The sequence below is a fragment of the Dendronephthya gigantea genome, unplaced genomic scaffold (assembly GCF_004324835.1).
Source record: "Dendronephthya gigantea isolate DGI-Jeju-01 unplaced genomic scaffold, DenGig_1.0 000136F, whole genome shotgun sequence".
NCBI classification, from domain to species: Eukaryota; Metazoa; Cnidaria; class Anthozoa; order Malacalcyonacea; family Nephtheidae; genus Dendronephthya; species Dendronephthya gigantea.
Window position 1 is genome coordinate 92,008 of NW_021163146.1, and position 72,089 is coordinate 164,096.

At 37.6% G+C, this 72,089-nt stretch overlaps 4 protein-coding genes across 4 annotated transcripts; 1 reads left to right on the forward strand and 3 right to left on the reverse strand.

Moving 5' to 3' along the window:
- Positions 1 to 4,476: 4,476 nt before the first annotated feature.
- Positions 4,477 to 6,927, reverse strand: LOC114536442 (putative ankyrin repeat protein RF_0381). Its single transcript, XM_028557801.1, has 3 exons — positions 6,633 to 6,927; positions 4,921 to 6,443; positions 4,477 to 4,710 (listed from the first exon to the last, which is right to left on the reverse strand). Exons 1-3 carry the CDS (start codon positions 6,925 to 6,927, stop codon positions 4,477 to 4,479), a joined length of 2,052 nt encoding a protein of 683 aa, XP_028413602.1.
- A 10,189-nt stretch (positions 6,928 to 17,116) lies between these two features.
- LOC114536443 (putative ankyrin repeat protein RF_0381) lies at positions 17,117 to 19,554 on the reverse strand. Its single transcript, XM_028557804.1, has 4 exons — positions 19,544 to 19,554; positions 18,490 to 19,493; positions 17,393 to 18,447; positions 17,117 to 17,233 (listed from the first exon to the last, which is right to left on the reverse strand). The coding sequence occupies exons 1-4, from the start codon at positions 19,552 to 19,554 to the stop codon at positions 17,117 to 17,119; spliced, it is 2,187 nt and encodes a 728-aa protein (XP_028413605.1).
- An 11,952-nt stretch (positions 19,555 to 31,506) lies between these two features.
- On the reverse strand, positions 31,507 to 35,599 carry LOC114536444 (putative ankyrin repeat protein RF_0381). The gene is made up of 3 exons (XM_028557805.1): positions 34,013 to 35,599; positions 32,188 to 32,317; positions 31,507 to 32,111 (listed from the first exon to the last, which is right to left on the reverse strand). Exons 1-3 carry the CDS (start codon positions 35,597 to 35,599, stop codon positions 31,507 to 31,509), a joined length of 2,322 nt encoding a protein of 773 aa, XP_028413606.1.
- A 15,522-nt stretch (positions 35,600 to 51,121) lies between these two features.
- LOC114536445 (hydroxyacid oxidase 1-like) lies at positions 51,122 to 56,855 on the forward strand. Its single transcript, XM_028557806.1, has 6 exons — positions 51,122 to 51,361; positions 54,082 to 54,233; positions 54,677 to 55,176; positions 55,464 to 55,622; positions 56,125 to 56,194; positions 56,785 to 56,855. The coding sequence occupies exons 1-6, from the start codon at positions 51,210 to 51,212 to the stop codon at positions 56,853 to 56,855; spliced, it is 1,104 nt and encodes a 367-aa protein (XP_028413607.1). The 5' UTR covers positions 51,122 to 51,209.
- Positions 56,856 to 72,089: the final 15,234 nt, after the last annotated feature.

Genomic DNA, 72,089 nt, shown 5'->3' on the forward strand with positions numbered 1-72,089 from the left:
CACGGCTAAAATGGGTACCTGTGCCCAATTTCACTAGTGGTCAAGCTACCAAAACAAAGGCCGGGCGCGGAATAAATGGGCACGGGTACCCATTTTAGCCTTGCCGTGCCAATAAATCGAGTGTAGTGTAAACGGGGCTTATATATATCCTAGTATGAATATTTGATCATCCGTCTATTGTCAACACTTCAAAAACTGATTAATGGTCTCGGAGAATGCTTTAAGGCCCCTTTACACTTGCGTTTTTTGCTGCGATTTTTGGCGTTTTTCATTTGTGGGAAATTCCAGAAATTTTGCCAAAAATCAAATGGAACATGGTTATTTCTGGACAATAATTTTGAAATGTTTTCATTATGACACTGGACATTCCGGAAACGCAATCTGAATTTTCTGCTAAAATGGAAAGTGCTCTTTAAGTGCCATTTTCCTCTTTGAATAGATATGAATGAGTAATTAGTTACGAATGATCTGATGTGTAAGAACTGCATGTTATTTTAATATCAGTGATTACTCATTTACATCTATTAAAAGAAGAAAATCGCACATAAAATCGCAGTAAAAAATTATCGGAACACGCAGATCCACAAAAAAGTTCGATTGCTAAACAGTTGTCGGAATGTGAACACGCCAATTACATGCTTAAGTTACACCACCTCTTTGACAACCTTTATGAACAGTAGCGTAGCCAACCTGACGATTTTGTCCCGCTATGTAAATTTTGAGTTATTATAATTATTCACTTCTTACGAAATTCATTTTTTTCACAGTCAATGAACACCAAAATATTAGCATAGCCGGACAAATCGTCAGGCTGGCTACGCTACTGTTTATGAAACCAAATTTAACCAATGACAATGATACCGCAAAGAAACCTGATACAATGCTCTCTCTTCTTATATATATATATATATATATATATATATATATATATATATATATATATATATATATATATATATATATATATATATATATATATATACACCAATTTGCAAAAACGTTGGCCGCAGATAGATAGATAGATAGATACTCGAAGTCTAATTAGAATTGCATATGATTACATTTGCATGGGATTTCAATCATATTACACAACATATGCAATTCTAATTAGATTTCGAGTATCTATCTATATATCTATCTGTGCCCAACGTTTTTGCAAACGGGTGTATATATATATATATATATATATTTGGTCTTTGGTCTTTGGTCTTTTGGTTTTAAGCATTTGGCATGAGCCACGGAGCGTTCAGCCTGGCTGCATCGTTCACGCTCTCGTGTATTTTACAAAATGCCATAGATCCAGACAAAATTGATGATTTATGGAGTAGGTGCAACATTTGACCACCTTTTAGAACGGCAATTTTTGTAAATTTTTGGCAGCTTCTCTCATGTTGAAGCAAACAAAATAGCTTGTCAATTGTTTTGGAAATTACCATGCTATTATTTTGATATTCGATTTCTAGTTACTGAGGGCCTTCGTCAGGAAAGTTCGTATGAAAATAAATAGGGGAGAATACATGTTTTGTATGGGAGGAAAAATAAGTGATAAAAATGGGCCAATAGAAAACAAAAAAAAATATGAATACATTATATTGTTAAAGAGACGCCTGATTGTGGGCTAGGAATAGCCCACAATGGCCAGGTCCAACAAGGAAGGAATGAGCGTAACAAGAGGAGCAGCATTTGTTTCATCCAACTCTCCTGAATTGTAATTCAAAACTTTTTAAAGAAATCCAGTTAGAGGTAAACAGATATATTATATAAGTAAATATTTTCGCAGATCCCATGCATCCATGGAAGAGTCATAAGGCTAAACTTTGTCAAGTCAAGTGATGAGGACCAAAAACAGCTAAGGAAATTCCTCAATGTTATGGAGATTAAGAAGGTAAGCATATGGGTTAAGGGGAATCCCTACAGTTAAAGTACAGTTCAACCACGTAAGTCATCCCCGTGATCCACGAGTGGAATTATTTCTTGTATCATGTCAGCAGTTTGCAAATTTGCCTTTAAACTGTTAGACCTGTTTTTCTAGCGTTTCTTTCTTCTCTTTTGAATTTGAAACTTTGAACATTTATTCAGCATAGCAAGGAATAAATCTCATTGGACTTTCACGAAATTCTGCATTATGGTACGCGCGGTAAGCTTTTCTTTATGAATATCTCGAAATCGTTATGCCTCCAAAATAGATATGAGAAAATTTCACTGATTGTCAGTGTACGTGAACAAATATGTATATTGTCGCTTAATTTCAAAATTTGGCAATAAAATGCAATTGAATATGGTTGCCATATCAACACTAACAGTTTTCCTAATTGTGTATATATTATACCCAGGTAAGGCCAGGTTGATCCGACTGCTCTTCCTTAAGTGTATTCAGTATAAATTAGGTTGACATTTAGGGTTATGAACTTATGTAAAAATATCTTTGATCAGATTTGTTTAGTTTCCTGAAATCTGTTATGCCATAATTCGTACAGAAATGATTAAATATAAATTAAATGCACGCGTCTGTGTATTTATAAAGGCTTTCCGCTCGCTTGCGCAATTCGTTATTTTAATTTCTGGGTGATGGTGACATCACAACATCCATATCACAATATGTACAAATATATATTTTATTAATGGCGTGCATGGCAGACAACCGCCAGGCCACGAACACATGAGTATTCCATCTGTGGCATTCATACAACGCCGGCCATACACGTGTAGTTATAAATAGTTATCTCTTATCGCTCCTCACACATAGACCTGTTAGCGAAAGACCACTTAACGAGAGAAAAAACAACAAGATAAACAGATTTTAATAATAAGTACATTATCGTTTTTTCAGGAAAAAAGCAAACAAGTATATTTATATCGATTTTTTATTTGGTTGTATACTTACTTGTGCAGTGTATTTAGACTTACATAAAGTCTTTCACATTTTAATTGCAAAATCAAAATGACGGACGTCGCTTGTCCCTCTAAAGGCGGTTTTCCACTAGCGATATATTTCGCGCGAAAGAATAAAGTCGCTTCGCTCGAAAAATAACGCTGGTGGAAAACCAGCTTTAAGTCAGGGCCTCGGCTTCGCCTCGTGAAATATCGACCGGACTCAGGTTCCCCAAACATAATTTTTCCTTCGGTCGACGGTGAATAAGTGTTACTTTAATTACTCATGCGAGGGTGAATACAATTCAAGATTAGCCTAGCCATGCCGGTTGAGTCGGATTTGGCATACTTACGAACAAAACGCATGCATATTAGCACGATAAAACCGAAAAAATATTTGGAGTGCCTCGTCGAGATCCTTTAGCATTCGTGCCTAGGTTTCGGCACGTATTTTTCGTGGATTGCAGATTTTTGATGTACACTGTCAATGACACAAATTTTAATCGTAGCTACGTCACGATATTAAGGAAAATGAACATAATGAAGTGGAAGCTTCAACAACATTAAAACGGTGTACTTTAATATCCCAATTGCTAATAGTTTGAAAAGCTCTAAATTTCCATTTTTAATGCAACCGTTTGTCAAAATCAGCCTTGCTTGACTTCCTGACTTTTATCCATTATTTTACAGTTTTGGCTTTCTGGCCTTTCTTAGATTCTCTAGGGATATTTAGTTTGTTTGCATAATAACATTCTGCCATTTTGTTTTGTCATGTAATAATTAATCTCATTATCGCAACCTCGTGAACCATTTTGTGTGAAACTGGATGCGCCTGATGATGTACAAAAAGTAAATGCGACCATTTCAATTCACCAAGTTCAACAACAAGAGAAAACAATGTTGTGATTTTGACGAATATGCTATGTTCAAGTCCAGATAAGATTTATTTTTCCACGAATCTCGTCTTTCATAATTAATTTCGATTATAGTTGTTTTATCTCCGCAGAAAAGTTCTGCATCTCGACTGTGTCAATGTTCATCAACGAAAGGATCCCTCAACGCCTCGTGAGCATAAGGTCTCTCATGAATTTTGTGATTGATCAGCCTCGACACAAAATTTTGAGCTTTGCGATCACCAAGTTTCTTCAAATTAACAGAGTTCCCTTTTGATATATTTCTCATTCGATCAAACCTGGAACCAAAAGGGTGTTCACCTTTAGTTAAGACGTAGAAAGCAATCATACCTGCTACCTGGACATCTGATTTCCTTTTATAACGACTTTTCTCATCTTTCTCAATGGCTTGAGCTACTTCCGATGGCATCCATCCAGGAGTACCTTTGGCGAATGTTACAACTGTTGTTTCATCGTCATTCAAAATACGGCTTATTCCAAAGTCTGCCAATTTCATGTGACCTTCGATATCAACCAGGACGTTTGAAGGTTTTAAATCTCTGTGCAATATTCCTTCACCATGAAGAAATTCAAGTCCTGATAGAATTTCCCTAATCATTCGTGGACCATGCTCTTGTAGATGTTCAATACTGCATGCATGAACAAGTTCCTCAAGTTTTCCTCGCAAAGATCAACAATAAGATACATGAACTCATTGCCAGAGTGAAAATAACGATATCACTATAAATGGACAGTTTTTCGTTTCAATGAGACTCATGATTTCCTTTTCGTTTTCAACTGTTTTGTCCTCACTTGGCACCAAAACTCTCTTAACAGCAACTTCACTTTCATCCTTCATGACACCAACATAGACACGTGAGCCACAACAACCGTCGCCAATTTTGAATTGATTCGTTGCGACAAAAGCCTGAATCGGTATTTCAGTCTATTGGAAAAAGAGATAGATATTAGATGCAGAGGGCAAAATCTGGTAATAAGTTATATTGTGCAAACGAATATTGAAAACTGTCTACGGAATCTAAATGCTCGTCTTCGCGGTGCGACAGCGTAGATCATGAACTCCATTTTCACCTTTATTATATACGCAAAACTGATTAAAACAACTTCATATATAATTATGTATTTCAAAAATTACCTTTTCTAACTGGTTGTGGTTCATTGTTTTCAACATCTCAATTTTCTCGCGATGTTTTATGGACCTCTTTAGAATAGTTTTTATTTCATCATGACCAATGTAAATACTCCATTCAAGAAGACTCATTTGCCTTCCCTCGACAAGAAATGTTCCAGCTCTCGAAACAACTATGTTCTTTTGCAAGAGGAGTTTCACCAAAGCAACTGAATTGTTCACAACAGCCATCCTCATGATGTCAGTGCCAAGAGCGCTGATATTACTTTTAGGAGTTATGTCAGCACCCTGTTCAATTAAATACTTGACAATTTCTAATTCACCTGTATCGACAGCGGCGTGTAGGACGGTCCAACCGTCAGTATATTTAGCATTTACATCAGCGCCATTTTCCACGAGGTGCTTTGTGATATCCAGGCTACCTTTAGTAACAGCAGTGTGCAGGACTGTCCACCCGTCTGTACTATTTCCATTTACATCAGCGCCATTTTCAACGAGGTATTTTACCATATCTAACGTACCTTTATTAACAGCACTGTGCAGGACTGTCCAGCTGTCAGAATTCTTACCATTTACATTAGCGCCATTTCTGACTAGATATTTTACCACATTTAACGTAGCTTTCGTAACGGCGCTGTGCAGCACTGTCCGTCCGTTCGTCGTCTTACCAATTACATCAGCGCCATTTTCAACCAGGTATTTTACTACATCCATCGTACTTTTAGTAACAGCGTAGTGCAACACTGTCCTACCGTAAATATTTTCGCCATTTACATCAGCGCCCTTTTCAACAAGATGTTTCACCATTTCTAGCGTACCTTTAGAAACAGCATAGTGCAAGACTGACCATCCGTCAATATACTTGCCATTTACATCAGCCCCCTTTCTAATGAGATATTTTACCGTTTCGTGTGCTCCTTTAGCAACAGCACTGTGCAGCACTGTCCATCCGCTACTATCCTTGCCATTTACATCAGCGCCATTTTCAACAAGGAAAATTACCATTTCTAGCGTACCTTCAGTAACAGCACTGTGAAGCACTCTCGATTCATCAGTATCCTTGCCATTGACGTCAGCCCCATGTTCAACAAGGTATTTTACCATATCTAGCTTACTTTCAGTAACAGCACTGTGTAGAACTGTCCGCCCGTCAATATCTGTGCTATTAACATCAGCGCCGTTTTCAACAAGGTATTTCACTATTTCTGGCTTACCTTTAGCAACAGCACTGTGCAGCACTGTTGACCCGTTAGTATTTTTGCTGTTAATGGCATTCACAGCAGCGCCTTTTTCAACAAGATATTTCACTATATCCAGCGTACCTTTAGTGACAGCAGTGTGCAGTATTGTCGACCCGTCAGTATTTTTACCTTTTACATCAGCCCCCTTTTCAACAAGATATTTTACCATTTCTAGTGTACCTTTGCTAACAGCATAGTGCAATACTGTCCATCCATCAGTATACTCGCCATTTACATCGGAGCCATTTTCAACAAGATATTTTATGATTTCTAGCTTACCTTCAGTAACTGCATTGTGCAGCACTGTCCACCTGTCAGTATTTTTACTTTTTACATCAGCGCCATTTTCAACAAGGTATTTTACCATTTCTAGCGTGCCTTGACTAACTGCAAAATGCAGCACTGTCTCCCCATTAGTATCCTTGCCATTTACATCAGCCCCATGTTCAACAAGATATTTTACCATATCTAGCTCACTTTCAGTAACAGCACTGTGTAGAACTGTCCGCCCGTGAATGTCCGTGCTATTTACATCAGCGCCGTTTTCAACAAGGTATTTTACTATTTCTGGCTTACCGTTAGCAACAGCACTGTGCAGCACTGTTAACCCGTTAGCATTTTTGCTGTTAATGGCATTCACAGCAGCGCCTTTTTCAACAAGATATTTCACTATTTCCGGCTTACCTTTAGCAACAGCAGTGTGTAGTACTGTCCTTCCGTCAGTATTTTTACCTTTTACATCAGCTCCCTTTTCAACAAGATATTTTGCCATTTCTAGCGTACCTTCGCTAACAGCATAGTGCAATACTGTCCATCCATCAGTATACTCGCCATTTACATCGGCGCCATTTTCAACAAGATATTTTATGATTTCTAGCTTACCTTCAGTAACAGCATTGTGCAGCACTGTCCACCCGTTAGTATCCTCTCCATTTACATCAGCACCATTTTCAACGAGATATTTTACCATTTCTAGCGTACCTTTACTAACTGCAAAATGCAGCACTGTTTCCCCATCAAAATCCTTTCCATTTACATTAGCGCCCTTTTGAACGAAATATTTCACAATTTCTAATGATCGAGACTGTATTGCACTCCGGAGAGCTCTACAATCATCTTGAAAATTATGTTCCGGGCCATATTGCACAAAATACTTAACAAGATCGAGTTAAACCAGTTCTTGTCGCGTTACAAAGAACTGTTTCACCATCATCGTTCTGGGAATAAATGTCTGCTCCATGGTCAACTAAATATTTAACAATTTTTTGATCTGCTGGAGTAAACTGAAAAGCACGCCAAAGAATTGTTTTCTTCCAACTATCTTTTTTGTTTGCGCCACATTCAACTTGCCTTCTTATTTCGTCCCAAAATTTCTGTTTTCCTTCTTCACAGACGTTTGTACTTCCACTTGCCTCTTGCTTTTCATCACTTTCTATATATGGGGGTATTAACATAATAAATTCGTACAAATTTGGTAGCGTTTTTTACGATCTTCCAGGACATCATTTTCAATGCAAACTTGGTAGTTATTTGTCAAACACAGTCTGAATATGACTTTTTATTCAGTACTTTCGTTTAATTTCATGGGTTTCTTATTTCCTCGACGGCCTTTAAATTTCAATGTAAATACGCAATTTTATTTATTACAAAAAAATGAGTTCAGTAATTGTATTTTGGTATAATTAATAATATTAATAGAGCGAAAAAGAGAACAATTAATGCCAAAATAATACCAGTGTTTACAAATTAAACCGAGCACGTAGCAGGAGTTGATTTGCTAACCACGAGTGTGATTTGGGCATCTATTATCCCCCAGTGGGCGCGGAGCGCCTGCGAGGGTACTAATTCCGATCGGAGATTAGGAATTACACCCGGAACCCGGGAGAACATAGCCGATTCCAAAGTCCATATTCTTTGTCATGGACGATCGACGTTGGGTGGTTTTGTAAGTTTTGCGCATGCGCGAGTAATGACTGTAATCTACAAACGTTTTGATTAGCTAAGACAGAAAGTTTGTATTTTAATGAGAACGTCAGCAATCTAACTTTCATTTCGTGAACTTTTTTGTAAACGCGTTTCATAAACTTTTTCATGACTTTGTGCAAAGGAAACAAAGAAGAAACAAGATGCATGAAACATGACAGATAGCAAAGATGAACATGGATACAGTCATGCACTCAAAAAAAGCCGAGTAAGAGAAATAACTTATAATCTACATGTTTATAAGTGATTTCAAAGGGTAAATGTTTACTTTGTTTATTTCGTATTTGTTTCGTAGTAAGGACGAGATTTATTTGTATACTTTTCGGCTTTTGTATGCAGTTTATTTGTTTAATTTTCAGCTTTGTATAACTTTCAGTTTTTTATGCAAACGAATAAAACCAGTGAAAGGCTATTTTCAAAAAGTGATTTGGATACTTTACAGGATAGCGTGATACTTTACGCGGGATATTGCGAGACTTTTCGAAAGCGTGAAAAAGTACGAGTCGTAGGCGAGCGTTTTTCTTACGCTTTCTGAAAGTCGAGAAACTATTTAGTATTTGTTTAATAAAATAAATACAATGGAACAATTGTAACTTTTCGTGCGGGATTTTCTCATTTTGAACGCCAACTAACCAATGAAATTGCGAGTTTCATTGCACTTATTATATAAAATTTCATACCGTTATGATATTTTTTGTTTTCAATGTTTTCTTCTTGAAGTTCCACTTCAATTCCTTTTTGTTCATTAACAACAGGCTTGGATTGTTTATTTCCCAACGCAGATATATCATCTAATTTCCCAGATATTCCTGTACGATTCTTTTCTGCCAAAGTTAAAGTTATGTCGCTCTCCTCACGCTGGGATATGTTGACATTATCATATTCCATGGATTCAGTCATTCTCATCTTATTTGGCGAAGCCGCCATCTTCGAGCAAAACGGCTATGCCTAAAACAATTCAGACTTCATATGAAAATAGCACGTTGCATGTGCGCCTTTCTAAAAAGCAAACTTCTATTTAATTTTGTAAACCCATAATAGAATTTTACTAGAAATACATACATTTACTAGAACTCAGGCAAAGCTAATGATTTATGAAATGACTGGAATGAGTCGAAAGCTCATAAATGTTTCTTTTTTGCAGAAACCAATACAGTCATAAAAGTGAAGTAAACATCGCCCGTTTTACCACGCCATTAAGCTGGCAATTTAGTCCTTATGTATTGTCATTGTTAACTGCAAACACACAGTAATATTCTAATAGGTCAACCATCTTGACATGTTCACAACAATTACGATTAAATGAAATTAACTTAAGCTGGGCTCTGAAGAGGAAATTATCCTCTTTTATTATATGGATAGGGGTATTTTATTGAGGACTAAAACACTCGTACAATTCATACGCCACTATGTGACATGTTTACGTGATGTCTATGTCATGTTTATGCCATGTAAATGTCGTGTTTATGTCATATAAATTAATGTCATACGGTATGTCATGTCTATGTCTGGGGGTCACATAACGATTTTCAAAAATTTTCGATTTGAATTCAGAAATATTAAAAGATAAATTTACAACTGAACTATTTGTCATTAGTTAGAATTACTTGTTCCCGACACTTTTACGATTAAATGGAGAACACGCTTAATTGGGGTTGTATATTGAAGCATTTTCAATCACCGTAACTACGTTCGCTATCGAATGACATCCGGCAGTCACACGGTTACGAATTTGCGAATATGAAACCCTAAATTTAGAGCCCCTACCTCAAGATAACCTTTGCCGGTTGATTCTTGGCGAGATATATCGTGGTCTCTAAGTTTAGCGTGAACATAGCCCAAGTCACTCATGAGTAAAATTCGTCTAACGTAGCAATCGATAAAGTCTGTTTTGAAATTTAAGTAATGGACCCTTAGACCACAATCCTTGCGCAAATGCGCTAAATTTCACAAAATTTCTTATGGATTCTGAGCACTGTCGTACTGAAACAAATTATTGTGATATAACACAAGTTTATTTATCAAAGTCCTGGCTTCAATGGTTTATAGCCTACAACATTGACAATATATTAAATAAAGAGCTTTGTGATCTACATTCCAGCAAACCTACCTTCATCGCTGTCTGTCCCCGCTGTCGTCAGTGGTATATATTCGTTATTAGCGACAGCATGCTGCTGTGATGTTCTCTTAAAACGAAAAAAAACCTTATTTATTCTGAAGTCTAGTTCGCAACATTATATAACTAAAAAGACCAGAATTTTTTGAATATTATCTTGCAATTATAGGCAATTAGCCACAATAAGGGTTTCCACAATGCAAGGAAATTTCCTTGCGATTGACAACACAAGCGTGAGAGGGATCTCTGTTGATATGATATATGATGCATTCTTTTCAAAAGTTTTTTGTTGCTGTTTTTTTCCAATGTTGCTACCCCCTAAAAGCCATATGCGAATAAGTTGTGGAAACCCTGGCCTAAATTCTGGCACAGTATGTTAGCTTTTGCTGGATTTCCTCCTGCAGAGAAATATTAGCCAGCGAAATATTTGCATATTTTCTTTTGAATTGAGAGCATTTAAATTGAACAAATTTCTTTATTTTGGTAAAATGCCACCAGTTATCTTACTTGAATACACACTGCTTCTTCTATTGCAGGTCAAAGTATCCTCTTCTATTGTTGAGAACAATACGTTGAGAACGCTAACTGGCAGTCCGAGTTCCCAAACGAGGTTTTATTCTGTCGAATTTTTTCATCTTGTATCTTGCATCATATAATCATGTTTACATATCAAAAGAACAATAGATGAATATATGAATATACACCGGCACCACTAATTACGCTTTTAGCTACGGCCTGTGTACAGTTGTCACAGCTTGGGGTGGACCCCCCCGGTCCATATCTATATTTGTACCGGGGATCCGCTAGCGGATATAATAGACCTACGGGGGTCCAATTCGGGGTCCGACTCATATACATAATATTCAACCACCATCACATTGCAAAATGAAGTTTAGTCTTCTAGCTAAACATATAGAAGGCCTCGCGATAGAAATATATTCGCGCTGCAAAGGCTGCTGATTTTAAGGGATTAAAAGTGCGCTCAGACTTTAAAATTTAATGTTTTGAAAGGATATCCTTGATTGAATTAGCTCTATCATTTTCGTCAAGACTACAGATGATATAATTTACGTCTTTTAATCCATTTATTTGTAATTTTTTTCAAATTGTTGTTTTGCATGTGTGCATGTGTGCATATGCGCTCCTTTAGAAGTTGCTTTGAGTTTAATAACATTTTTCGCGTCTAATGATTGCGAATATTATATAGTACATGCAGGGTGTCCCCAAAAAAAACACAACATTCAAATATGCAAGAATATTAGTATTGTTCGGGTTTGCACCATAGTTCAGCTAAAATGACTTTTAGCATTGTAAATGAAGGATTAAGAGCCATTTTCAATTCTCAGAGGTGCTTATCTATAGGGCTTTAGAGCTGTATTAATGTTCTGCATATTTAAGTGGTTACTTTTTTTTGGGACACCCTGTATACCACTTGACAAGGTTGTTCTTCGTAGCACTTCATTGGTCGAGAGCGAATCACGCGGGAGTGACGAAATATTGATGTCGCTCGCTGGACTCCCTGCAGAGTGAGATAAGGCGTTTTTTCCCATTGGGAAATAAAAACTTTAGTCAAGTGCGGCGCACCTGGGCATGCCACCTTTAGACTGGTTCTTCATTTGAAATTATATGTATTCTATGAATAGATATATCGCTGTTCACCGGGTGGAAAATTGTTTGGTGGGGTGTTATCTCACTGTGAAGAGACCAGTTAACGAGAGAAAAAACAAGAGGATAAACAGATTTAATAAGTACATTTTCATCTTTTTAAGAAAAAAGCAAACAGTTATATGTATATAAATTTTCTATTTGGTTGTATACTTACTGGTGCAGTGTATTTAGGCTTACATAAAGTGTTAAATATTTTTATTGCAAAATCAAAATGGTAGACGTTTGTCCCTATAAAGTCAGGGCCTCGGCTTCGCCTCGTGAAATATCGACCGGTCTCAGATTCCGAAAACATAATTTTTCCTTCGGTCGACGTTGAATAAGTGTTAATTAATTACTCATTCGATGGCAAATACAATTCGGGATTAGCCTAGCGATGCCGGGTGAGTCGGATTTGGCAAATTTACGAGCAAGACGCATCATGCATATTAGCATAATAAAACGGAAAAAATATTTGAAGCGCCTCGTCGAAATCTTTTAGCATTCGTGCCCAGCAACCCAAAGGTTTCGGCACGTATCTTTCGCGGATTGCAGATTTTTGATGTACACCATCAATAACACAAATTTGCATCATAGCTTTTTCACGATATTAAGGAAAATGGATATATAGATGTGGAAGCTTTAACAATATAAAAACAGTGTACTTTAATATCACAATTGCTAATAGTTTGAAAAGCTCTAAATCTCAATAGCTTCTTGTTTTTAATGCAAGCGTTTGTCAAAATACAGCCTTGCTTGACTTCCTGATTTTATCCATTATTTTGTACTTTTGGCTTTCTTTTCTTTCTTAGTTCCTCTAGCTCTAGGAATGTTTAGTTTGTTTGCGAAATAACTTTCCGCGATTTTTTTTGTCATGTAATAATTAATCTGATTATCTCAACCTCGTGAACCATTTTGTGTGAAACGGGATGCGCTTAATGGCCATCCAGGGCAGACACGGAGGTCAGAGTCGCCCGTACTCGTCAAGTGACCCAGGCCTTAAAAATTAATACCGCACTGTCCCACATGCATGTACAAAAAGTAAATACGACCATTTTAATTCACCAAGTTCAAGAACAAAAGAAAAAAAAGTTGTGATTTTGACGAAAAGGATATGTTCAAGTCGAAATAAGACTTATTTTTCACGAATCTCGTCTTTCGTAATTAATTTTGATAATAGTTGTCTTATCTCTGTAGAAAAGTTTTGTATTTCGACTGTATCAATGTTGATCAACGAAAGGATCTCTGAACGCTTCAGTACCGGTGCCAGCTTTATCCATACCCTACCAAATATCGCGTGTAGTGTAAACGGTCTTTAGGAAAGTTATTGCTGGCGAGCGAAGCGAGCCAGCTCCCTATTCTTGACAACAGCCTGTGGAAGCACATACGGCCGCGCGAGTTTGGGGTTTGGGCACGTATATTGAGTCGATGGCTCGACTTTTGTCATTCGGTAGAAATCACAGGCGAAATCACAGGCGAAATAACAGGCGAAATCACAGGCGAAATCACAGGCGAAATCACAGGCGAAATCACAGGCGAAATCACAGGCGAAATCACAGGCGAAATCACAGGCGAAATCACAGGCGAATCACAGGCGAAATCACAAGCGAAATCACAGGCGAAATCACAGGCAAAATCACAGGCGAAATCACAGGCGAAATCACAGGCGAAATCACAGGCGAAATCACAGGCGAAATCACAGGCGAAATCACAGGCGAAATCACAGGCGAAATCACAGGCGAAATCACAGGCGAAATCACAGGCGAAATCACAGGCGAAATCACAAGCGAAATCACAGGCGAAATCACAGGCAAAATCACAGGCAAAATCACAGGCGAAATCACAGGCGAAATCACAGGCGAAATCACAGGCGAAATCACAGGCGAAATCACAAGCGAAATCACAGGCGAAATCACAAGCGAAATCACAGGCGAAATCACAGGCGAAATCACAGGCCAAATCACAGGCGAAATCACAGGCGAAATCACAGGCGAAATCACAGGCGAAATCACAGGCGAAATCACAGGCGAAATCACAGGCGAAATCACAGGCGAAATCACAAGCGAAATCACAGGCGAAATCACAGGCAAAATCACAGGCAAAATCACAGGCGAAATCACAGGCGAAATCACAGGCGAAATCACAGGCCAAATCACAGGCCAAATCGTGTCGCAAAAGATGGCTGATTTTGAGCTTTGCTGACACCTCTCATTCGGCTGTTAATTTATAGCATCCAAATAAGCCGGGTTTTATAACAATTTCAGTTTTTTGCTTTTGGATTCGAATATAAACTGATTACCAAAGGTTCTGAGCCATATAAATCCATCAAAACGTATGGTACAAACATCAAAATTAATATACTATTTTAGACCTTTGGTAAATGTGCAATGTTATATACTGAAACAGTCAAACTTTATCGTTTTTCTTTACTTGTGCGGGGAAGGAATTAAATTCCTGGCAATGTCAATCTTTGAGTTTGGTCTATTTTGTTTGTATGATAGCAAACAATAATGTAAATAGGTAAACCTTCCCCCCAATGAGTCTACTAGATTCAAGCATTAACATGATCTGACTGACAAAAGTGCTGAGCGAGTGCTGATACAAAGTAATAAGATTTTTGCTGCAAACAGTGTAAATTTGAACCTCTGATGATGGTGACTGTTAAAACCTAGTTAATATATTATCCTATTTGCTATTTATTATCTTGTCAAATTCAAATGAATTTATCAATTATCATGGCTTATAATTAATTGATTTTTTAACTTCCTGCACCTTGTGAATAAATCTTGATCAGATCTCCATTTATATTTTTCAGGATGAAGATGCTATGATATAAAGCAAGCTAGAGCTTATCAATTGTCATGCAATTTGCTGGAACATTGAACTGAGATGTATTAAACACATTATACACATTGTTATGAATCTGCATTGTTATCCTTAATATGTTGTTAGCTGGTATTTTTATAACCATTGTTATATTTATAAAAGAAATTAATATACACATGCATTGATTGAGCAGTGTATCTTCAATCTGCAGCCACTTTTATAATTTTCTGTTTATGGTATCAAACTCAAGAGGACTAAACTCATTAGGCTAATCAGGAGTAATTGAGTCTATGGAGAAATGAATATTATTCATTAAAAAGACCAGGGGTCCAGGGCTGCAATTAGATAATATTGAAAACTTTTATAGCCCATTGAGGTACAATTAAGCTGATGACCTTAATGAAAAGTATGCTATGCAAATAGGACTATATATATATATATATATATATATATATATAGGACTCGCCAGCACTCCCCTTTTGAAAATAACTACTAGTTTATGTATTAATCTCCATTAACAAAAGAATGCCTCAACGCTTCGTGAGCATAAGGTCTCCTATCAATTTTATGATTGATCAGCCAGGACACAAACTTTTGAGCTTCGAGATCATCAAGTTTCTTCAAACTGACAGAGTTCCCTTCCGAAATATTTCTCATTCGATCAAAGGAAGAACCAAAAGGGTGTTCACCTTTAGTTAAGACGAAGAAAGCAATCATACCGGCGACCTGGACATCTGATTTCCTTTTGAAACGACATTTCTCATTTTTCTCAATGGCTTGAGTTACTTCCGATGGCATCCATCCAGGAGTACCTTTGGCGAATGTTTGAACTGTCGTTTGATTGTCTTTTAGGACACGACTTATTCCAAAGTCTGCCAATTTCATGCGACCATCGATATCAACCAGGACGTTTGATGGTTTTAAATCTCTGTGCAATATTCCTTTATCATGAAGAAATTCAAGTCCTGACAGAATTTCCTTAATCATTCGTGGACCATGCTCTTGTAGATGTTCAATACTGGATGCATGAACAAGTTCCCTCAAATTTTCTTCGCAAAGATCAACAATAAGATACATGAACACATCGTCATGATCACGGTGAAAATGACGATAGCTCACTATAAATGGACAGTTTTCCGTCTCAATGAGACTCATGATTTCCTTTTCGTTTTCAACTGTTTTGTCCGCACTTTGCACCACAATTCTCTTAACAGCAACTTCACTTCCATCATGCATGAGACAACATAGACACAGAAGAACACCATCGCCAATTTTGAATTGATTCTTTGCGACAAAAGCCTGCATCGGTATTTGAGTCTATTTAAGAAAGATATGGTTATTAGATGCCTCATCAGACGCAATAAAAGGCAGGGCAGGGGCAGAAATCTGAAAAAGGCACTTTAATGGTTTACTAAGGCCAACACGGAAAAAATAAGTTTGATAGCGTTATAGCGCCTGTCCTTTATTCAAACTTCAAATAGATAATGGATTTGTTATGGAATTAACGTTTTGCATTTCTGCTTTTTCATTAAACCCATATTGAAGAACAAAATTACAAATAAGACATTCAATGTCCATGAGCATATAAAGGCAAGCTGCCCCTTCTGCTCCCGTCGACGAAAAGGTTTAACATAAGTTACCCCTTTGAGCTACTATATTGAATTGTCCCTGGCTGCTACAACCCAGCAGCGAGGGAAAATACCTAAATTCAGTTTTCCGCTTGCCATTAAACACTCCCTTTAAACACACCCATTAAAATTATCTTGCAGGTAATTTTACCAAAACTGCAGCGTGATCCTGCACGAGTACACCACAAGGCAATTAGCAAGCAGCCAATTAGCAACGTTCGCTAATGTTCATGACTGTCGTTAAAATTGTGGCATTATCATGCAAACATATCCGACGCATTGTATATCTAAAGCTCATAGGGGTAACTTCTGTTACCATTTACCCTGTCTACCATTTCAGAGTTTTTACAATCCACCGATTTTGCACTAATTTGCTGATTTGCATAAAACCATGAGGAAAGTGATAAAAAATATTTACAGAATTTATGTAAATATTGTTGCGTCAAGGACTGCCTAACAGTTCATCTAGAGTATATTGGGGTAATGCCGTACCCACCTGTGAGACATTCTACCTCGCTTCATGTAGCTAATAAAAACACTTTGTTCAGTGCATTTTTTTAGTAATTGAACATTGGTCCTTGGGGATGGAGTGTTGCCGAAGGTCACCCTCTACCCCATAGACTCGCATAAATCTACATGCATTCGTGTCTAAACCTCAGTAAAGAATGACTTCATGGGGATCTATGACCCCTTTGGACATTTAAGATACTTATCTGGGGAGCTATGACCCCTCTTGGGTGAAGATCAATACTGGGGAGCAACTGCTAAACCCCTGAGGACGTGCAACATGGGGATCCACGACCCCTGAGGACGCCAGAGTCCTTGGCTAGGACTACATAATTAATTGTACCATAAACTACATGAATTAAGCTGTAGCGAGCCTATAAGGGGTAACTTTGACCTTATCTACATTATATTTGAAGCACTTCTCTCTCAAAAACCATTTCTCCCACAACTAATTGTGCGTTTGGTGTCTCGGTTGGGCCTTTAATGATTTATAACGTTGTTTCTATCCAAACTCAGTTAATTTGAAAAATTACCTTTTCTAACATGTTGCAGTTCATTCTTTTCAACATCTCAATCTTCTCACCATGTTTTAAAGACTTTTTGAGACTATTTTGAGATTCTTCGATAAGAATTGGCTTCATTTGGCTTCGTTCGACAAGAAATTTTCCAGCTCTCGGAACAACCCTGTTCTTTTGCCTGATCAGATCCACCAAAGCAACTGAATTGTTTGCAACAGCCATCCTAATGATGTCAGTGCCAAGAGTATGAGCGCTGATGTTACCTTTAGGAGTTATGTCAGCACCCTGTTCAACTAAATACTTAATAATTTCTAATGCACCAGTATCTACAGCAGCGTGTAGGACGGTCCAACCGTCAGTGTATTTACTATTTACATCAGCGCCATTTTTCACGAGGTGCTTTGTGATATCCAGGCTACCTTTAGTAACAGCAGTGTGGAGGACTGTCCACCCGTCAGTATTCTTTCCATTTACATCAGCGCCATTCTGAACGAGGTATTTTACCATATCTAGTGTACCTTTATTAACAGCACTGTGCAGGACTGTCCATTTGTCAGAATTCTTACCATTTATATCAGCGCCATTTTCAACGAGATATTTTACCACCTTTAGCGTACCTTTCGTAACGGCGCTGTGCAGCACTGTTCGTCCGTTCGTCGTCTTACCAATTACATCAGCGCCATTCTCAACCAGGTATTTTACTATATCTATCGTACTTTCAGTAACAGCGTAGTGCAACACTGTCCTACCGTAAGTATTCTTACCATTTACATCAGCGCCCTTTTCAACAAGATATTTCACCATTTCTAGCGTACCTTTAGAAACAGCGTAGTGCAGGACAGACCATCCGTCAATATACTTGCAATTTACATCAGCACCTTTTCCAATGAGATATTTTACCGTTTCGTGTGCTCCTTTAGCAACAGCACTGTGCAACACTGTCCATCCGTTACTATCCTTGCCATTTACATCAGCGCCATTTTCAACAAGGAAACTTACAATTTCTAGCGTACCTTCAGTAACAGCACTGTGAAGCACTCTCCATTTATCAGGATCCTTGCCATTTACATCAGCCCCATGTTCAACAAGATATTTTACCATATCAAGCTTACTTCCAGTAACAGCATTGTGTAGAACTGTCTTTCCGTCAATATCCGTGCTATTTACATCAGCGCCGTTTTCAGCAAGATATTTCACTATTTCTGGCTTACCTTTAGCAACAGCACTGTGCAGCACTGTCGACCCGTCAGCATTTTTGCTGTTAATGGCATTCACAGCTGCGCCTTTTTCAACAAGATATTTCACTATACCCAGCGTACCTTTACTAACAGCAGTGTGTAGAACTGTCAACCCGTCAATATCCGGTCTATTTACATCAGCGCCGTTTTCAACAAGATATTTCACTATTTCAAGCTTACCTTTAGCAACAGCACTGTGCAGCACTGTCGACCCGTTAGTATCCTTGCTATTTACATCAGCGCCATGTTCAACAAGATATTTTACCATTTCTGGGTTATTTGTAGAAAGAGCGTAGTTCAAGACTGCCCTCCCGTCAGTATCCTTGCTATTTACTCGAGCTCCCTTTTCGACAAGATATTTTACCATTTCTAGTGTACCTTTGCTAACAGCATAGTGCAATACTGTCCATCCATCAGTATACCTGCCATTTACATCCGCACCGTTTTCAACAAGATATTTTATGATTTCTAGCTTACCTTCAGTAACAGCATTGTGCAGCACTGTCCACCCATCAGTATCAATTCCATTTACATCAGCGTTATTTTCAACAAGATATTTTACCATTTCAAGCGTACCTTCACTAACTGCAAAATGCAGCACTGTGTCCCCATTGGTATCTTTACCATTTACATCAGCCCCATGTTCAACAAGGTATTTTACCACATCTAGCTTACTTTCAGTAACAGCGCTGTGTAGAACTGACCTCTCGTCAAAATCCGTGCTATTTACATCAGCCCCGTTTTCAACAAGGTATTTCACTATATCTGGCTTACCTTTAGTAACAGAAGTGTGCAGTACTGTCCTTCCGTCAGTATTTTTACCTTCTACATCAGCTCCCTTCTCAACAAGATATTTTATCATTTCTAGTGTACCTTCGCTAACAGCATAGTGCAATACTGTCCATCCATCAGTATACTTGCCATTTACATCGGCGCCATTTTCAACAAGATATTTTATGATTTCTAGCTTACCTTCAGTAACAGCATTGTGAAGCACTGTCCACCCGTTAGTATCCTTTCCATTTACATCAGCGCCATTTTCAACGAGACATTTTACCATTTCTAGCGTACCTTTACTAACTGCAAAATGCAGCACTGTTTCCCCATCAGAATCCTTTCCATTTACATTGGCGCCCTTTTGAACGAAATATTTCACAATTTCTAATGATCGAGACTGTATTGCACTCTGGAGAGCTCTGCAATCATCTTGAAAATTATGTTCAGGGCCATATTGCACAAAATACTTAACAAGATCGAGTAAACCATTTCTTGTCGCGTTACAAAGAACTGTTTCACCTTCTTCGTTCTGGGAATAAATGTCTGCTCCATGGTCAACTAAATATTTAACAATTTTTTGATCTGCTGGACTAAACTGAAAAGCACGCCAAAGAATTGTCTTCTTCCAACTATCTTCATTGTTTGCGCCACATTCAACTTGCTTTCTTATTTCGTCCCAAAATTTCTGTTTTCCTTCTTCACAGACGTTTTTACTTCCACTTGCCTCTTGCTTTTCATCACTTTCTATATATGGAGGTTTTAACATGATAAAATCATACAAATTTGGTAGCGTTTTTTACGATCTTCCAGGACATCATTTTCAATGCAAACTTAAAAATTATTTGACAAACACAGTCTAAATATGACTTTTTATTCAGTACTTTTCGTTTACTTTCATGGGTTTCTTATTTCCTCGACGGCCTTTAAGTTTCTATGCAAATATATATCTTCACGCAATTTTATCTATTTTGGAAAAATGAGTACAATAATTGTACTTTAGTATCATTAATAATATTAATAGAGCAAAAAAGAGCGCAATTAATGCCAAAATGATACCAGTGTTTAGAAATTCAACCGAGCACGTAGCGAGAGTTTATTTGCAAACCACGAGTATGATTTTTGCATGTATTATATATCTTCTGGTAAATGCTGCAATTCCTCTGGCTAAAGAGTGGGATCTGAGCATTAATAGGGGGTCTCAAGGCTTCCGACGCCATTGGCCAGGGGGTGCAAAAACATTGGAGCGAGCGCGCGGCCAGAGCGATTTCCCATACGAATCTATAATGAGTGAGCGAGATTTACATTTGCTCATTTCGCTCGATTTTTGCAAAACGATTAAGAAGTTAGCCAATTTAATAATTGCTGATCGATTATTGGGTTTTTGTTGATATGTGGCTGGAGCTTCATGTGAATCAGAGACCGGGAAGTGTTAAAATATCGCGATTTTGTCGAGGTGTTTTTGCGAGCTGTTTACGCCATTGGATCTTCACAGACAACCTCCCTTTACTTGATTTTTGTCGTGATAGGCGCTAAAAGGAAGACGGCATTTTCAGCACAACAAAAAAATGGGAAAATACATATGGAGATAATGTGTAACTTGTTAACCTGTGCCTGCTGTGCGGTTGACAATCACTGTTGTATTGCTTTTGAAATCTACTACGAGTGGTGTCACATATCACTTGATAGTGTCTGCTCATCGTGTATTCACTGCATCTAGAAAGCTCTTTTGTCTATTAAATTTTTCGAGCGTTGTCTTACTTGACTTCGGTGGAAAGAGTATATATAATCATTGCGATATGGCAAAAAAACAGTCTGAAGAATGTTTCTCATATGAGGATTTTCTAAGCTGGACGCTCTCCACGCTCAAAGTCTTTTTGGGTATTCGTGGCCTAAAGCAAACTGGTACGAAATCGGAACTTGTTGGACCAGAAACTGGTCCCTAACTGCTGCTAATCTTATTGTTGTTGTTGTTGCTGTTGCTGTTGTTGTTGTTGTTGTTGTTGTTGTTGTTGTTGTTGTTGTTGTTGTTGTTGTTGTTGTTGTTGTTGTTGTTGTTGTTGTTGTTGTTGTTGTTGTTGTTGTTGTTAGGGGGCGACGCTCTTTAAAATAACCCTAAAGCTCTAGCATTACTTGTTTGATCGGAATGAAACTTGGCACAATTATTCTAAGCAATATTCCGCATCGATTGACGGAGTTCGAATTTTTACTTTTGATCTTTGAAGCAAGTTACAAGCAATTCTTGATATATGTGCAGCAAATAATATATACATATCATTAATATTCAGCCTATATATACGTAAACGAAAACGATTGGAAATACATTGTCCTCTCCTTTGTTGAACTTACAATGCAGTTCAGAAATTAAACTCGGTTACGCAGTTCCTGGTCCACTATAGTACTATCGTACTTGTGGCTAGAGCATTTGGAGCATATGAACTAAACGCTTCCAAAAAGTTTACACAAGAGCAAATATCCGCAAGCATTAAGAAGGAATACGAGAAAAGGCTTCAATATCACAAAATCAAAACCGACCCAAACAGTTTGCCGGATAATGCCGGGAAGGACAGTGTAGCAGATTGGCCTCAGCTAGATGATGGTAAGTTATTTAGTTATATTTTAAAAGTTGAAGCAGTAGATGTTAATTATATCGGCAAATGCAAAGATTAAAGGCGTATTTTTTTTGGATAAAAATGTCCTACAGATGCCACCATGATTTTCTTAAAAGGCTATGTATGTCCCTCACAGAGGGTCAGAGATAACCCACACAAAGCATTGATCTGTGTCTGAGGTAAGAACTGATGAGCCTAATGTTTTAAAATCATTGTGCACTTGTATAGCTGGCACCGGGAAGGTTTGCAATCATGTAATAGCTATACTTTAAAAAAAACTTTGCTTTTCATATGGAAGTTTTTTATCTGCCCAGCTGTTACCTCTTTTCTTGTCCCGCTATTCCAGCCTTGTGGCATACTTGTGCATGCAGGATCTATAAACATTTTACGTATGAAAAGCAAAGTTTATTTTATAAAGTATAGCTATTACATGATTGCAAACCTCCCCGGTGCCAGCTATACAAGTGCACCATGATGTTAAAACTTTAGGCTTATCAGTTCTTACCTCGGACACAGATCCATGCTTTGTGTGGGTGATCTCTGACCCTCTGTGAGGGACATACATTGCCCTTAAAGAAAATCATGGTGGCATCTGTAGGACATTCTGTAACATGTACATTGTGTCCGCAAATTAACCCACTCATCCAATAAGAATCCGCCTTTTCATCTTTGTATTTGCCGATGTAATCAACATATACTGCTTTAACTTTTAAAATATAACTAAATAACTTACCAACATCTAGCTGAGGACAATCTGCTACACTGTCCTTTCTTCTTAATGCTTGCAGATATTTGCTCTTGTGTAAACTTTTTGGGAGCGTTTAGTTCATATGCTCCAAATGCCCTAGCCACAAGTACGATCGTACTATAGTGGACCAGGAACTGCGTAACCGAGTTTAATTTCTGAACTGCATTGTATTTATAACAAAGGAGAGGACAATGTATTTCTAATAGTTTTCGTTTACGTATATATAGGCTGAATATTAATTATATGTATATATTATTTGCTGCACATATATCAAGAATTGCTTGTAACTTTACTTAACCTTTTCCTTCTTAATGCTGGCGGATATTTCAGTGCTCTTGTGTAAACTTTTTGGGAGCGTTTAGTTCATATGCTCCAAATGCTCTAACCACAAGTTCTGATTTCGTACCAGTTTGCTTTAGGCCACGAATACCCAAAAAGACTTTGAGCGTGGAGAGCGTCCAGCTTAGAAAATCCTCATATGAGAGACTTTCTTCAGACTGTTTTGTTGCCATATCGCAATGATTTGTATATATACTCTTTCCACCGAAGTCAAGTAAGACAACGCTCAAAAAATTTAATAGATAAAAGAGCTTTCCAGACGCTATCAAGTGATATGTGACACCACTCGTAGTAGATTTCAAAAGCAATACAACAGTGATTGTCAACCGCACAGCTGGCACAGGTTAACAAGTTACACATTATCTCCATATGTGTTTTTCCGTTTTCTTGTTGTGCTGAAAATGTCTTCATTTCAGCGCTTATCACGACAAAAATCAAGTAAAGGGAGGTTGTCTGTGAAGATCCAATGGCGTAAACAGCTCGCAAAATCACCTCGACAAAATCGCGATATCTTAACACTTCCCATGAAGTTCCAGCCACATATCAACAAAAACCCAATAATCGATCAGCAATTATTAAATTGGCTTACTTTTTAATCGTTTTGCACAAATCGAGCGAAATGCGCAAATGTAAATTTCGCTCACTCATTGTAGATTTGTATGGGAAATCGCTCAGGTTGCGCGCTTGCACCAATGTTTTTGCACCCCCTGGTCCAGTGGCGTTGGAAACCTTGAGACCCCCTATTGCACTCTTCGATCCTCATAGCCAATGACCATTTAGGACACAAAATATAATTTCTCAATTATGCTAAATTTTAATACTTCCAAATTGCACTATTTACCAAGGATATATCATTCTGATAAAAATTAACAATCGACTTTTTTCATGATGATATCAAACGCCGAAAGTCTGATGTTACACGAAGTTTGATAGGCTGGATAGTTTTAAGGAGCAAATCAAGAATTTCCATCATTTTAAGGAAGGTCTATTATATTATTGAAGTTCAAGTGCCTATATACCATGGTTGCATATTTTAAGGTATTTCATATATCTTTGCAATACGTTATGTTATTAAAAAATTCTCTTGATCGATTTATTATAGCCTTTAAAGTTACCGGACATGACGTCAAATCGGGAATTAGATTCTGTTTTCGATTCTTTTGTTTCAGTTGCACGAAATTCCTGATTTGACGTCATTTCCGGCAACTTTAAACGCTAATATAAGTCCATCAAAGCAAACTTTTTCAATTAAAAAATGTATTGTAAAGCTTTTTAAAATACCTTAGACTTTTGATATATTCAAAATCCGCAACTATGCTATAGCCGTATAGGCACTTTCAATAAATTGTCTTTAGATTAGAGAAGATATATAATTTATATGTGATAAAAATAATTGGGTCGTGCGATTAAAATGATGGAAATAGAAAGAATGGGAGTGAAATAATGCTCAAGTCATACGAGCTAGCGTTTACAAAACAAAGGTTTATGTATCTAAAGATACAATTTATTGAAATAAATTATAATTTATCAGAACACTGCTTGGTAAATAGTACAATTTGAAATTATTAAAATTTAGTATAATTTCAAACTTATATTTTGTATCCTGAATGCTGATTGGCTAGTTGTATTGTATACTAGAGTGATTTTTATTGGCTTTGAGCAAACGAGCAATTACTACTCGAAAGGGTTGGCAATGAAATTGCAGCATTTTCCAAAGATTACAGAAGATAATATATAACTAGAGAAATGACTGTGCTCCTCTTGACAAATTAGCGTCCAGAATTTTGTCATGTTAACATTACGACGATAAGCCGAATACTTGAAGAATGCAGAGAGAACTTTCACGTGCATTTCGAGCAAGGGATTTTGTTTAGAAGTTTTTGACCTGGCTTCGAACTCTTTTCTTGAAACGTCGCGGTTTTGTTTATTTTTCCTTGTATAGTCAATTAATTCAAACCAGGCCGGTTCTTAGTAAATGTTCTATAATAAAGGAATATACTAAATTCATGGTTTCCGTGCAGGATAGCGTGATACTCCACGCGGGATATTGCGAGACTTTTCGAAAGCGTGAAAAAGCACGAGTCGTAGGCGAGCTGAAAGTCGAGAAACTATTTAGTATTTGTTTTATAAAATAAATACAATGGGAAAATTGTAACTTTTCGTGCGTGATTTTCTCATCCTGAACGCCGACTAACCATTGAAATTGCGAGTTTCATTGCACTTATTATATAAAATTTCATACCATTATGACATTTTTCGTTTTCAATGTTTTCTCCTTGAAGTTCCACTTCAATTCCTTTTTGTTCATTAACAACAGGCTTGGATTGTTTATTTCCCAACGCAGATATATCATCTAAATTCCCAGATGTTCCTATACGATTCCTTTTTGCCAAAGTTAAAGTTATGTCACTCTCCTCACGCTGGGATATGATGACGTTATTATTTTCCATGGATTCAGTCATTCAAATCTTATTTGGCGAAGCCGCCATCTTCGAGCAAAACAGCTATCCCTAAAACAATTCAGACTTCAGATCAAAAGATCTTCACATCACGTTGCATGTGCGCCTTTCTAAAAAGCAAACTTTTATTTTTAAAACCCATCAAAGACATATCAAATTTTTAAAACCCATAATAGAATTTTACTAGAAATACATACATGAAACAGCCCCTCGTCATTTCAATCGAAGCGGAATATTTCCTAAGCCGGAACTCAGGAAAAACTACTCGAATGAGTTGAAAACATGACTCGAATGAGTCGAAAGCTCATAATGTTTCTTTTTTGCAGAAACCAATACAGTCATAAAAGTGAAGTAAACATCGCCCGTTTTCCCACGGCATTATAAGCAGGCAATTTAGTCCTTATGTATTGTCATTGTTAACTGCAAAGACACAGCAATATTCTAATAGGTCAACCATCTTGACATGTTCAGAACAATTACGATTTTAAAAATGAAATTAACTTAAGCTAGGCTCTGAAGAGGAAATTATCCTCTTTTATTATATGGATGGGAGTACTTTATTGAGGACTAAACACTGGTACAACTCATACGCCACTATGTGACATGTTTACGTTATGTCTATGTCATGTTTATGCCATGTAAATGTCATGTTTATGTCATATAAATTAATGTCATACGGTATGTCATTTCTATGTTTGGGGGTCACATAACGAGTTTCAAAAATTTTCCCGCTACTCTCATTGCTGTTATGAAAAGAAAAATGGTCTTTGGTTTGTATATAAAACGAAATTAACGTTAGATATACAAACGAAAACAATTGAAAGACATCTTTATAGATACGTAAAATTTATTCTACTTTAATGTTTAGGCTATAATTAAAAAGATATTCGCTTTTATTATGGGCCTTCATTGCTTATTTACTTGTCTATTACTTTACTCTTATGGCTTATTCATTTTTTCTGTGTACTTTTGTTACTCTGAATTTAGTCGATATAATAAACGGAACATGCACCACACGGTTCCCTTGAAGACATAGGTTTTATGTTCTCGTGAACAATTTCCCACGAGCGAGCTTAGCGAAGAGATTGACCCATATACTGCCTTTAAAAAAATTATGCCCTACAATATTCTAAAGGTGACGAGACAACATCGATTCTTGAATTGTCCTTGGGAGTACTTTACTACATCACCGAAGGGCTGAAACTATACGCAATGATTTGATGGCTGATTGCCATCTAAGTGTTCTGAACATGTCATGGTGGCTGATGTGATAGAATATGTCTATGTCTGTGCAGTCATGCGACAATGACCGATTTGAATTCAGAAATAATAAAAGATAAATTTATAACTGAACTATTTGTCATCGGTTAAAATTACTTGTTCACGACACATTAACGATTAAATGGAAACCAGGCTTAATTGGGGTTGTATATTGAAGCATTTCTAATCACCGTATCAACATTCGCTTTCGTCGAATGAAATCCGGCAGTCACACGGCTACGAATTTGCGAATATGAAACCCTAAATTTAGAGCCCCTAACTGAGGATAACTATTGCCGATTGATTCTTGGCGAGATAGATCGTGGTCTCTAAGTTTAGCGTGAACATAGCCCAAGTCACTCATGAGTAAAATTCGTCTAACGTAGCAATCGATAAAGTCTGTGTTGCAATTTAAGTAATTGGACCATTAGGCCACAATCCTTGCGCAAATGCGCTGCATTTCACAAAATTTCTTATCGATTCTAAGCACTGTCGCAGTGAAACAAATTACTCTGATATAACACAAGGTTATTTATCCCAAGGTTATTCCTAGCTTCAATGGTTTATACCCTACAACATTGACAATATGTTAAACAAAGAGCTCTGTGATCTACATTCCAGCAAACCTACCTTCATCGCTGACTGTCCCCGCTGTCGTCAGTGGCATATATTCGTCATTAGCGTGCTGCTGTGATGCTCTCTTAAAACGAAGAAAAAACCTTATTTATTCTGAAGTCTAGTTCGCAACATTATTTAACTATAAAGACCAGAATTCTTTGAATATTATCTTGCAATTATAGGCAATTAGCTGCAATATGGTTTCCACAATGCAATGAAATTTCCTTGCGATTGACAACACAAGCGTGAGAGGGATCTGTGTTGATATGATATATGATGCATTCTTTTCAAAAGTTTTTTGTTCCGGTTTTTTCCCAATGTTGCTTCCCTCTATGAGCCATATGCGAATAAGTTGTGGAAACCCTGGCCTAATATTCTGGCACGGTATGTTGGCTTTTGCTGGATTTCCTCCTGCAGAGAAATGTTAGCCAGCGAAATATTTGCATATTTTCTTTTGAATTGAGAGCAGTCCAATTGAACAAATTTCTTTATTTTGGTAAAATGCCACCAGTTGGTTATCTTACTTGAACACACACTGCTTCTTCTATTGCAGGTCAAAAGTATCCTCTTCAATTGGATATGCATATGATAGAACGTCGAGAACGCTAACTGGCAGTCCAAACGAAGTTTTATTCTGTCGAATTTTTTTATCTTGTATCTTGCATCATATAATCATTTTTAAAGATCAAAGGAACAATAGATGAATATATGAATATAAACCGGCAACCTTAATTACGCTTTTGGCTACGGCCCGGTTTACAGTAGTTGTCAAAGCGGATTTGGACCCGGCTGAAAATAGACCCTGGTCCATACCCATATTTGAACCGGAGGATCCGCTAGCGGATATAAACCTACAGGGGTCCAATTCCGCCGATTTGGGTTATATTTTTCTCACGGATTCTAACCCCCTCGTAAATTTTATAATTGAATCGTATTGTGTCTTAATATTATTTGAGAGCGTTTGGAATCATCTTAAATATTAACTAATCGTTGAGAAACGTTTTTTAAAACGTTTTCTTGCAAAAATTTAAAATTTAAACAAGTTTAGAAAAATTCTGTCCTGGCGAGATTTTTTAAAAATAAAAAAGTGATTTTTGTGACATTTAAAATATTGATAATACTTTTTGACGAATTTTTTTAGACTTATTCTAATTTTCGCTTTACTTGTTAAGGTTTTTAAAAATTTAAATATTGGCGTAGCAGACTCGTTTTCGAGCAAAGTGGGTGAATAGTCATATTTATCGACAATTTTATGACTGTTAGAATGTTGCCTAGAATGTTACCTAGTGTATTGGGGAAAATTCTTTTCCTTCAGGAAGAAATCTGCTGCCAAAATTTTATATCTAAGTCACGAGTTTTCAATATTTTTGAAATTGTAAGGAGCCATCTATCATCTTTTGAGATATCTACATTTATAATTTGAAGGGAAATTATGTCACCAGTTTGAAGCTTTTTTGATAATCAAAGAAAATCGTGTCCCATAGATTATAAAACATGCGCCGAAATTGTTTCTTTCAAGAGGCAATTTTACAGGTAAATTATTACGGGCATACGTCAACGAAAAATAAAATTAGCAAAAGCCAGTGTAAACATCTTAGGGTTGAGAAATACTCATCAAAATTTAGAAATTAGCTCATTAATGAAACAGGGTTCCTTGATAAAGCAGTAGAAGACTAACGCCTGTATTCAAAAAGTTCAACCTACGCCTGTTTACACACTCACACTCATCGAGTGTGGCATATAAATTTTGTTAATGCTGGTCAACGAGAAAGTTTTCTTTCAATAGATGGAAAGATATAAGGTGAATCACTGAAAATTAAGCCCCTTTTCGGCTGGAAATACCGCCATGGAAACGTTATGAGAAGATTAGAATCTCCCACTCAATGAGTTTGAGTGTGAGTGAGCTTTTAGAATACAGGCGTTAATGTAGGAGACCGTGTTAAGCTGTAAAATATACATGCATATTATTTGCTCATCAGGGGTCTCCGTGGAGAGCGATTGGGGGGGGGGATGTTCATAATATATTCATCTTAACAGACTGTAAAAACAATTGATTTGAAAATAAATTACTCCTGCGTATCCAAACACAGGATATCCTGCGTATCCAATTATCGTGCTGGCTACGCCACTGGACTGATGCATAGGCACCATCAGATAATATAACACTTTCAGTAAATAATAATGAAAAGAAATCATCTGATTAGGAAGAATATCCAATTTTACATTTATTGTGATCAAATGAGACCAATATAAGATCTATGGCTATGCAGCTATGCACCTATTCCTCAACTATATCTATGCAGTGGAAATCATGTTGTTCGAATCAAAGTGAATAATAATGATATAGTGCTTGCATGCACGTGGTACAAGTTAGCTTTTCATGAAGTTAATTTGATCTACATATGCAGTGCTATACAGAAGTAACCTAACATAAACCGCAGTTAACCTAGGTCAAACCGAGCTCTGACCGTGGTTGAACCGAGGTAAAACCGAGGTAAAACCGAGGTAAAACCAAGGTTGAACCTCGAATTTGTCGCTACCTGTCTTTCCGTGTCTTTGGAGTATAATCTTGAAAGACCTATAAAGGCCTATCTACACGATACGATTAGTCGTTTACGATTCTTACCATGACGTATATGATTGAATAAACACGCGCACAAACGTTAGATTTTAAAATTCGTTATCAGCGCATGAACAAAAATGCGTCATACAATAGTAGCAATAGTATACGACAAATCGTATCGTGTAGATAGGCTTTAACAATATAGAAAAATCAAAACGTTTTCCGAAAGTCAACGACTCGACAACAAAGAAAACCCCCGCTTCTGGGCCAGAGAAATATTTAGGAAGCGAGAAGAGCTTTGCGCGTACCATAAACTAGTCCTTAAACTTCGTCGGCATGATAGAGAATACTTCATATTCTTTTATAATACTTCAATATATTATGATATTCCTTACTTATTTGGTATGAATTTCAATTTTTTCCGTATGTCACCGGACCGTTTTGGCCAGAATTTCGTCGTTTCTTGTCGTTATATGTCTTTGAGACAGGGTTTGTCCTATCCCAACGACATTGTCGTTTTCGGTTTTTCTGTGTTGTTATCGGTTTTTCAAGATTACTCTAAAGACTCCAAAAGACAGGTAGCGACAGATAACGATCTTATACAAACTGGGCTTAAGATGTTTTCGATATGATTACTGTGTCGTCGTTCTTAGCAGTTCTTAACGTTCCATTCGGAAGAAAAAGGCAACCGCGATCGTATTTTTCCCCTTGCAGTCCTCTGCGATTTTTATCGGTCGACGGCAACCGAAGCGCAACCGAAGTGTTGGGTTATTTCTGAACAGTACTGTATTCTTAAAGGACATAAACATGACCGCCTCAAAGCTTATTTTTTTAGGAGGGTGCCTATATTAAATAAACTATCGACATGAACATAATTATGAAAATTAACGTATTAATATTCTCTAAATGGATATTGCAAAAGCACCAAAATGTGAAGTAGTGAATACGATCAATTACTCAATTTTTTCTTCAACAACGAAAGGATACTGCTGTTATTTTGGGGTTATAAAATAGCTTATTCTATGTGTATAGAGATTTATGCACACTAGAATAATGAAAAAAAAATCGTATTTCACTGGTTAAATTAAACTTCATGCAATTTAATTAGGCCTACTATTTTTTCACGCTTGAAAGATGCCATACACGGCTTCAAAAGTGAAAAATTGTCGTATGTCATTTTGGCGCGGCAATCTGTTTACATTTTTTCAAGATGACTACGAAATATAGGATTGAGATTCAAAACACATGTCTCAAATTCAAGAAATTTTTGCATTCGGCACATTTCAAATCATTCGAGAAGAATATACAACCTCTATTGAACGAAATTTCAAAGAAACTGAACGGTGATAGATATTTTTATGTCTTGATGCACAAAATTTCGATTTTTGTTGCTCGCTGTGTGTTTTTGTATATTAAAAACGTGTCATTTTCAATTGATCTCTATACACATTTGATAAACAAATTATTTCATTGTTGGCTTGTTTGTACTATTTTCATCATGCACTTCTTCGATTTTTATCAGTCTCTGTTAGCGAAAGGATCCCTCAGCGCGTCGTGTGCATAAGGTCTATCATCAATCCTGTGATTGATCAACCACGACACAAACTTTCGAGCATTAGGATCAGTAAGTTTCTTGGCATTTACAACGTCTCCTTTCATAATATTTCCCATTCGATCTAACGAAGAACCGAAAGGGTGTTCACCTTTGGTTAAGATGAAAAAAGCAATCATACCCACAACAAAGACGTCAGATTTTCTTTTGAAAGCACCTTCTTCGTTTCTATCTATGGCTTCAATTACTTCCGGCGGCATCCAGCCCGGAGTTCCTTTGGCATACGTTTTAAGTGTGGATTTACCGTCCTTTAGAACGCGGCTTATTCCAAAGTCGGCCAATTTCATGCGACCTTCGACATCAACCAGGACGTTTGATGGTTTTAGATCTCTGTGCAATATTCCTTTACTATGAAGAAATTCTAGTCCTGATAGAATTTCGCGGATCATTTGTGGACCATGCTCTTGTAGATGTTCAATACTGCATTCATGAACAAGTTCTCTCAAAGTTTCTTCGCAAAGATCAATAATGAGATACATGAAGGTATCATCACGGTGATAAGTGCCGATAGCTTACAGTAAATGAAGAGTCGTTCGTTTTAAAAAGACTCATAATTTCCTTCTCGTTTTCGGCTGTTTTATCCTCACTTTGAACTAAAATTCTCTTAACAGCAACTTCACTTCCATCCTTCAGGATACCAACATAGACACACGAGAATCCACCATCGCCAATCTTGAATTGTGTGTTTGCGATAAAAGCCTGCATCGGTATTTCAGCCTATTGACGAAAAACCATGAATATTTTTACGATATATTAATATACACGCATGTACTCTATACTGCTACTCATACATAACCTAAGTAAATTTTTGGTGAAGTTAGATCACACATTCTTAAAGCTAAGGAAATAAACAGGGCCGCCCCTCGCCTTGGTTAAACGAAATTAGTTAAGCGTAGGGATGGTAACATGATTGTTAGAAAATTTATGTGAGAAATAGAAAATGGGAAAAGTATGGAAATATTTTTCTGCGCGTGGAAACACTGTAGTCATAGCAACTCGCAAGTCGCAACGGCCGTATATTTTTAAAGAATCAAAGTTTAGTTAAGTTCGTATATTTTTAAAGAATCAAAGTTTACCCTCATATTTTTGTGAAAAAATGACAAAAATACGACAAGATTTTTACCTTTTTATGGAAGTTAAGTTACTCATCTATAGTCAGTGTCATGGTAAATTATTTTAATTATTAAATACCTATGTCTATGAAATATAACATCAGACGTCTCATACAACTTCCGAAGTTTTATGTTACGCTTCGACTGGTTTTTCACGGGAATGTTTTGATTTTCTTCTCTTTTTGTCATTATGAAAACGGAGTTTATAAATGAAATTATAATGTCGTTTATCACATAACACATTCAGATTTATGGGGAAATACATTTGAGAATATTAAAGTTGCTGTGTCGGATGAAATATTATCAAGTGTAAAATCTTCCGACTTCATTATACCATAGCAATGCGACTCGCGTTCGCTTGCGAGAGTTTTGAATTGAATATAAAAATACAAATTGTATTCCTGGGATGCCTATGATTATACACGGTGAATTCGGTCGAGAATTTGGTTTTGTTATTTGTTAAACCGTGAAAAGTCCTGAGCTCAATCGAGTTTCCCTCTAATTTAGTAAAAATACGTATATTCCATATTTATGAAAATATAAATTTGTAAATTTCATCAAAATTTTGCTAAATGACAGTTATTCATTGACGTTTGAAAATACAAATTTTTGTCTCGACCAATCAAAAGCTTAGTAGTTCACACTGGCGCATGCGCGTAACGTAGAAGACTGTCCATGGCGTGAGGTCCATTGCATAATGGCGGACGACTTTGATTTCGAACTTGCACATCGTGAGTGTAAATATCCGAGCGGAATTAGTACCCTCGCACGGTGCTCCGCACCGGCTTGGGGATTAGAGAGCTTAAGGTTTGATAACGGCTCCCGCTACCGCTACGAGATTCGTCACATTGACGTAATATTGGTGATACTTCGTACTGACGCCAACAACTCGTAGTCGTCGTTCATCTGACTACGGCATTTTAAGAAAACTTCGGCGTAGTCCTCACTACGTGATTTAAAAAGCAATAAAAGTTGGCATTTTCTCGTTTTTTGCAGAAAATAATTTGAGAGAACTGTTTTCCCGACCGTGGCCTTTGATTATGTATATTTTTCGAAATAGTAGGCGTAAAATTTCCGAAATATTTGACAGGTGGCGTATGCATACAACGTTTGTTTCGCGCCACAGTGACAAATCTCGCAGCCGTAGCGGGAGCCGTATACGTAGTCAAATCTAAAGCTCTCTATTATATAGCTCCGGCCTACGCTCCGCGTGGTTTCAATGATTCGTATTTAATTTAATTACTATGGAAACCTATCAAAAATGTCCTTAATGTATGAACTATTATTTACTAAATATTACCTTTAACTGGCTAAGATTAATTGTTTTCAACATCTGAATTTTCTTACGATGTTTTATGGACCTTTTTAGGATAGTTGCAATTTCATCATGACCAAGATGAATACTCCATTGACGAAGACTCATTTGCCTTCCTTCAACGAGAAATGTCCCAGCTCTCCATACATCTATGTTCTTGTCTAAAAGACGATTGACCAAAATAACCGAATTCTTTACCACAGCCATCTTCAAGATGTGAATGCCAAGACTATGGCCGTCAACTTCACTTTTCAGAGTTATATCAGCACCCTGTTCAAATAAATAGTTTACAATTTCTAGTGCACCAGCATTGACAGCAGCGTGCAAGACTGTTCGTCCATCAGTTCCTTTGATATTCACATCAGCGCCCGTCTCGACTAAGTGTCTTATAATGTCCATATCACCGCCAACAACGGCAGTGAAAAGAGCTGTCGAACCGGCAAGGTCATTACTCATTAAATCAGCGCCTTTCTCGACTAAATATCTTACAATGTCTAATTTACCCACATCGATAGCTGTGCAAAGAGCTGTCCACGCATCAGGATGCTTGCCATTTTCGTCAATCTCCCGCTCGAATAGATATTTCACAATGTCTAATTTGCCAAAAGAAATTGCGGCGGAAAGAGATTTCCACGTGTCAGGATTCACATCAGCGCCCTGCTCAACTAAATATCTCACAATGTCCAATCCACCAATTTTGATAGCAGTGTAAAGAGCTGTCCATGCGTCCTGATGCTTTCCATTTTCATCAACTTCCCGCTCAAAAAGATATCTCACAATGTCTAATTTACCAGATGAGATTGCAGCAGAAAGAGCTTCCCACCTTTTAGTAAGTTTACCATTTACATCAGCACTCTCCTCAACTAGATATCTTACAATATCTAATTTACCAACGTCAATAGCAGTGTAAAGAGCTGTCCACATGTCAGGATTCTTGCCATTCACATCAGCGCACTTCTCAACTAGATATCTCACGATGTCCAATTTACCAGCATGAATAGCAGTGTAAAGAGCTGTCCAAGCATTCGGATGCCTGCCATTTTCATCAGCGCCCCGCTCAAACAGATACCTCACAATGTCTAACTTACCAGAAGCAATTGCAGCGGAGACAGCTGGCCACCTATCCGGGCGCTTTGCATTTACATCAACGCCTTTTTCAACCAAATATTTAACAATATTTAGCAGTTTATTGGTAACAGCAATATCTAGAACTGTCTTTCCATTAGCATCCTTGGCATTTACATCAGCGCCACATTGTTCAACCAAATATTTGATAATATCCATCGCACCAATAGCAACAGCATGATGTAAAGGGGTTTTGCCTGACTCATCTTTACAATATATATCAGCTCCACAATCGTCAACGAAATATTTCACAATTTCTAAAGAACGAGACTCTATTGCGCTGTGAAGAGCTACGCAAACTTCTTGAAAACTCCATTCGGTAGCATGTTCAACGAAGCACTTAACAAGATCAAGTAAACCATGTTTTGTCGCGACCAATAAAACTGTTTCACCGTCTGCGTTTTTCGAACGAACGTCTGCCCCATGGTGAACCAAATATACGATCATTTCTGCATCTACTGGACTAAACTGAAAAGCACGCCAAAGAATTGCCCTCTTCCAACGGTCTTCTTTGTTTTCACCATATTCAACTTGTTTTCTTATTTCCTCCCAAAAGTGCAGTTTTTCCTCTTTGTCTGTGTGCCTATTTTCACTCGAATCTTGCTTTTTATCAATATCTAAATCAAAGTATCGAGAGGAATACTTAATTTCTATTTTTCACTGGCGCTTAAAAAATCTACCTTCAACGACAAAATCTATTTCCTGAATCCGAAATAATAATTCAAAAAAATATTTTGTTTTCTTGTATGTAATCTGCTACACCTATACTGTTTTTTAGCTCGCCTGCACTTTAGTGCAAGAGAGCTATTGCTATAGTCTTGGCGTCCCCGTCCCCGTCCCCGTCCCCGTCCCCGTCCCCGTCCCCGTCCCCGTCCCCGTCCCCGTCCCCGTCCCCGTCCCCGTCCCGTCCCCGTCCCCGTCCCCGTCCCCGTCCCCGTCCCCGTCCCCGTCCCCGTCCCGTCCCCGTCCCCGTCCCCGTCCCCGTCCCCGTCCCCGTCCCCGTCCCCGTCCCCGTCCCCGTCCCCGTCCCCGTCCCCGTCCCCGTCCCCGTCCCCGTCCCCGTCCCCGTCCCCGTCCCCGTCCCCGTCCCGTCCCCGTCCCCGTCCCCGTCCCCGTCCCCGTCCCCGTCCCCGTCCCCGTCCCCGTCCCCGTCCCCGTCCCCGTCCCCGTCCCCGTCCCCGTCCCCGTCCCGTCCCCGTCCCCGTCCCCGTCCCCGTCCCCGTCCCCGTCCCCGTCCCCGTCCCCGTCCCCGTCCCGTCCCCGTCCCCGTCCCGTCCCCGTCCCCGTCCCCGTCCCCGTCCCCGTCCCCGTCCCCGTCCCCGTCCCGTCCCCGTCCCCGTCCCCGTCCCCGTCCCCGTCCCCGTCCCGTCCCCGTCCCCGTCCCCGTCCCCGTCCCCGTCCCGGCCCCCGCCCCCGCCCCCGTCCCCGCCCCCGTCCCCGTCAACAACAAAATATAATGATAAGGTCAATGTTAAAATGCTAAATTTTTTCTATACTTTGGCTTTACATCAGAGAAATCATTATCAATATAAGTCATCAATATGCATTGTGACTATTTAGTGCCATTTGGTACACATTTGTACAATAATAAAGAGAGTTTTGCTCAAAATTATCAAATGATAAGGTGAATGTTAAGCTAATTAGCATAATGATAAGGTCAATGTTAAGATGTTATATTTTTTAAATATTATGGCTTTTGCATCAGAAGATTCATCATAAATATAATTCATCGATATGTTTGGTGACTATATGGTGACATTTAGTACACATTTACACAAAAATAATGGGAATTTTGTTCAAAATTATCAAATGATAAGGTGAATGTTAAGCTAATTAGCATAATGATAAGGTCAATGTTAAGATGCTATATTTTTTAAATATTATGGCTTTACATCAGAGGAATCATCATAAATATAAGTCATCGATATGCATTGTGACTATTCAGTGCCATTTGGTACACATTTATACAATAATAAAGAGAGCTTTGCTCAAAATTATCAAATGATAAGGCAAATGTTAAGCTTATTAGCATCATGATAAGGTCAATGTTAGAGTTATCCAGAGTTATCACGCTCATTACGATTTTCAGGGCTATTGTGTAGCCCTGTTTTTTTTGTTCAAAGTTGTAGCTGAATCATATTTAACGAGAGTATTTGTACAACCCTAAGCCAAATGAGAAACTTTCAAATATTTTCACCTGTATGCTACCATTTGTTTGTATTGTACATGTACAATTATAAATTATGAGATTGTGTTGTGACATGCCGTATCAAAATTCCATCGCTTAATATAGAAATCATTCAGGGAGTGAATATATATAAAACATAGTCCAACGTTAAAGTTAAAGAATATTGTCAGATAATTCGCAATTAGAAGCTTTAGCACATAAGTATTTATAAGTATAAAGCCGATAGGCTCGGAATGCAAAGGCAAATGGCAACGCATGTGACATATATTTGCATATTATTTTAATATGTAGATACACATGCAAATATATTATTAAAGCCAGTTAAATTGTAGACAGGGCCCTTTGAACTACCTATAAGATTTATGTACATACCTATTCGTTGTTTGATGCATAATCCTTTTTTGTGTAGACATAAAAATCCAATCTTGTTTATTTCATAAAGCTAGGCGCACACACGACGATTTTAGTCGGCCGATTCCTGTCTAGATTGTCTAGATGGATTTATATTATAACGTAAAGAATTCAAGCAATTTCATTGGTCGAGAGCCATGATCTATAAGAGGACAGACGCACGGAATGACGTCACAGCAATTTTCTTGTTTTTAAATTGCAAACAAATAATTCAATTAATTTTGGATTTTTTCAGTTTTATTATATAAAACAAATAGATTACAATGAACTCGCCCCGGCGGCTCATGGCCACTTTTTTTGTTCTTATCACATATGACGTCATACCGTGTATCTATAACTGAACAGTCAGACAACGGTTCATAATAATAATAATAATAATAATAATATCTGTTTATTAATCAATTGCTTTGCAGTATAGACTGAATTACACAATTGTCCCTATGTTATAATAGTTACATAACTATTTACAATATAACAAGTATATACAAACAATAATACTGGTTTACAATATATAAGATAGAAATTATATTATATATTTACAACTATAAAGATCTAATCTGTAAACTAGGACGATTACGTGTATTTAATAGTAATAAAGTTGTGGAAGCGTTCAGTATTAGTTCTCACAATTTCTCTAGTATTTGGCCTACGTAGGAAATAATCATGTTCATTAAGGAGCTGGGAAGGTCTGATTATGTTGTAGACTGGATTATTTTTACATGCTTTCTTCCTGGTTGATTTAATAAATCTTTGACACAATTGATCACGTCGATATTCCAGGCTTTCGAGCTTAGAGGTCTGCAATGCTTCGTAATAAGATTTGTCAGGGTATATAATCTTGAGTGCTCGCTTTTGAATCGACTCGAGGTGTAAGGATAAGTAATCAGGAAGGGCTGCCCATACTGGGCATGCATACTCAAGTATTGACCGAATAACTGAGCTATAAATGGTTATGAGATCAGTGGAATCCAAACCAGCCTTCTTCAGTAATCGGAGAGCAAAAAGTCTGGAATTAGCTTTCTTCAAAATATGGTCAACGTGGATATTCCAAGTAAGATCATCTGACAGGTAGACACCCAAAAGCTTAAAGCTGCGAACTCTCTCAACGCATAGTCCGTTAATGAATATAGATTGGTCACATGGAATTCGGTATTGGAGAAAATTTATAATCATTTCTTTGCATTTTTTGGGGTTGAGCTCCATCCCACGAGCCGATGAAAATAAAGAGATTTCATCAACAACTAGAGGCGATATACTTGGAGAGCACCTTGGGATAACTTCCAATGTTGTTGTATCATCAACAAATTTTAAACGACCATTCCAGTCTTTCAATAATGGGTTGACCAATATAGCAAATAGAAGGGGGCCCAAACATGTTCCTTGGGGTAAGCCTCCATTGGTACTTTTCCACGAAGACTGATAGTTATCAATTTTAACACATTGTTGACGGTTGGTCAAAAACGCTGCAATCCAGCGAATAAGGACAGGGTGGACATTAAGGTTTTCTAATTCGTTCATGATAGAGTTATGGTCCACCAAATCAAAACCCTTTCTGAAATCAGCGAAAAACAATCTGATGGAGTTATGACCACTGTCCAAGGCAGCATAAATTTGATGAAGAAGGTACACCAGGGCATGGGTAGTTGATTTCTTCGGCAGTGCGAATTGCTTACGGTCAAGTTGGTCTATTACTTGAGACATCAACGAGTGGAATGTAAATCTTTCCATAATTTTTGAAATCTGCGAAGTCAAGGAGATTGGTCTCAAATCATTGTCAATTGATGTAGGAGGAAGTTCTTTAGGGATCGGACGGACAATAGACAACTTTAGCACGGAGGGAAACACGCCCTGCGTGAGGGATGAATTATACACATCAGCAATTACAGGAGAGAGCTCAAAGGCAAATATTTTAAGGATTTTGTTGGGGATTAAGTCCGGGCCAGGAGATTTGTTGGTGTTGATCTTACGTAGAGCTTGATAAACTTGATACGTATCTACTAGAAAGGAGGTAGGGACATCCAATTGGGTCGCCGTAACTGGCTCAAGGGGGGTGAAATGCGAGGTCAAGCTAGTAAAAAACTTGTTTATTGATTCAACGAGGTGTTGACTGGTGGGGTTATCAGGGGACATCAGTTGATGGTGCCACGAGTCTCGGGAGGAAAGTCCACCAATAGACTTAACTTCTTTCCACCATTTCGATGAACTGCCTTGTTTTAATTTATTGACTGATGAGGCATAATATTTGGTTCGAGCAGACTTGACGTCCATAATAACTTTATTACGCCAGTACTTAAACATTGTCGAAGATTTACCGGCATTATAAAGTGCTTTTTGGCGGTTACGTATTGAACTTTTAAGTGAAGAAGTCATCCATGGTTTATCAGATTGTCTTACTTTTGTACGTAAAATAGGAAGGAACAATTCCAACATATTGGTTATAGTATCATAAAATAGTTGGTATTTCTGTTCACAGTCGTGGACATGGAAGACAGGTGACCAGTCATACGATGTAATCCACTGGCCAAATCTTTGTAAATTACTATATCTAAGGTCTCTTTTCGAAATAGGGCTGTTATCTGGCTTCTGTGGTCTAGGGAGACAAGTCTTGATAATAATAGTATTATGGTCACTAGTTCCAATTTGAGGGAGTTGATGCTGATCGAAGAAGGATTTCTTAACATTCGTTAGGCACCAATCTAGTATAGCATCGCCTCTTGTCTTAACATTGATTATTTGGGTTAGCCCGGTGACTCTTTTAACCATTTTTCCGTCAAAGCCAGTGCTTGAAGGGTTGAAATCTCCGGTAATAAGAAGAAGGGCGTTAGGATGTTTACGGAGAAAGGTATCAACATTGGTTTGGAGATGGTTATATAACGCAACGTTTTCTACAGCGCCACAGGATGTAGGGTGGTAAATGACAGCTAATAAAATTATAGAGATCGATCTAGGCAGGCGGGGTGGCCTGATGGACACCCATAGAGATTCAATACCCTGGTCTTCATAAGTATAAAGTCTTCTGCATGGAATTTTGCTGTTAACGTAGATGCAGACACCACCTCCACAGGACGAGGTTCGATCATTGCGAAAGATCAAATAATTAGTAAGAGAAACTGCAGAATCAGGAATATTATTGTTTAACCAAGTTTCGGTGATACAAATAAAATCAGCTTCATTGACTTGAGAAACTACTTCAAGTTCATCCACTTTGTGTAAAATCGAACGGACATTAGATATTAACAAACGTGGAAGGTCAAACTTATCTGGATTTACCAATGTGGGACACGATTGGGTGGTATGCGATAAGGGACTTTCGGGTAGGGTGGGAATGGCTGGGGATGTGGGTAGAATGGAGGGAACCCTAGTTCCATCAGCGGTTTTGGGTATTGCACATTTATCGGCGGGTATTGGTAGGGTGGAACTTCTGTTAACGATTTCGGCTGGGGATTTGGGGGCCACGCTTGTTGATGGTAACGAACGGGATTGTTCATTATAGACCTTTGAAAAACCGTATCGTTGTAAGGTGGTTGGTTGTGAAAAAAATCACAGTAATCTCCTTTTAGACAAGACCCTTTCCTTTGAAGAAAGGGACACGGGATATATTGTTTCTGATCATTAGATTTGGGCTTTGTATGCAGAAAGTCACAGTGGTCTCCTTTAACACACCAGCCTCGTCGTAAAAGAAAGGGGCACGGAATTAAGCTTTTAGCAGGATTAGCGAAGCGATTACTATTAACATAATTGGTCGTACGGTTTAGTTGTGCTTTCAACTTCAAATTCTCGTTTTTTAGTAAATAGTTCTCATGTTTTTGGTCAATGACAACATTGTTACTAACTTTTGATGTTTGTTGATTTGAAAGGGGGGCATCAGTCTTCGGTTTACTAATATTTTTGTCCAGGTCGATTCTCTGACCTTTCGATGGAATTTTATTATTAGGGCGAGGTGGGCTCAGATTGCTTTCATTAAGAATAATGGTTTGTTCACAGTCCTGCGATGGTAATTCTTCTGTGATGCTAATTATGCTTGCCGATGCAATGTCATTGTTTATATCATCGTGGGGCTTGTTAGGTATTTGTTTATCAGGAGACACTAATTTTGACTTAAGAAATATATTCTCTTCGTTAAGGTGTGTAATGGTTTCATCTTGACGACGAACCACCCCTTCCAATTCTATAATTTTTGATCGAAGTGAGTTTAAATCCGACTCGTACCGGTGGTCACTTTCTGATAGAGCTGCAAACAAACGCGACTCTAGCATTGTCATATCCAGTTTTATGCCCTCCAAATCTGCATTAACCACACTATTAGCACACATACAAGTACATGAACACACTTCGGGTGCGTCTGACTGTGTCAAGTCTGAAGCAGCATTCTCGTCTCTCGGTTTTGTTGTGGGTTTGGGGTGGGTTACAATGGCTATATTTTTTAGTTGAGATTTCATATCCTCACTACAGGCACCATTTATAGTTAGTGAATTAGTATCTGAGTACCATCTTACTGTTAAGTCGTTGCTTTCAAGTACTTTACAGTGGCCACCAGGAGCCGACCATTTTGCTTCACTCTTTGTCAAATCATTCATCATGAGTTTGAGTTCTTCAAAGGAACCGAGCCATTTAAATCTACCTCTTTCACTAATGGTAAGATATTTTGTACCATTAGTGATATAATTTGCTTGATTGGTACCAGATTTCACATACAAATCCTGTTCTATATCAGAGACTGCAGTTGCATGACCGACCGCCATATTGCTGGAGAAAAAAAAAAAAAAAAAAAAAAAAAAAAAAAAAAAGAAAAAAAAAAAAAAAAATTGTAATCTATTTGTTAAGTTTTCATCAAAATATGGCGACTGGAGTAGACTCGCGTACACGCGCGAGGCGCGAGCACCGCGAGAAGGAAAACATGTCTGGGCAAGGGCTGCCTATATGTCTAAACCTGAATGGACCAACTACCGTAAAATCGTTGTGTGTGCGCCCGGCTTAAAGCAGGGACTTTTGCTTGGTCCGTTAACTTACCTGTTGATATCACGTGCGCGGATTGCGAGAAACGGAAGAAATATTGGTCACAAATAAAACTAATGTAATTCCGAGGCCAGTTTTGGCCAGTAATTCTGAGGTCACGACTAATATCTGAAGTTTGTGCTTAATATTACCTTCCAACGCGGATTTTAGCCTTGTAATTTGTAATAAAAAGATCGGTAATTTGTGCTTCATACAGATATCTTTCATACAGAGTTTAGCCTTATTCTAGACAAACAGTGCAGGCGAGCGTTAGGTGATTTCAGCACCTCTCTGGTATACTATATTCATGGTATGGAAATAGCAATTATTTAATATGTGATAATATAAACCTCAATATTATTTCCTAATTGGAAATATTTCATATTGCTCGATTTTCAACGCTTCTACGTCTCGTCTCAATCTCTCTACCTCGTTTGTTAACGCTTTTAAAGCTCCCAGTTGTCACTTAATCGCATTCTCTTTATTAGAATCAAGAACTGCATGTCTGCATCGGTTCGCTCGCGTGTCATTTGAAGTTGTGTTAATTTAACGTCGAATGTTGACATGGCATTTTCTTCTGCCGTATTTTGCAAGCAATCGCGTATAAAATCACCGAAATGTTGTCGAATATAACAAAAAAATCACTAAATTCCGTCTCAGAGGTGGCACGTTTCGTAAAGTGCCTGTCTATTCTCCGGTATGTACATACGTCTCAACGAAAAAATCACTAAATCTCAACACAATATCGAATGTATATTAAATTCAGAATGTAAAATAATATCTTGAAAAACTATCGCTGTTGTTTTACCGTTAGCTCATTAATATTAGTAATTTTATTATATTAGTAATTCTATTATAGAAATCATTGAAATATTTCCTAATTGGAAATATTTCAATGATTTCTATAATATGGATTTTGAAAAAATCAACAAGACCAAAACGCTTCTTGGGGACAGGAGGGGGGGGGGTTGGTGCGTGGGCGTTCCGTAACCCATACCCTTTTGGAAAAAAATTGAACGAAATTAGAAAAGGTAAACGTAATTTAATATTATTGGCCCTCAAAGGGAGAAATACGAGAGCAATTTCAGATCAGCGTAATTTTTCACCTTATTATCTACTTCATAATTCAAACAGTAAATTAGTTTCTAAGTTTTTAAAAAGGTGCTAGACGACATATGCCTTATATACATGAATGACATATAGCATGCGTCGAGGAGCGTGGGTGGAAACGCCTGGCTTGCAAGGTTGATAGGCGATATGTTTACACGCAAGTGGTCTTGGTACTGATGAGGAAGAAACAGCGATAGATGACTCTCATAGCGAGTAATTTAACTCAACACAAATTAAGAAAAGGAAAGGCTGTGGTAGATTTTACTGTTGCAACGTGACGTCACGTAGGACACTGCATTGCGAGAGGTACTTTTAAAGGGAAATAGCAATATATTTTTTTATTTTCTCATTTGAAAGAACTTTGAAAACTGTATTTAATTCTCTTTTACCGTTTTTTTATATGTTGCTTACTTCTACAAATATTTTGATCGATTATGAAATATCCGCCATCTTGGATAATTTTTTATCTCATTAACGGTAGTTTTGGTGACGTCACAACAGGGGTTAGCCATATAAAAGTATTCGTTGCTGGCCAAATATTGATTGGTAGATGTTTTAAAGGTGTTGAGTGATCTTGATATTTCGAAGAGCATACAGAGTATAGTTTTGAGTGCAAAATGATTGGTGGTTGTCGAGATAGAAATATTGCGTGACCCATGTTGTGACTTAACTGTATATCTACAAAAATCCAAGATGGCGGATATTTCATTCTTTTCGATCAAAATATTTGTAGAAGTAAGCAAGATATAAAAAAACGGTAAAAGAGAATTAAATATAGTTTTCAAAGCTCTTTCAAACAAGAAAATAAACAAATATATTGCAATTTCCCTTTAAAAGTAGAATATTTAGTAATGGAAGCTAGGATCAGCTTGCTACGGCCATGACCATGGCGAAGCCCGTTGAGCATAATTTCGAACGTTACGCCTAGCGGATTAAAATATGTGAAATGAAAGTATTGGAGAGTGGACATTTTGAAGAAATCACGTTTCCAATTATGATTGTAACAATTTTTTCCGAAAACCTAGTTTTGACTACCCGCTAACCACTACTAAACTACCCACTTCATACAATTAAGACTCCCCATTTTGGAAAATAGGACCGCTTTTGGGTAATCTTGCAAAATATCGCTGCTTTGTTTGTAAAGCTTATTTACATATCAAATAAATTAGCAATTTCAGCTGCGCTCTATCTACTCAAATAAATTAGCAATTTCAGCTGCGCTCTATAATAATTAATGGTGATGCTATGCATCATTAACAGCCTTCGGTTGTTGTTTATCGTCAGACCCAGAGGGATTGTCCAAATTACCTAACGTCCTAAAGCGATTGTTTTCAGCGTTGTCCTCGGTCAAGATAACTTCTTCTTCTTCTTTGGATCCAGTCATGTTATCTGGCAATGTCGCCATTTTTGAGTAAAACGGTCTAAAGTAAAAACGCCAAAAAAGAAAGAAATTCATAAATGAATTCGCCTTATATCTGACTGATTTCTTTTGTTACTTTTTGTGTCTACGGTTGTACAAACATGAATATATGACTACACCCCACTCCCCAAATAAGCTTTTAGCGACAGCCCTGTGCATAGATTCTGTTGTCGAAACTGTTAATATCGTGGACATCCCGCGCATGCTACTAATATTAATGAGCTAACGGTAAACCAACAGCGAGAGTTTTTCAAGATATTATTTTACATTCTGAATTTAATATACATTCGATATTGTGTTGATATTTAGTGATTTTTTCGTTGAGACGTATGTACATACCGGAGAATAGACAGGCACTTTACGAAACGTGCCACCTCTGAGACGGAATTTAGTGATTTTGTTGTTATATTCGACAACATTTCGGTGATTTTATACGCGATTGCTTGCGAAATATGGCAGAAGAAAATGCCATGTCGACATTCGACGTTAAATTAACACAACTTCAAATGACACGCGAGCGAACCGATGAAGACATGCAGTTCTTGATTCTAATAAAGATACTGCGATTAAGTGACAACTGGGAGCTTTAAAAGCGTTAACAAACAAGGTAGAGAGATTGAGACGAGACGTAGAAGCGTTGAAAATCGAGCAAAAGGTGAATGAGATCGATCTTGCTACGTGGAAGTCTCAAGTAGAGACTGATTTAGGAATAGCAGACGACGAAGTGAAACGCTTGGAGAAACGGCAGGACGATTGCAGGCCGGAAAAGGAGAGAAATACTTTCAAAGAGAAATTAAAATAGGAGAAAAAAAAACCTACACGAAACTAAAATTCCCAAATGAGGAAGCACCAGCGACGAAGCGAGGTATCTTGCGCAAATTGGCGAAGATTTTGTCCCGGACGGGTTGGTTTCCCCTCTGATCTTAGAAGAAAAATTTTTGTTCCGGGACGTGTGCGATGCGAAACTCTCGTGGGATGCGAAGGTAAGTAAGGAACAATGGCGGCGGTGCGAGAGACGTTCTGGGTCCCCCGCCTTGCAGCCCAGTGAAAACGATACGCATGGAGAAAGGAATATTTGGTAGTCTTACGAGAGAGGTACAAAATGACCCACAAGAAGAGCAAGTTTCAGTCTAAATCTGGAGAAAGAGCAAGTTACAGTCTAAATGTTGTGTAAATACAGAACGAGAACAAAAATCGAGGTACGTGGCCTTAAGGAAGCATAGAAGAAACCTACTCTGGATAGGATAACGTGATACGTGGAGTATGTCTCAAAGTAAGACCTCAAGACCTCAAAAGAAACTCTAGAAAGGGTTGTGCAGCTGCTTTTTCCGTTACAACTGAGTTGCGATGTTGTAACAGAAGTGCCGATTCTGAACCGAAATGGGGTAGAATTCGAATCACGCGTCCCCGGCGAGACGCATTAGCTGGAGTAAAACTACGAAAACAACATATCAAAGCCGCAGATTATGAGTAGAGGAAGGGAAAATGAATGAGAAAAGACATTGACGATAACTCTAGGTTTAATATTTCGTTGTTTTATAGTATACACCTCTTACAGAGTGGACATCCTGCGCGTGCTACACGTGAGCACAGGGCATATTAAAAAACTAACGGTTTTTCAGTTCTGAGAGTCACAAGTTCGTTTCGTTTATCTAAAGTTGACAGTTCAGGTTTGTAAATTATAAAGAATTTCTCCCATAGGCATAAATTGCATCTATCACTCGCTGGGTTATAAGCTCTTGCTCTCTTCAGAATGATCCGATGTTTGATGTTATTTTCTTTTAGTTTCCAAATGTGTTTGCTCAGCTCCGTATTGGTCTTCTTTTTCTCGTTTTTAAATGACGCCTTGTGATTGGTATATCGAGTCTTGAATGAGTTAGCGGTCAGGCCTACGTAGGTTATCCTCTTTTTGCTTAACGTCAGCTTCGGGTGAGAAATGTTTGCTATAGCATACGACACGTTACGTTAACAAAAAGTGTAAGAATAGTGCATTTTATTATGCGTACCCAAGTATCATATTCTGTGTACTCGATCGAGGCTAAACGACTGCACGCATATTTTGTGCACTTGATCGAAGCTAAGCGACACTGCATGTGCATATCCTGTGATCTCGAACAAAAAATAAACGGATGTACGCGTATATTCTCTGTAATCTGTGCTTGATCGAAGCTTAACGACACCGCACGCATATTCTGTGTACTCGATCAAAACTAAGCGAATTGTAAATGTGCGTATGTTCTGTAGACTCAATCAAAACTAAAGGAAAGGGTATAAAACTCTTTAACTACATTTTGCCCAGTTAAATCTTAGTTAACTCAGAAATACATAACTCTGACTGGCCAATTATGTCCTTAACTACAGTTAAAATTTAACTAGGCTTTCATACAACTGCCCCTGAACGCATATTCTGCGTGTGACTTGATTGAGCAGCTAAACGACTGTGAAGGAACGCAGCACCGAGTTAGTTATAAGGAACTGTTTACATGAGCCCGGTTACCCGAGATTCAACGAAGCGTGAGAGGACTTTGAGGTATTAAACAGCCCTTAGAAAATATTGATATGCGTCGAGAATGAGGGGAATAACTTTTTTATTATAGATACACAAGCGCTGGATAAAATAACTTTCAAATTTATTCGTAATTTGCATAAATGCTGAACACACTTTCTTCAAACTTAAGTAAATAAACGCTATATCCTGAACATTTCAATGCGGAAACAGAACCGAATCAGAAATAAAACCATACCACTGATACACTTGCATTTGATACCTGATACCTGATCAACCTCTTAGGGAATATATAGCTATGATATAAAAGCTTTGTATACAAAGATCTCAATCTAACCAAGTATTTGATTCATTTTCGAAATATTATCGTCGCGTTTTTCATTGTTACAAGGTATACCACGCACCAACAGCATTAAAGGTAGGAAATTGAGAAAAAGCCCTACGTTATGCCAGTAGTTTTCTCGAGCAGGGCAGAACTCATAAGCGATCAAAAATCATGTGATGATAAGCTGATACCTGAATATGTGTGGCGATCTATGGGTAGCTATGTTGTGTAAGGTCGCAGCACTCGCATGATCTTATTATGTATGTTACATTGCCATTCCTTACTATAAATTATATTATTATTTACTACTTTTTGCTCAGTATTATTATTTTACACGCTGTATATTAGTTAATTTGAAATCTGAATAAGTGCTGTCTATTAGCTCGTATCTTTCTAGTAGAGAAACGTAAACAAAATGATTAATAAAATGGACAATAAATTTCAAGTTTTACATGGTTAAAGTGCACTTTGGAATGAAAGTATTCAACGGTAGCTTAAAAACTATAGGTGTAGAAAATGTAACTTGGTATCAACCAATCATCATTCAGCATGCTGTGATGCATATTCAAAATACCCTCTTTAAAACAGGAATATTCTATAACAAACGAAAGCGCAAGCAAAGTTTTCTGGGAAATTAGCCGACCAAAACGGTTTATTAAAGAGCGCAGCGAACATGTTTAGGTCCTTTGCCAAAGTAATAATGGCCAACTTCTTGGATGGCAGCAAAAATAGTAAACTCGCAGGAACTATTAATTAAATAACCGATGTAGTGCAGTCTGACATGCAACTAATCGAGACTTTTCGCGACTAATAATGATATAATATAAGACCTCATTTCCTGTAAAATGGAGACAAGTGAGTCAGACAACTACGCCAACGTTAGATACACAATCAGCGTAGGAGTTGCCTAAAACAGCGATATCGTCGAGATAAATCACAAGGCCAATGCCTATGCGGCGTTGCCGCGGCAAAATGGCTCGAATGTGTTTCATAATTCTGATAAAAACACGCGGTAAACAATATAAGCTAAAAGTCAAAACAATAAATGCATAGAGACCCTTCCACCATAACCGCAAATGTTTGTGGTAATCATCATGATGTATATAGTAACGGCAAATAGGCGTCTTTTAAATCAATTGTTAAAACAAATTCATTTAGTCGGAGCAACTCAACGAGAAAATTGAGTATCAATTTTCAAGTAAATAAATATAGTTCTCGTGTTTCAACTGCCGAAAACTTCAGTAAAGCCTGACGTCCGCTAACGATAACCCTGGCGCACTGTATGTAATATCCAGGGATCAGAAGTTATCTTAGACCAATTTGTGCGTGGTTAATAGTTTTAATCGGCCATTGATTTGGGGTTGAGTGTTGACACACAACTGGGTTGTTTATTGTGGCTGTTGTGAACGAACTGATTGACCGCTCTGTCGACAGCCTTCCTGCTCCTAGTCGAACCTTCAAACTTACGCTTGCTCACAGCCTTCTTAACGGACATACAGTCATGTAGCACGCTTAATCTGAGCGATATTCCGAATACTCTGGGACAATTCGTCGCCAAAAAGCCTCGTCGAAACGCACTGGTTGTCAACACGGCAAAGACAATCCTGAAGTAATATCGGGTTTAATAATGAATTCTCTACGTTTCACTGATTGAGAACTCGTAAACAGCATTGCCGCTAACAATGTGACCGCGAATCAATACCTAAAGCGTAAAGGTCTGCGATGGGGATAGTTTCAGCTGCGGTGCCTTGGCTTTAACCATTTTATTTGCCATGCAACACTTTTAACGAATTGCTTTTGTAAGCTTTCAAGGCGAAGTTCTCGGCTATTTGCGATATCGGATAAATCGTCCCATAACTTTGAATTACTGACTTTAGGAACGAGAAGGAGCAAACAGTTTCTTGGCCGAAGGTACCGCTCTTGAAGCTTTACAAGCTTATCTTTCGACGACTTTTTCGAGCAAGCCTAATCCCGAACTCGCTTATGGAGATCCAGAGAGATATAGCATCTCTACACTCACAAGATTAAATTTACCTTGACGTATGACATGTCTATATTTAATTGTACTTGAAAATCCGTGAGTTTCGTAACAAAAAACCTGTCATGTGACGTCAAAGTTGTCCTCAAAACTTATTATCTTATTATGAACGATTAACAAATATATATTTAAATTGAAGCATCAGGCATCGACGGCATCGTTTTATAATATGATATACATTCATCGCGGTTGAAATTGTGACCGCTTCGCATGAGAAATTAAAATAAAATTTAGTAAAGGCAATATCGCGGCGAATGTAATTTGAGTACTTTTGAGTATGGTTTCTCCAAGCTAGCGCTTTAATTCGTATTAAATTTGTACAACCTACCATCTGCAATCCCAACTCCATAATTCACGTATAGAACGACTATTTATTGAAAATACAATTAACTTCAACCCAGCTAGTGAAGGGATGCAAATTTTGCTATATATCATGTGTGCTGCTGTATCCCGCGCTATTTTGGGCATATAAAAAGCTTTTTAAGAGTCAAAAGACCAATTCAAGAATGAAATAAAGCCTAAAATCAAAGAAATGCAGCCGCCGTCTTTAACTTTAACCCTCATGATTTAGAAAAAAAGGCCATCCCAAAAATGGCGGTGGCAATTTAGTCGTCGTGAGAAATGTAATTAGCTGAAGATTAATAGTTGTAGAGCTATATGGAAATCGTTTTTATGGACAAACGATGTTGCATGTCAGGATATCCGCTTTCTGCAACCGTGAAGTTCAGTGAGCAGTTATCGCTTTTGTGTTTAGTGGGCTTACTATTGTCACCTAGACAACACATGTTTTGCACATGTAAATTAACTTTCTAATTAACAAATTGGCTTGTTTGTCGATATTAGATCTTTGTGTTCGAATAGAAAGCGAATATCCGGCATGAATGTTCAGTGTTGCTCATTTATACACCGTCTTTGTATATGTAGTGCATTGCAATAACTCATTAAAATTATTCTCTGGAATGAGGAGTTTCAAAATTCAGTGAGCTTCTAGTCAAACTGAATAGAAATCAAATGATAACGCATTAATTCGCTATTAAATTTGTAGATATAAAGACTAACGGAAAATGGAAAGCTTGAAATTGAAACACGAGCCTGTCTGTATTCGCGATTTTGAAATTTTCGCTAAAGATTTTCTGCCAAAGGCCGTATTTGATTATTACGCCTCCGCAGCGAATGACGAGCAGACAATCTCGGAATCAACTGCAGCTTTCAAACGGTAAGATTGTAATTACAGTATTGCTTCAGTTTGGCAGAACAGTCAGCAAGAGTAATTACTCGGCGTGAGCAACGCGGAGTTGAAAATTCGCCTCGGTTTTGTTTTGTTATTGTTTTTCTTTTATTTTTCGTCGTCACAAGTGTGTGAAAAAGGTATGTGAGCGTATTTATTATACGTCACAGTTTGTTTCCCAAGAGTTGTGGTGCACAGCTTTGGCTAATTTTCCGATGCGCAATTTGATTTCGCACGCATGCCACGGCAATTCCTCCATGCAAGAGGAACAAACCGTTCTTTTGATGCTGTTCGATTAAGTTTAGATTTAAATAATTGGGGTAAGAATATATTTAATGCATGTATATTCTGGTCCTATTTTAATAATATGGCTGCTATTTCACCGTTTAACAAGATGTGGTCGCGTGTATGGGCGCGTTTAAACGTCGCAGTTTGCACAGGATTGAAGATTTAATATAACTATATTAGCGCGAATTCCAAAGGCAAAGTGAACGTATCATGCAGTTTATTTACGCAGGAGTTAACGCCAGAACAGGCGTTTTGTTTAGCTAAGGACTAGCAAACTCATTGCTTGGATATTCTAAACAATCTAAACAAGACACGGCCTTCCTTAAGAAATTGTTAATAGGGGGGAGGGCTTGCATAAATAGTTCGTAACTATAAAAATTGTTTATTTAAGGATATGTGCGTTTGTTTGAGTTGAAAGGATCTCCCTAGAAAATTTTCTGATTTTCTTGTCTTTGACTTGCTTCCCTCCATTTTGGGGGAGGAGACCATCTCAGCAGCCTAAGCTTTGTTGACGCAATATTATTATTTTCGTCTAAACATAGTTAATTTGCTAATATTTACACTCAAAAGGGACCTTCATTTGGCGGCTGCCAAATGCTGTCACTGGGGGGGGGGGGGGTGCGCTCTTGTTCTTGCAGGAATTAATAATGTAATTTAGCATTGTAAAAAATAGAAGGTCAATATCGATGAGGAAATATCTTAGGCAACATGTCAAATATTAAGAACTTACTGACTGAGAGTGAGGTCTGTACGGTAAAATATTAAACCGAGGTCGTGCCGTATTGACCGAGCGATAGCGAGGTCAATACGGCACGACCGAGGTTTGATATTTTACCGTACAGACCGAACAATCGAAGTCAGTAAGTTATTTATTATATGACTTAATTTGGGAAAACCATAAACACGAATAATAATTCATTTCGAATTGCTGTTGTTTTTCCCGAGGGCAATAAAAATTGAGCGTATTGCCCGTGGGCAATATGGGAAAATCCCGCCTCGTCAGCAGCCAATCAAATTGCAGGATTTACAAAAACAAACACTAGTCATATAATAATAAATATTATTATGACCCATCGGAATCACAAGATTACTTTTCCTGTCATGCATGAGGTGACAGCCCAAGGGATTTCCTCCCAAACAATAGTACTGTCGTGCAAGGTTCAAGTGTCACTTTGGGTCAATCGTTTTTTTGTTATATTTTGCTCGGTTAAGCACTTGAAGCCTTACGTCACTAAAAGCTTAATTCAATAAAATTATTAGTGAAATAGTTTGTAAGTTTGAGATATGGTTCACAGAGTAATAATTTGGTAATTGTACTTGAAATTGATGATGAATTTTTTAAGTTGTGACTGAGTTTAACAATGATCATTTAAGCAAAAGACCAACTCGACTAGTGCGTCAACGCCCTTAAGTAAACAAAATACGAGAGCTGGACCGAGCTTCTAACGGCAACTCACACTTGTAACCATACAACCGCGTTGATTGGATAGTGTGAATCACACCACTTTGCGTAGGGCGTCTTCAAGATCCCCTGAAATTTTATTATGAAAGGGGGTGCACAGCACCCGAACCTTCAGTGGACTCAGTAACAGAGTAAAAGCCACATGGAACGTTGAAGAAGCTCAACATTACTGAACCAACGACAACGGACAGGGCAAAAGACAACGAGAATCCGAAAGGATAGAAAGCAACGAAGATTCGAAGAGCAAGGAAAAACCAAGAAAAGAACATTAAGAACGTTAATATTAGAAAGAACTGTAAAGATCCTACTACCTCGCGACAAGACTGACAAGTGAAAAATTAGAAATTTTCTGTCTTAAAATCGACGAACTATTTGATTTTCACACAACTTGAATTCGTTCAGAAACAAGCTACTGTAATTCTATCAATCACAATCAGAACGGCTGACAATTCTTAACCATTTTTATAGTATTCCTGTGAACAAGATCTGCATAAGTTGCAATGATGATGGAGACTTTAGACTTATTTCTTACCTGGGAGATAAAAAGGATATTTTCAGAAAGAGCTTACTTAACTTAGTAAAAGTGCCAAGTTTGGTTGCGAATTGTTGTAAATTTCGGGAAATATAGCCATTAAAAGCTCACGATTTTTGTATACTTTTGTATTGTGGTTGGAAGTGTGTAATTAATTTAGTTACACATTACAAAATACGCCATCTTCGCATTGATATATTTTCCGTATTTAACAAATTATCGCATGTAAACTTTGCATTTGCACTAATTTAAGTAAGATCATTCTGACTGTGATGATTTATTTTCTTCTTGTTGCTTCGATAAGAAATTAGTCTGATGCGCTAGTCGTCCATTGAACCCTCTGGGCCATTTCAAATGTTGTTGTTTTTGCAATGCTTTGTAACCTTAACCGAAATTATAACTAGATTTCAAACTTCCTTTTTTCAGGTTAAAACTTTTACCTCGAGTTCTACGAAATGTGTCTGCCGTTGACATGTCAACTTCGATTCTTGGTGAGAAAATTGAAGTCCCATTTTGTATAGCACCGACTGGCATGCAGAAACTTGCGCATCCCGACGGGGAACTTGCAACAGCTAGAGGTTAGATTTTGTTTGAATGTTTATGGTTGTTCAACAAGCTTTGCAGTTGATCATAGTAAAGTTTAAACTAGGTAAATAAGGTGTATAAGACCAGGTTTTATTGTCTTACACAAATCTTGGAAACTAGGGACCGACCCGGGCTTATGGGCGGGATTTTTCGATGCATATCCTAAAGTTAATGTTTAAAGTTGAATTCTGCCTAGCAGAATGGTTGTTCGGGGATTATACGAAGATTAACAAGTATTTAAGTCAGTTTTAAAAGTGATAACTTTTTACCTGATTTGAAAATAAAACCTTTTCATTTCGCGTCAAACATATATACTTTGATTTCCATTGTTGCGTGTTGCAATAATTATTTATTGTGTTTCGAGAAATGCAATTTAGCTGATAGCCTGATAGGGTTCAGAAAAAACTAATAAATATTATTATTGTCTCAACCGCAGCCAGCTCCCGAAATGACACATGCATGACCCTGAGTTGCTGGTCATTGACAAGGCTTGAAGACGTCGCCTCAGGCTCTGATGGATTGAAATGGTTCCAAACAGACATTCTAGGAGATCGAAGTATTATGGCGAGCCTTATTAGACGTGCAGAGGCTGCAGGGTATAAAGCAATCGTTTTGACGGTTGACATGCCAATCTGTGGTAAACGACACACCCAGATTCGCTACGTGTTTACCGGCTTACCGCCAATACCTAACATAAAGGAGGCATTCGATTCGAAGGATATGTCAGAGTTTGGTAGTGGCTCTGTGGACAAAATCCACGATAGATCAGCTACATGGGACACGATCATTCCCTGGGTAAAGTCTATTACATCATTACCAGTAGTAGTGAAAGGAATACTTACCGCTGAAGATGCAAAACTAGCGGTAAAATGCGGTGTTGATGGCATCATTGTTTCAAATCATGGAGGTCGACAATTAGACTGTGTTCCCGCGACGGTATGCGCAATGTGTCCAAATTATATTTTGTAATTTATGATAATTTACTGTAATTTATAATTTATATATTATAACCCAATTTATGGTAATTTAAAATTTAGTCATAATTTATTGCAATTTATGATTGAGTGCCAGTTAACAGCTTCCCGCTTTACCCTGATTGAGAAAAGCAATTGAGCATTTGTGAGGAAAAACATAAGTTAATACTATATGCGATCATCTTAAAAATAAATTGCACTATTTCAAACTCAATCATGAAGGCACAATTACTTAATATCTCGGTTTAGATTGAAGTTTTACCGTCAATAGTGTCCGCTGTCGGTCAAGATGTCGAAGTGTATCTGGACGGTGGAATAAGGTTTGGTTCGGATATTTTCAAAGCCTTGGCTTTAGGGGCAAAAGCGGTGTTTATCGGGAGGCCGATCCTATGGGGTCTTGCCTATCAGGTAAAAACCATAAATTAAACGAACGAACAAGAATTATTGGACGTTCAATAGCATTGAACAATCGGTGTCAAATTAAACAAAAATCATCAAAAATAATGTAAAAAATAGCCATTGTACCTGTAAGATATTGGTTACTGCAATTACTTTCTACGTCGAACACTGTTTTTTATAAATATTTTCTGTACAACACTGTCGAACACTGTTTTTTAGAAATATTTCATTCGCCATATTTCAAAACTCGTTGTACCTCCAACGAGTTAAATTACAGATTCTAGCTATTGTTCGAACTCCGAACTCACTTGAAAGCCCGAGCCCCGAGGTATTTAGCTACATATACCTACGCACTCTAAGTTATTACAAAATGACACGTAAAGCCGAAAAGAAATATTTAGGGAAATATTTTTGAATTCTTAGTTTATTTCTCGAAACCTCCCACATTACCTCGTTGTAAAACCTGACTTAAACCGTGGAAATGTATGAAATTTTTTTTATATTTATCAAGGGTGAAGAAGGAGTGCATAGAGTTTTACAGATCTTTAAGGAGGAGCTTGAAATCACCATGGCACTTTGTGGTAAACTGTTGATATAATTTATTGATTATCTAAAATATGTATCAAAATAAAATGCACTCATTTCAAAGAAACAGTAACATACTGATTTAAAATAAAACCAGAAAATTAGCTAAGAAATTAAATGTAAATAAATATTTTTTTGACGGACCTATCCATCTCATTTTCTATATTTTCAAAAGTAAAAATATCAGACGTAGATTGCATGCTTCATTGTGTGACATGTGCGCAAATCAAGAAAAGTTTAGTGCATCGGTCTGGTCAGTCTTGTTATTTGATTTGTCTTAAGGCGCGTTTGCACTACGTGCTTTGACCTGACCGGGCCTGGACCAGGCCTAAGGGCCTAGATGTGAACGTTGTTTGTCAGGCTTAGACCAGGCCTGGACCTGGTCTAGGCCACAAAATCCAGGCCAACAGTTTTTCCAAGTGTTTTGTCAATTATGTTGTCCATCCGATATCATCAACAGGGAAGACATTGTGAACGTGGCACATATTACCTAGACTTGTCCTAGACCTGGTCCAGGCCAGGTTTAGGCCTGAAATGTAAACGCAGCTTAAGAATCTTAAATAAGACAAGTTTCATTTTTTTTAAGGGTGTGCAACTTTGAAGGATATTGTTAAAGACATGGTGGTCCGTGAGTCATTGTACCATTCGAAGTTATAAATTTACCAAGAATAGCATTTAAAACAAAAAGATAGCATATATTGGCACCAAGGAGTGCGCCTAGCCAAAAAGAAATGTGTTCGGCACAATGGGAAAGTTTCTTCTAAATACAAATTATTACCATCATGTAATTGTAATATGATTTATTTAATATGATTGATTTCTTTTTTTCATTGCTATCCCCTATGAGGACAGCCATATGCAAAATGGTTGCTTCCCATGATGGAGAGGTGTAAAGAAAATAAAATTTAAGCGAAAAACTATGAACGATAGCAAGCCAAGAAATAATTACTTGATTATGCCATTGCCTGTCAAACAAGAGCATTTCGCAGCAAGTTCAAGGGCCATCGTTTCAAGTTTCTGTGAGTGTCGCTTACACCGTGCCATAGATTTCTCCTTGAGTTGGCGCTTAGTCGCCCAGATACCATGCAGGGTTTCGCTACTTTTTAATCCCCACAAACCAGTCAGTTGGTTGAAGGTATACGCGACTGCTGCGGAAGAATTAGTGAACTTGCATGGCCTCGCTTTTGGAAGCGTAAGGAAATCAAGGACATTCTCCCCCTAATGCAGGTGTTTACTTGTAATTTTTGTGTTGATGTTGTACTGCATGGCTTACCCGGATGGGCGCTTTTTTTTAAAATATCAGCTGCTTATTATGTGCACCCTTCACCATTATGCGGCTTCTGCTTGCCTATAATCCTACTATCGCGCTTTCCGACGTCAGGCTGCAGCCTACAAGCTTAATTACGGATTAGTTGAATGCTCGAAGTTTTTTTATTTCAACCTGACCTAAAAATCTCGAGAAATTTCAGCGAGAATTGGCTGTTGATCCGGACCCGGCCAAAGTTTACTATCTCTTTGGGATAGTATATGAATGGTATGGTCCACATTGCTAATTTTGAAATTAAACTTCAGATTTAAACATGAGGTGTGATATAGCGAATTAAAGCAGAAGATTTAAGAATAACTGATCAATTTTAACACGGGAAAGAGTTATTTAGTAGCATCTGGGTGTTGATATGTATGGATCTTCGCGGATATTGGATTCGCGACTTTTGGCAAAAAATGTTCCGCTTAGTCATGCAGCGCAGGAGTCAAAATCATGGGATTTTCAACATGTTTTACTCACTGATTTGTATGTACGTATTTAAGAGGAGATTTTTTATTATGTCGCGTATTTTGGTGGAAAAACGCTTAAAACCTAAAATCTTTTCAGCGTACCGCTCAAAATTAATATATTTTATTAATTTATTATAACTGAAATGAATACAAAAGCAGCTCCGATTCAAGTGTCATTTTCTTCTCGGCGTATCCCGAAAATTTTTTTCATTTTCACAGTATTTTAATTAAGATTATACAGTAAAAACATAAAAAAATATATACAGTACTTTGTGGATGCTTTTCAGGTTTGCAAAACATTTTTAATGCTGAAAATTTTAGTGCTGTTGTATGAAGATATAACTGAGGTTTTGAGCATATATTACGCGACATAGAAAAATATTTCCTCGTAATAATATATAATAACTCCCCAATTGAACAATGTAACAGTGCAGTTAAAGCTAAAAATTAACAAGACAAATTGATAGCATTCAGTGTTGGCGCATGTGAAATATAATTATTATTAAGGGAACCGATTTCAGAAATATATTAGCCAAGTGAAAAAATTACTTATCAGTCGCGAATACAAATCTTTCGCGACTTAATCACTGGTAGAATTCAATAAAAACTTGCCCAATTATGCGAAACTTAAATATTTCAGGGGGCAGCTGCGTCTGCCCCTGCTTACTCCAATGTATTTAACATCGGCAGAGCCTACAGAAAAGGACCCCAGGGCATAGCCGTCAAACGCACTATTGCAAGAAAAAACGAATTTGTATCTTTACAATGTTTGCTATAAAAATGCACTTTAATTGAAATAAAGCCCCTGAACTCATTCCAGCTACTTTTATAATGAAATCTAAAAAATCATGAAAATTATTTTTATTGCCTTTTAACTTCAATCTATGGATGTCCATTACACGCTGGGGGTATATATTTATATATATATATATATATATATATATATATATATATATATATATAATATATATATATATATATATATATATTTATATAATATATAAATATATTATAATATATTATATATATATATATATATATATATATCAAGTAATTCCAACAATTAACAAAGTATACATTACGAAAAACAGAATATTTATGAAATCGTAATGGATTTGAAGCGCGATCATTATTTTCTACAACTTATGATACTAAATTCTATGGCCAATCCTTTGGAAGACATCTGGTCTTAAATATTTCTATTTAAACACATTTTCTTCATAATTTTGATCGCTTCTTTTTTCAACATTTTCTTTGTCCAAAAGAAAATTACCGTGTCTAAACTGGAAAAGCATAAGAAAAGCGTAATAACCCAGATTAAGATTGTTCTGTTCTCAAATTCGCTAAGGCTTCTTGAAAGCAGCTGAAAAATTGACATTGGCAGAAACGCTAACACAAAGAAACAAATTACTACAATAAAACAAGATCTTGCTTGCTTAATTTCTTGAAGTAATGTTTTTCTTGTTTTTTTCTTCTCAAAGGCTATGTCACGCGGCCGATTTCGATTTTCTGAACTGGTCAACTTTCTCACAACCAAGTATATTCTCGTATACGCAAATGCGATAAATCCAAAAGAAAGACAAACTTTTGTCAATGGGTATATCCCAACCTGTCCGTACACTGCAGAGGTGCGTAAAATGAAAGGAAATTCCAAAGCAGAACCACAACCCTAGAATATCAACATCTTTCTCTTTGTTGCTAGGGTTGCGTAAGCGTAGGGATGTAAGATAGCAATGTATCTGTCTGCAGTCATAACAATCAATGTGAATGTTGACATTCCAAGTGGTAGAAGTACCGACTTTAGTGCAAAGATTGCAACAAAACAGTTCGAAATCCCTCCCAGTCCGCTCGTCATAAATATGATAAACAGAGGTATTCCCAACATACCAATCGTTAAGTCAATCATCGACTGAATAAAAACAATAAAGTAGCAAGGTTTGTTGTACAGTTGAGAAGATCTCCAAATCGTTAAAATCGCAACAGCATTGAGTATTATTGTAGGAATTATCAAAATAATATTAACAGCAATGGCAAAAACATGATTGAGAAAAATTTTGTTTGATGGAAGTTTTTTAAAGATATGATGCGAATTCCCTAAAAAGTTGCAACTGATTTCATAAATTTCCTCTTCCACCGTCGCATTCATGTTGCTTGCATAAGTTTAATAAGGATATGCTGATAGAAGTGAGAATGAATAAGAGCATTATCGTTTAAATTGCTCGCATTGTGTTGGCGTAACTTACAATTAAACTTGCCTTATATAGGTCGTGCGGTTTTGCAGTAGATGCTAATTCAATATGCAGCAAAAATGCAGCTGAAATGATTCAATTAAACATGCTGTATGCAATTTTCAAATGCACATGCATGTTTCACTGCTAAAATTCCCTCCTAATTCGCCAGAATATGTCGACTTGAATGGTAACGTCGGTACTGTAATTCAAATATTTGAATTTTCGAATTCGTTTTCCAATTTTTTCGAATTCGTTTGTCTCAAAAGTTCGAAAATTCGTTTCAACCTCTATTGGAAAAAAGCGAGAACGGTTTTCGAATGATCAAAATGACTTCTTTTAAAAATATTTTACTAATATTTTGCTAATATTTTGGTGTTCATTGACTGCGAAAACAATGAATTTCTAAAGAGATGAATAATGATAGGAACGATCATTAATTTTTCATTTGTTATTGCGGCAGACGTTGTAATGTTTAAGATGGGCGCGTGTTAACAATTTAAGCTCATAACGGATTCACCAGATAGACAATTGATCAGAATAAACGATTTTGTTTCTTTTCACTTCTAGTTTGATTTCCTAAATTTGCTTTTTCACCGGCATACTAATTTGGCTTTGGGCTTGTTTAAGTTGGGAACACAGAGGAAAGTGAAAAAATCGCTCAGATTTATTGAATTAACAGTTAGTTATTTTATTTTTACTTATATGATTTTAGATTTGAAATTTTTAAACTCTTGAAATAAAACATATTCTCTTTTGTAAAATTATGCAGATTCAATGCACATTGTATGAGACGTCTTATAGTACTCCATATTAACTGTTAAAAGGAGGGGAAATAGTACTCCATATTTATATTTCATGAAGTATAATTAGGTATAGACCGCGGGACAGTAGGAACGAGAGTGCAAGTATGGAGGAAGGGAACTAGGTGGTTCTTAGTATTATAAATGCTGTTAAGATTGAAAAAAATAGAACATATATCAGTAGCGACGAGTGGGAAATTGAACTCATATAATATGAATTCTAACGAGGCAAGCCAACTGTTGTTTTTTGACCCGGATAGGCACCCGGAAGATACTCTTAAGGCATTCCAGGAGTTTATTCAGACGTTTGATCTGAGATATAATGCTCAATATCCAGATCGACCAAAGGTATCATTGGATTCGGCCGGCTGTAGAGAGATGGAAAGTAGCGAATACAACCGAAGAAAGGAACAAGGAAAAATGGCCAGAGTTCGTTAGAAAAATGCAGCAGTTCTACAAGCCTACAGATAATACAACGCTTAAAAATTTCCATTTTCAGACATTGACACAGCAAGATCAAGAATCATTTCCAGCCTTTTGTAATCGTGTTGAGACGGAGGCCAAGCATTGTCAGTTCAAGTGCACGTGTGACAACGATAACTGTTCGGCGGAAATTATAGCTGTCCGAGGTAAAATAGTGATTGGTACGAGCAGTAATAAGATGCGAGAAGAGGCATTGAAGTTATCCTGGGGTCAATCACCTTAAGGCGTTAAGGCATGAAAATATGTAGAAAGTGCTCTGAGAGGCGGAGGGGAGATAACGGGAGAGTCAGTCAATAAAGTAGGAAAATTCTCATATAGACGTATGAAGAAAAAGGATATAGGGCAAAGGTCCGCGATGAAGGCAATAAACTATTACAATTGTGGGAGTCAAGTTACTGGCCAAATTGTGAAACACAAAGAAGTATGTCCAGCACGGGCGGTTAAATGCAATAAATGCGGCAAAGTCTGTAAGAACTCTGTACCTGTGAGACAAATGGATACAGAGGACGAGACGGAAGGTGATGAAGTATATACAATATCAATTTGTTTAGAATCAAGGCGTCGACGAGTTTTGTTCAACCGAGGTTGTCATTGGGTATGCAAAGTAAAAATGATTTCAAGACGCAGTTGATAGTGAACAATTGCCTGGATACGGTAATAGTCGATACAGGGGCACAAGTCAGTGTTTGTGGAACGGTCCAGGCCAGGAAGTGGAACTTGCTGGGGACGATAACTCCATCAAAAGTGAGGATAAAGCCATACAAAAGCACTTCTATACCTGTTTATGGTCAAGCACGGTGTGCAGTTACATATGGCCATAATGACTGTTCCGATCGTGTGAAATATTATTTCGGGATCTTGGAGCCAATATTGGCAGGAAAGGCGACTTTATAGCTTGGTATAATCGATTTCAATGCCAATCCGGATACATTTCAAACCGATCTCTATAGTGGATGCTGAAAATAAAGGCACTCTCCAGGAGATATTGATGAAGTACCAACAAAATTTTAGTGGGATTGGTAAGCTCATCAACCATAAGGTTAAATTACATGTGGACAGGGAAATCAAGCCAGTCCATGTACCACCAAGGTCGTTTCCATACCATCTTAACGGAAGAGCTTAGAAGGTGATTGAAGATATGGTTCCGCAAGATGTCACGAAAAGCATTCTAGAGATGAGCCTGCCCTATGGGTCGCCAATGCTGTTTTAGCACCAAAAGATGATGGTAGCATTCGGGTTATTATGGATGCTCGTAACGTAAATAAAGCTTTGCATCTAACAAATCACCCTATTCCACGTCATGAAGATATCAAAGCAAAGTTAGATGGCTGTCAAGTTTTCTCGAAAATGGATTTCAAATCAGCATTTAGCAGAATAGAATTGGAACCTGAGTCGAGATACTTGACTGTATTTCACGCCGATGATAAGCTTTATCGTTATAAGCGACACAAGGGGAACTAAACGCGGCGCTCCATCCTATATTCGCACCTATCTCCAATTCCCACCTGATACATGACGATCTCATTGTAGCTGCCAAAACAGATGAAGATCATGAGCGGTTGTTGAGCTTTGTATGCAGGTAATTACTGATGCAGGAATGACACTGAATGCAAAAAAGTGCCAGTTTGGAAAAAAGGAAATTTCTTTCTGGGGAATGAGCTATGGTGAAGATGGAGTAAGACCGGATCCGTCCAAGGTGGAAGCACTCAAACATATTACTGCTCCGGCTAGCAAGGAGGAACTGATCAGCTTCTTATGCATGATGCAATCTAATGCGGTCTTTATTCTAAATTTTGCCGAAAAGTCGGAGAGTTAACGAGGGAAGACCAAGATTTGTCTGGAATAAGAAGCACCAGATATGCTTTGAGGAACTGATTGATGCGTTTCAGAAGGATGTTTCTCTTAGGTATTTTGACAACAGTAAGCTCACGTTTGCATTTGTTGATGCTCATATGACGGGATTAGGAGCAATGCTTGTCCAAGGGAACAGTGTGAGGGAAGCAAAACCAGTCGCATTCGCATCCAGAACGACCAGCCAGGCAGAAGCAAAGTATCCCCAACTCGATTTGAAGGCAATAAGTCTTGATTTTGGCCTGGGAAGGTTCCATAGTTACCTCGTAAGAGCTTTTGGTGTTCATTGACTATGAAAACAATGAATTTCTAAAGAAATGAATAATTATAATAACATAAAATTTGCATAGCATGACTAAATCGTCAGGCTGGCTACGCCACTGTTAATAATCTCTTAAATATGATACACACTACGCCGGTTATGGATAGCATTGGCATTGGTAACATTGCAAAACACACGAAGATGGATGGAACTCTAAGTGAGCTTACAAAGATTATACGAAGTGGTCGGACGTGGATACCAAAGTCTTTTGATGTAAAAGTACGAAAGTTCGAACATTTGAACCCAAAAGTAACCATCGCAGGAAATGGCGTTTTGTTCAAAGGAGAGAGAATTATTCTTCCAGAAGACCTTCAAGATACAGCAATTTAGCTAGCGCATAGGGGAATTCACTTTAGACAGTGTGGTACCAGGAAAGTGTTGGGAGACAGTGGCCGTAGACTTGTTTTGTCCTATGCCATCATCGAAACATATAGTTGTCGTACAGGACCTATCTTCACGATTTCCAGCCGCTAAATTGCTCTCCTCTACCAAAGCTTCCCACATGCACGTTCTTCCAGCTATGGCCGATATATATAATTCATATGGACAGCCGGACAATCAATCGTCGGATAATGGACCGCCATTCAATTCGGAAGGTATGGAAGCATTTGGCCAGAAACGAGACATTCATTTAAAGAAGATACCCCTAATGCATCCATCTGCTAATCCTGTGGAGACGCTTATGAAACCGCTCGGAAAAACCATGAAAATTGCAAACTACAAGCGGGACTCAGAGAAAAAAGAACTGGATATCCTATTAACGAATTATCGGGATACCCCGCATCCAGCAACCGGCATTCCGCCTGCTGCTATGTTTTTCAGAGATTGAATAGTAAAAGTGCGTTTCCAAGGAGATCTATACCTGATGAGGAAGTGAAAGAGGCTAGAAGTAAAGACAAGGCAATGAAACAGGATCGTCAGGATCAAGTTAATGCATCAAAGTACAGGATACCTTCAGAGTTTCACATCGGAGATACTGTTATGCTGCAAAATTATAGAAAGACCTCCAAGTTTGATCCTATATTCCTTCTAGAACATTGTGAGATTATTGATTGTTCAGATGATGGAAGATTTCTCACTGTTGAAAGAAAACGAGATGGAAAGATATTTAAAAGGCACACGGATGATGTTAAAGGGTACTACGGGTTGCAGGACGTGCCTAGGGAAGAGAATGTACCATCGGATGAAGCTTTTGAAAATAGGGAATGGCATAAATGGTTTGAACAATGCACACCCAAGGCATATGATAGTTATGAAATTGAGTGACTAATCGAGTGATATGCAATATTAGTTCATTGTTATTAAATTTAATATTTAGTTAATACTTAGTTGCGCTGCATGGACGCGTAGTTATTGTATTTAGTATTAACTGTTAAAAGGGGGGATATAGTACTCCATATATATATTTCATGAAGTATAGTTATGTATAGACCGCGGGACAGTAGGAACGAGAATGCAAGTATGGGGGAAGGGAACTACGTGGTTCTTAGTATTGTAAATACTGTTAAGATTGAAAAAAAACATATATCACGTCTGATGGTATATTTCATGGTAAATAATAATCAAAATAATTTATTATTACGCTACCTATATATATGAGTCACTTAACTTCCAGAAAAAGGTAAGAATCTTGTTGTATTTTTGTCATTTTTTTAACAAAAATATGAGGGTAAACTTTGGTTCTTTGAAAATATACGAACTGAACTAAACTTTTATTCTTTGAAAATATATACAAAGTAAACTAACCTTGAACTAAAGTTAACGACGCCTGTGCATCAGGCAATAATATGTGTCTTAATTTTCGCTTTTTAATATGCCTCCTAAGAATAAAACAAATGGCCAAGCTGGCGAGCAAACAAACTTTTCAACATTAATAGCCACGTTGCCTTTATTGCCGACTATTGAAAACATTCTTGATAGTCGCTTTAAACTTTAAAGCAAAAACGAAGGAGTTAAATGACGTGGCTCTAAAACATAATAAGTCAATGAAGACGAGCTTTAAGCTATTTAGAAAACCCAATAGTTTCATAGGAAATGAATTTGATGCATTAATGAAGTTGTTTGCTCTGCTACAAGAGGAGGATAAACAGCTTAAGTTCGAAAACACTTCTGTAAAAAATGAAGTATCCGAATTGAATAATAAATTATCTAAACTAGACGACGAACAAGAAAATATCAACATATATAGTCGCTGGGAAGTTTATGGTGTACCTGAAAATCAAGGTGAGAATACCGATGAATTAGTCAAGCGAATCGGCAAGCTTGTTGGTGTTAAGGCCGTCCAAGCAGATATTTCAATTAGTCATCGATTCCCGAGTAAAAGGGATCGAATCCGAATGATTGCTAAGTTTATGAAACGTAGTAGGTACATGCAAAGACAAGATTTATCAAGCTAAAGCAATTTAAAAACTTATAATTTATCGCACATAACTTATCGCACACTTTTAAAGCCGTTTTACATAAGCTTAGTACACTTTGTGTGGTTATTTATTCTGAACTATGTTTATAAATATTTCGATCTACCGGAAGATATAATTTATTTCTCTTTCATGGTCTAGATGATGCCGAATTTAGGCATATGTTATTTGAATTGCAAAATGTCAATCATATCAATATTTGGAGCTTGTGATGGAACTTTAATTCCCTTTGTTATTTTCTGGAGAATATTGATCATAAATTCTCTTTCATTGCTCTTTCTCAAACCTGGCTTAAAACCTCGAAGAACGTCTTTGAAATGAACGTCTTTGAAAGATTTAACTTTTAATAATAAAGAGTGTAATGAGTCGTTGTTTATAGACATCATCAAATCTAGAGAAAAAAATGTTATTGTTGTTATTGTTTAGTAAAATATTGATGATCTCCAATCAGATCTGAAATATAATGGGAGAGAAAATAAGATCTGTTTTATAATTGGAGACTTTAACCTGAATTTACTCACGTGTCAAAACCATAATCTAACTTATGAATTTATGGATATCATGTACTCTAATTTGTTTTTGCCATTAATATTACACGCCCCACAAAATTACTTCTTATAAATTATAATGCCACATTAATTGATAAGATATTTTTCATATAATCTGAATAATTGCCTTTTTAGTTGCGTGTTTTTTAATGATATATCTGACACTTGCCAATATTTTGAGCCAATTTATATAAAACATATATAAATTTAAGTTAATGGAGCAATGCTCGTGGCAGGGCAAAGGGCAATTTTATTGCAGCTTCATGTTATCACAACTAAAACATGCGGCCGATGGTGATGAAAGGTCATCCGGTTTATTAGGTCCGAAATATCAAAGGTTACTTCGTATTCATCTTTGGTGCATGTGCACAGCAGATAACACCAAATTCCTACAACCAATCAGAATATTGCCTGCGTAATTTGACATGAATTTAACCAATCAAAAATCAGGAATACGAACACAAAAGACAAAGCATGCTTGCTGAAAGTCACTGTGTTCTAAAGTCCCAACGAGGCACACTACAGGTTACAAAGCTGCGAAAGAAAATACAGTCGGAGATATTCCTACATTGCTTATAAATAATTCATCGTTATGCCTCCCGTGCGACGCGTGAGAATAAGAACCGCAAACGGAGGAAGTGCGCCAAACCAAAACGAATCCAACAGCAGAAATAATTGAGCGGTCACTATTACAAGTCTCCGAAGACATTGCGCCGAAAAAGGACTACCAACACATGGACGTCGAAATGCGTTAGTGGCTCGCTTACAACACAACGCCACAACGAATATCAACTTACCTGTGTCGACAAACGAAGACCCGCAACCAGCGCCTACTGTATCGCCAACTTTGCTTACGGAACAACAACCACTTTCAGAAATGCAGCAGGCGCAAATTAAGTCGATCGTCTCCAGGTGTGTTGAACAAGCAGCGACCGAGATAGCGTCCAACGCAGCCCGGGCTGCCGTCCAAGCAGTGTTAAACTCGACATCTTGTGCCAGTGAGAGCAACGCGGCCAACAACAGAATTCCAGTCGTCCCAGCCGAAAGCGACGCGCACGAAGGCGGGAATATTTCCATACTAACCGCAAATCATGCGACCAACGCTGCACAGCGAATTCCCTACGGAAATGGCTTCCACGAGGTTCCTGCGACATATGTCAAGCAAATACAGTCGGGTGAGTTCTTTGACCTAGCTAAACTTTTACCTAAAAACATGTCGATAGGTAACCAGTCCGATGAGCCCTTAATCTTAACGCTTGACAACACGGTGACTAAGGCGAAAAAAGCATCTCAGCCAACCGCTAGAATCACCGATATTGAACTGTGGACAACCGCGTACACCTCGTACATGAGCGTTTTAACCCATCAATTTCCTGGTCGGGCCCAAGAACTTATCCAATATATGAGTTTGATACGCCACGCAGCCCAAACTCATCAGGGCCTGGGTTGGTGTATATACGACCACAAATTCCGATGTAAAGCTGCTCTTAACCCTAGTCTTGACTGGTCCATTATTGATCAACAACTATGGCTGATGATATTTACCATAGCACCAGATATGCTTGCACGACAATATCCTAATTTTTCCAATGGACCCCAAAACCGGGCTTCCTCAGGGGGCGAACGAGGAGGCTCTTGCCATGAGTTCAACCGAATGGATCGGTGTTCCCGGCAGTCACCCTACCTATGTATGTAGTGGTACGTGTAGGTGTTTTGCTATTTACACAATTTTTCTTCATTTTATTGTTGCTATAGCTAGCTACTTTCAAACATACGATGTACCTCAAAATCAAAACGGGGCGCGCACAGCGAAGCTCTCTCTCTCATAGCTTACCATATATCAAACATAATATTATAAACATCGTTTGTTTACATCCGCTGCTTCCGTTTTACTGTTAAATCGTGTTCCCTAGTAAACAAAACAACAGTGTTACACAGAGTTGACATTTTACCGACGCGTGATTCAAAACCCAGAATATGTCTAGGAAGCGGTTTCCTGAGAATTTAATAGTGCGGCTTCATCCGTGAAAACGGGTAAATTCCTCTATCCATTTACACAGACGAAACGGACCATAAAAACGGTTAGTTTTGTGTCCGTTTAAACAGTTATTCCTATCTGTGCAAACGGTTTCTTTAAAGCGTAAAAAGGCTTTCTTCAAAGCGTTAAAATTTTTTATCGTACCGTTTAAACGTTTTAACGAAGGTTACTCAAATTCTCACGAAGACTCACCAGTTGCTTGTGTCAACAGCAAACATGGTTGGTTTTGCTATTTCCGTACTCTTTGCCAAAATATTTATGTGTAACTGTAAATGTAGAAGTGATCCAAGTAGACCCTTGTGGAATACCGTATATGATATTTAGCTTTGTTTAAAATGGCGGGGAGTTGTTGCCTGTATTTTTTAGTAGTATTTGACCCCAAAGTTTGCCAAAATGATATTACAGCTGTTTAGGACAGTGTGTAAAATTGTAGTGTGATCCAATCCTGGAGCGATGAACTTGAAACTTTGAAACCAAAAATCAAAAATCTATTCAAATAAGTAAGCTAATTGAATCCGATTTGAATACTGCATGGTCGCTGATGAAGGCAAAGATTTTTTTTGAGGAAAAAATTAGCTATACAATAAAGATATTTGACAATAAAGATATCTGACAGCATTAGCTAATTTAAAGCTTAAAATCCATGTACCAACATGTATTCATGGAAACATTTTCAAGGTGTCGGCCTCACATTGTGAGTATTGCACTTTGATTGAACGCTCCGAATAAACTTAGACTTTCAACAGAAAACAAAATAATATTTTTTACCAAAAGTAAAGGTAAGGTTTTAACCTTCTAAACTTTTTTCTTTTTAGATTGCTACTTTGATGCATGAGGAAACATAGACAGAAAAGGAATTACATTTTGGATCTGTCACATGCAATGAAGAATTTTTGCAAGAATTTTGACATCTAGAGCAAGATGTGTATCAATAGTGCTCTTACGCAAAACAAATTATGCGTATTACAACGGACCACACGATTTAAAGAGGAATAATTTCGTCGCAGTGACAAATGAGCCAATTCTAAACGCAAGAAAATAATTTTTACTATAGGGGAAATGCTATAATTGTTGTTACTCCAGTTAAATCATGTGTAGTAGAGCCGATGCGCAAAAGCCTGCCACACGTACCCCTCCCCCTCCCCATAATCACGTTCAATTCAAAGAGATCACCGAGAATGGTTATAAACCTTTATTTACGTTACGAACATGAATATAATCATCAAGATTTTAACATATAGGGACGGTCAACGACGAACAAACGTGAAGCCAAAAAATTACTGTTACATCAGGTGCAGCATATATAACCTGATTTACAGGTACTCGTGCAATGGATAGTTGAACAGGAGCCCTTAATGCATGTTCCAAAGATATCGCCACAATAGCAATCAGTATTACCTGAAAGAGAAATAAATAAATAAAGCACAGCTGAACTTAGGAACGATGGCCAATTATTAAAGAAGGCAATCGTGCTTAGCAAGTTAATTGACGACTATATGTATTTTATATGACTGTATTTTTCTAAAGTATAGACGTAATCTAGAAATACATACATGCAGTAACCGTCGCCATCTCCGACCAAGCAATAATAATTTTCTGAGCTATCGAGTCAAAAGCTCAAATGAGTCAAATGAGCCGATAGAAAATATTTCTATCATTCGGTACGAAAAGCGTAAAAATAAAGTAAACATTGCCAGTTATTTTGCTGCATTAATAAAGCAGACAGTTTATGGATTCTCGTAGATTTAATTAGTAAATGTTAATAATTAAAACTTTAAACAATAAAAAAAATCTTCAAGGACTAAATTAATTAATAAACGTCAAATTCTATTCCTCGAGATTTCAATCAGAAGTTGCAGTACTGTAGACTCTTTGCAGTGTGTACTTTGTAGTTGCTTTTTCTATAACAAAATCAAATTTGAATTTAAAAAAGCCTTTTTAAGTTAAAATATTGGTGTAGCAGCTTTTCATAGCTGTTTATGTTTTTGTAAAATGACGTGTTAGAAAAAAAATTGGTAAAAATTAAAGAAGCTGCCTCCTGAGAGTAAATGCGAAATAAGCAAAACGGACAACTACTTTTAAAAACACTTTTATTAAGCTCACAGGAATCGTTACTCGTTCACTACTTAGCCTTTAATTTGTTTAATTCCATGCGTTTTTTATGCTTGTCGCTCATTCTTATCCTGTCTTATTGCATTATATTTGTATAAAATTTATTTTACAAAAACGTTTGCGAAATGACAGTGAATCAAAATGCATTTTGTTCTCAGTGTTTTTTGGTAAAAATTTGCAAAAATTCATGTTTTTTTCATAACTTTCGTGAGCAAATAAATTTCTCTTACTTTGATGCTTTTCACGCATATATGCCTGGCCACGGCATGTTTCCCCCAGGTACAGTATAACAAATACCAAAACAAGCACTTGAACGATCTTCATCTTTCTTGCAACTATGGCGATAAAGCAATTATTGCGGATACTTCAATGTGTGCAAAATATTTATATTACCCAAGAAACGTTTTTTTTAATGAGGAGTATATACCCGGATAATTAGTATAATAATTACTCTCTCTTAAGTAGGATGCAACTTTTTGAACTTTCCGGCCGTTTTTATGCTTAGTTTCTAGAACGTAATGTTTATTTTTGCGCTCGACATATAGCCTTCGGAAAGATTCGGAACCGCTTTTTAATTCCAATTAAAAGTAGGGCGGACACGGACGCGCAGACGTTATACGCACTAGCTTGCTTATTAATTCATTATCGCTGTGAGAACTCGCTCATTTATTCATTATTTACCACTCTCAGCACCATCTGGTTAACTCATTATCGACGTGAGAAATCCTTGTCGAACCCAATACAACTCTGAGCACTTGCTGTTCATTCACATGATGCCACTTTAAGCACTTGCTTGTTTACACAGTGGTTTGCTTATGCCCCAACATTTCCCAAAACTATTCAATGTACTTACTTTAATTGTCTTTTTCAACTTCCAAGTAAAATTTCGAAGTGTTTGTTAACACGGTTTCAGGTCTGCCGAGATTGTATCTTCGCAAGTAAAAGTTCAACACTTTGCATGGCAGGGCCTAGTGCACTGCATTAATAGAAGAGATCCGGAAGACAAGTTGTAGTGTATTGTTTATTTGTTTTTTTTAGCCAATCATATACAAGGACTTTACTAATTATACAAAAAGTTATTTTCGCCATTCAGCACAGGAAAAGATGCTTCTGGAACACAGGTCAACAGGTGCGGAGGTGTTCTAAAAGTATCTTAACGAGAGATGACAATGGCAAATGCAAATTTCCGTCAGTACTCTCCGCAGTAGGAGGCCTTAATGTTGTCTGACTGATTCAACTAGAAAAACATGGACAAAAGGCCGACACATTGTAACATTCTAAAAATATATGAGTTCATTTTGCAATAAATGAGA

What these genes read in the sequence shown, in the direction of transcription:
- LOC114536442 (XM_028557801.1), bottom strand. Translation starts at nt 6,927, where the DNA reads ATGGCAAAATATCTTGTTGAAAAGGGAGCTGATGTAAAAGGTAAAAAT. An exon ending in ACACAGTGCTGTTACTGAAA is followed by an intron (nt 6,444 to 6,632) that starts GTGAGCTAGATA and finishes TGCACAATGCAG; the next exon opens with TTACTGAAGGTAAGCTAGAA. An exon ending in ACCACAACCAGTTAGAAAAG is followed by an intron (nt 4,711 to 4,920) that starts GTAATTTTTGAA and finishes TTTTTCCAATAG; the next exon opens with ACTGAAATACCGATTCAGGC.
- LOC114536444 (XM_028557805.1), bottom strand. Translation starts at nt 35,599, where the DNA reads ATGATCGTATATTTGGTTCACCATGGGGCAGACGTTCGTTCGAAAAAC. An exon ending in TTAATCTTAGCCAGTTAAAG is followed by an intron (nt 32,318 to 34,012) that starts GTAATATTTAGT and finishes TTTCGTCAATAG; the next exon opens with GCTGAAATACCGATGCAGGC. An exon ending in TAAGAGAATTTTAGTTCAAA is followed by an intron (nt 32,112 to 32,187) that starts GTGAGGATAAAA and finishes ATTTACTGTAAG; the next exon opens with CTATCGGCACTTATCACCGT.
- LOC114536445 (XM_028557806.1), top strand. Translation starts at nt 51,210, where the DNA reads ATGGAAAGCTTGAAATTGAAACACGAGCCTGTCTGTATTCGCGATTTT. An exon ending in TAGACTGTGTTCCCGCGACG is followed by an intron (nt 55,177 to 55,463) that starts GTATGCGCAATG and finishes ATCTCGGTTTAG; the next exon opens with ATTGAAGTTTTACCGTCAAT. An exon ending in AATCACCATGGCACTTTGTG is followed by an intron (nt 56,195 to 56,784) that starts GTAAACTGTTGA and finishes ATTTTTTTTAAG; the next exon opens with GGTGTGCAACTTTGAAGGAT.
- LOC114536443 (XM_028557804.1), bottom strand. An exon ending in ACACAATGCTGTTACTGGAA is followed by an intron (nt 18,448 to 18,489) that starts GTAAGCTTGATA and finishes AACATGGGGCTG; the next exon opens with ATGTAAATGGCAAGGATCCT. An exon ending in ACTGCAACATGTTAGAAAAG is followed by an intron (nt 17,234 to 17,392) that starts GTAATTTTTCAA and finishes TACCCCTTATAG; the next exon opens with GCTCGCTACAGCTTAATTCA.